Source organism: Scyliorhinus torazame, chromosome 25 (genome assembly GCF_047496885.1).
Source record: "Scyliorhinus torazame isolate Kashiwa2021f chromosome 25, sScyTor2.1, whole genome shotgun sequence".
Lineage (NCBI taxonomy): Eukaryota > Metazoa > Chordata > Chondrichthyes > Carcharhiniformes > Scyliorhinidae > Scyliorhinus > Scyliorhinus torazame.
In genome coordinates, this window is record NC_092731.1 from 7,022,940 (window position 1) to 7,094,307 (window position 71,368).

Here is a 71,368-nt window from a genome sequence, read left to right on the forward strand (position 1 = left end):
CACTCTGATATAACCCACACCCTTCGCTGTAACAGTGATATATCCCACACCCCTCAATGTAACACTCTGATATACCCCACACCCCTCACTGTAACACTTTGATATAACCCACACTCCTCACTGTAACACTCTGATATACCCCACACCCCTCACTGTAACACTGATATACCCCACACCCCTTACTGTAACACTCTGATATACCCCTCACCCCTCACTGTAACACTCTGATATACCCCACACCCCTCACTGTAACACTCTGATATACCCCACACCCCTCACTGTAACACTGATATATCCCACATCCCCTCACTGTAACACTGATATACCCCACACCCCTCACTGTAACACTCTAATATACCCCACACTGTAACACTGATATACCCCACACCCCTCACTGTAACACTGATATATCCCACACCCCTCACTGTAACACTGATATACCCCACACCCCTCACTGTAACACTGATATATCCCACACCCCTCACTGTAACACCGATATACCAGACACCCCTCACTGTAACACTGATATACCCCACACCCCTCACTGTAACACTGATATATCCCACACCCCTCACTGTAACACTGATATACCCCACACCCCTCACTGTAACACTCTAATATACCCCACACTGTAACATTTGATATACCCACACCCCTCACTGTAACACTGATATATCCCACACCCCTCACTGTAACACTGATATACTCCACACCCCTCACTGTAACACTGATATATCCCACACCCCTCACTGTAACACTGATATACCCCACACCCCTCACTGTAACACTCTAATATACCCCACACTGTAACACTGATATACCCCACACCCCTCACTGTAACACTTGATATACCCCACACCCCTCACTGTAACACTGATATATCCCACACCCCTCACTGTAACACTGATATACCCCACACCCCTCACTGTAACACTGATATATCCCACACCCCTCACTGTAACACTGATATACCCCACACCCCTCACTGTAACACTTGATATACCCACACCCCTCACTGTAACACTGATATATCCCACACCCCTCACTGTAACACTGATATACCCCACACCCCTCACTGTAACACTGATTTATCCCACACCCCTCACTGTAACACTCTGATATATCCCACACCCCTCACTGTAACACTCTGATATACCCCACACCCCTCACTGTAACACTGATATACCCCATACCCCTCACTGTAACACTCTGATATACCCACACCCCTCACTGTAACACTCTGATATACCCACACCCCTCACTGTAACACTGATATATCCCACACCCCTCACTGTAACACTGATATACCCCACACCCCTCACTGTAACACTGATATACCCCACACCCCTCACTGTAACACTCCAATATACCCCACTCTGTAACACTGATATACCCCACACACCTCACTGTAACACTTGATATACCCCACACCCCTCACTGTAACACTCTGATATATCCCACATCCCTCACTGTAACACTGATATATCCCACACCCCTCACTGTAACACTCTGATATACCCACACCCCTCACTGTAACACTCTGATATACCCCACACCCCTCTCTGTAACACTCTGATATATCTAACACCCCTCACTGTAACACTCTGATATACCCCACACCCCTCACTGTAACACTGGTATATACCACACCCCTCACTGTAACACTGATATACCCCACACCCCTAACTGTAACACTGATATATCCCACACCCCCTCACTGCAACACTGATATATCCCACTCCCCACATTGCAACACTCTGATATAACCCACACCCTTCGCTGTAACAGTGATATATCCCACACCCCTCAATGTAACACTCTGATATACCCCACACCCCTCACTGTAACACTCTGATATACCCCACACCCCTCACTGTAACACTCTGATACACCCCACACCCCTCACTGTAACACTGATATATCCCACACCCTCACTGTAACACTGATATACCCCACACCCCTCACTGTAACACTCTAATATACCCCACACTGTAACACTTGATATACCCACACCCCTCACTGTAACACTGACATATCCCACACCCCTCACTGTAACACTGATATACCCCACACCCCTCACTGTAACACCGATTTATCCCACACCCCTCACTGTAACACTGATATATCCCACACCCCTCACTGTAACACTCTGATATACCCACACCCCTCACTGTAACACTCTGATGTACCCCACACCCCTCACTGTAACACTCTTATATACCCCACACCCTCACTGTAACACTCTGATATACCCACACCCCTCACTGTAACACAGATATATCCCACACCCCTCACTGTAACACTGATATACCCCACACCCCTCACTGGAACACTGATACATCCCACACCCCTCACTGTAACACTGATATACCCCACGCCCCTCAGTGTAACACTCTGATATACCCCACACCGCTCACTGTAACACTGATATACCCCACACCCCTCACTGTAACACTCTAATATACCCCACACTGTAACACTGATATACCCCACACCCCTCACTGTAACACTTGATATACCCCACACCCCTCACTGTAACACTGATATATCCCACACCCCTCACTGTTACACTGATATACCCCACACCCCTCACTGTAACACTGATATATCCCACACCCCTCACTGTTACACTGATATATCCCACATCCCTCACTGTAACACTGATATATCCCACACCCCTCACTGTAACACTCTTATATACCCACACCCCTCACTGTAACACTCTGATATACCCCACACCCCTCTCTGTAACACTCTGATATATCTAACACCCCTCACTGTAACACTCTGATATACCCCACACCCCTCACTGTAACACTGGTATATACCACACCCCTCACTGTAACACTGATATACCCCACACCCCTAACTGTAACACTGATATATCCCACACCCCCTCACTGCAACACTGATATATCCCACTCCCCTCATTGCAACACTCTGATATAACCCACACCCTTCGCTGTAACAGTGATATATCCCACACCCCTCAATGTAACACTCTGATATACCCCACACCCCTCACTGTAACACTCTGATATACCCCACGCCCCTCACTGTAACACTTTGATATAACCCACACTCCTCACTGTAACACTCTGATATACCCCACACCGCTCACTGTAACACTCTGATATACCCCACACCCCTCACTGTAACACTGATATATCCCACACCCCTCACTGTAACACTGAGAGACCCCACACCCCTCACTGTAACACTCTAATATACCCCACACTGTAACATTTGATATACCCACACCCCTCACTGTAACACTGATATATCCCACACCCCTCACTGGAACACTGATATATCCCACACCCCTCACTGTTACACTGATATACCCCACACCCCTCACTGTAACACTGATATATCCCACACCCCTCACTGTAACACCGATATACCCCACACCCCTCAGCGTAACACTCTGATATATCTCACATCCCTCACTGTAACACTGATATATCCCACACCCCTCACTGTAACACTCTTATATACCCACACCCCTCACTGTAACACTCTGATATACCCCACACCCCTCTCTGTAACACTCTGATATATCTAACACCCCTCACTGTAACACTCTGATATACCCCACACCCCTCACTGTAACACTGGTATATACCACACCCCTCACTGTAACACTGATATACCCCACACCCCTAACTGTAACACTGATATATCCCACACCCCCTCACTGCAACACTGATATATCCCACTCCCCACATTGCAACACTCTGATATAACCCACACCCTTCGCTGTAACAGTGATATATCCCACACCCCTCAATGTAACACTCTGATATACCCCACACCCCTCACTGTAACACTCTGATATACCCCACGCCCCTCACTGTAACACTTTGATATAACCCACACTCCTCACTGTAACACCATGATATACCCCACACCCCTCACTGTAACACTGATATTCCCCACACCCCTTAGTGTAACACTCTGATATTCCACACACCCCTCACTGTAACACTCTGATATACCCCACACCCCTCACTGTAACACTGATATATCGCACACCCCTCACTGTAACACTGATATACCCCACACCCCTCACTGTAACACTCTAATATACCCCACACTGTAACATTTGATATACCCACACCCCTCACTGTAACACTGATATATCCCACACCCCTCACTGTAACACTGATATACTCCACACCCCTCACTGTAACACTGATATATCCCACACCCCTCACTGTAACACTGATATACCCCACACCCCTCACTGTAACACTCTAATATACCCCACACTGTAACACTGACATACCCCACACCCCTCACTGTAACACTGATATATCCCACACCCCTCACTGTAACACTGATATACCCCACACCCCTCACTGTAACACTGATTTATCCCACACCCCTCACTGTAACACTCTGATATATCCCACACCCCTCACTGTAACACTCTGATATACCCCACACCCCTCACTGTAACACTGATATACCCCATACCCTCACTGTAACACTATGATATATCCCACACCCCTCACTGTAACACTCTGATATACCCACACCCCTCACTGTAACACTCTGATATACCCACACCCCTCACTGTAACACTGATATATCCAACACCCCTCACTGTAACACTGATATACCCCACACCCCTCACTGTAACACTGATATACCCCACACCCCTCACTGTAACACTCCAATATACCCCACTCTGTAACACTGATATCCCCACACCCCTCACTGTAACACTTGATATACCCCACACCCCTCACTGTAACACTTGATATACCCCACACCCCTCACTGTAACACTCTGATATATCCCACATCCCTCACTGTAACACTGATATATCCCACACCCCTCACTGTAACACTCTGATATACCCACACCCCTCACTGTAACACTCTGATATACCCCACACCCCTCTCTGTAACACTCTGATATATCTAACACCCCTCACTGTAACACTCTGATATACCCCACACCCCTCACTGTAACACTGGTATCTACCACACCCCACTGTAACACTGATATACCCCACACCCCTAACTGTAACACTGATATATCCCACACCCCCTCACTGCAACACTGATATATCCCACTCCCCACATTGCAACACTCTGATATAACCCACACCCTTCGCTGTAACAGTGATATATCCCACACCCCTCAATGTAACACTCTGATATACCCCACACCCCTCACTGTAACACTTTGATATAACCCACACTCCTCACTGTAACACTCTGATATACCCCACACCCCTCACTGTAACACTGATATACCCCACACCCCTTACTGTAACACTCTGATATACCCCTCACCCCTCACTGTAACACTCTGATATACCCCACACCCCTCACTGTAACACTCTGATATACCCCACACCCCTCACTGTAACACTGATATATCCCACATCCCCTCACTGTAACACTGATATACCCCACACCCCTCACTGTAACACTCTAATATACCCCACACTGTAACACTGATATACCCCACACCCCTCACTGTAACACTGATATATCCCACACCCCTCACTGTAACACTGATATACCCCACACCCCTCACTGTAACACTGATATATCCCACACCCCTCACTGTAACACCGATATACCAGACACCCCTCACTGTAACACTGATATACCCCACACCCCTCACTGTCACGCTCTAATATACCCCACACTGTAACACTGATATACCCCACACCCCTCACTGTAACACTCTAATATACCCCACACTGTAACACTGATATACCCCACACCCCTCACTGTAACACTTGATATACCCCACACCCCTCACTGTAACACTGGTATATACCACACCCCTCACTGTAACACTGATATACCCCACACCCCTAACTGTAACACTGATATATCCCACACCCCCTCACTGCAACACTGATATATCCCACTCCCCACATTGCAACACTCTGATATAACCCACACCCTTCGCTGTAACAGTGATATATCCCACACCCCTCAATGTAACACTCTGATATACCCCACACCCCTCACTGTAACACTCTGATATACCCCACGCCCCTCACTGTAACACTTTGATATAACCCACACTCCTCACTGTAACACTCTGATATACCCCACACCCCTCACTGTAACACTGATATTCCCCACACCCCTTAGTGTAACACTCTGATATTCCCCACACCCCTCACTGTAACACTCTGATATACCCCACACCCCTCACTGTAACACTGATATATCGCACACCCCTCACTGTAACACTGATATACCCCACACCCCTCACTGTAACACTCTAATATACCCCACACTGTAACATTTGATATACCCACACCCCTCACTGTAACACTGATATATCCCACACCCCTCACTGTAACACTGATATACCCCACACCCCTCACTGTAACACTGATATATCGCACACCCCTCACTGTAACACTGATATACCCCACACCCCTCACTGTAACACTCCAATATACCCCACTCTGTAACACTGATATACCCCACACACCTCACTGTAACACTTGATATACCCCACACCCCTCACTGTAACACTCTGATATATCCCACATCCCTCACTGTAACACTGATATATCCCACACCCCTCACTGTAACACTCTGATATACCCACACCCCTCACTGTAACACTCTGATATACCCCACACCCCTCACTGTAACACTGGTATATACCACACCCCTCACTGTAACACTGATATACCCCACACCCCTAACTGTAACACTGATATATCCCACACCCCCTCACTGCAACACTGATATATCCCACTCCCCACATTGCAACACTCTGATATAACCCACACCCTTCGCTGTAACAGTGATATATCCCACACCCCTCAATGTAACACTCTGATATACCCCACACCCCTCACTGTAACACTCTGATATACCCCACACCCCTCACTGTAACACTCTGATACACCCCACACCCCTCACTGTAACACTGATATATCCCACACCCTCACTGTAACACTGATATACCCCACACCCCTCACTGTAACACTCTAATATACCCCACACTGTAACACTTGATATACCCACACCCCTCACTGTAACACTGACATATCCCACACCCCTCACTGTAACACTGATATACCCCACACCCCTCACTGTAACACCGATTTATCCCACACCCCTCACTGTAACACTGATATATCCCACACCCCTCACTGTAACACTCTGATATACCCACACCCCTCACTGTAACACTCTGATGTACCCCACACCCCTCACTGTAACACTCTTATATACCCCACACCCTCACTGTAACACTCTGATATACCCACACCCCTCACTGTAACACAGATATATCCCACACCCCTCACTGTAACACTGATATACCCCACACCCCTCACTGGAACACTGATACATCCCACACCCCTCACTGTAACACTGATATACCCCACGCCCCTCAGTGTAACACTCTGATATACCCCACACCGCTCACTGTAACACTGATATACCCCACACCCCTCACTGTAACACTCTAATATACCCCACACTGTAACACTGATATACCCCACACCCCTCACTGTAACACTTGATATACCCCACACCCCTCACTGTAACACTGATATATCCCACACCCCTCACTGTTACACTGATATACCCCACACCCCTCACTGTAACACTGATATATCCCACACCCCTCACTGTTACACTGATATATCCCACATCCCTCACTGTAACACTGATATATCCCACACCCCTCACTGTAACACTCTTATATACCCACACCCCTCACTGTAACACTCTGATATACCCCACACCCCTCTCTGTAACACTCTGATATATCTAACACCCCTCACTGTAACACTCTGATATACCCCACACCCCTCACTGTAACACTGGTATATACCACACCCCTCACTGTAACACTGATATACCCCACACCCCTAACTGTAACACTGATATATCCCACACCCCCTCACTGCAACACTGATATATCCCACTCCCCACATTGCAACACTCTGATATAACCCACACCCTTCGCTGTAACAGTGATATATCCCACACCCCTCAATGTAACACTCTGATATACCCCACACCCCTCACTGTAACACTCTGATATACCCCACGCCCCTCACTGTAACACTTTGATATAACCCACACTCCTCACTGTAACACTCTGATATACCCCACACCGCTCACTGTAACACTCTGATATACCCCACACCCCTCACTGTAACACTGATATATCCCACACCCCTCACTGTAACACTGAGAGACCCCACACCCCTCACTGTAACACTCTAATATACCCCACACTGTAACATTTGATATACCCACACCCCTCACTGTAACACTGATATATCCCACACCCCTCACTGGAACACTGATATATCCCACACCCCTCACTGTTACACTGATATACCCCACACCCCTCACTGTAACACTGATATATCCCACACCCCTCACTGTAACACCGATATACCCCACACCCCTCAGCGTAACACTCTGATATATCTCACATCCCTCACTGTAACACTGATATATCCCACACCCCTCACTGTAACACTCTTATATACCCACACCCCTCACTGTAACACTCTGATATACCCCACACCCCTCTCTGTAACACTCTGATATATCTAACACCCCTCACTGTAACACTCTGATATACCCCACACCCCTCACTGTAACACTGGTATATACCACACCCCTCACTGTAACACTGATATACCCCACACCCCTAACTGTAACACTGATATATCCCACACCCCCTCACTGCAACACTGATATATCCCACTCCCCACATTGCAACACTCTGATATAACCCACACCCTTCGCTGTAACAGTGATATATCCCACACCCCTCAATGTAACACTCTGATATACCCCACACCCCTCACTGTAACACTCTGATATACCCCACGCCCCTCACTGTAACACTTTGATATAACCCACACTCCTCACTGTAACACCATGATATACCCCACACCCCTCACTGTAACACTGATATTCCCCACACCCCTTAGTGTAACACTCTGATATTCCACACACCCCTCACTGTAACACTCTGATATACCCCACACCCCTCACTGTAACACTGATATATCGCACACCCCTCACTGTAACACTGATATACCCCACACCCCTCACTGTAACACTCTAATATACCCCACACTGTAACATTTGATATACCCACACCCCTCACTGTAACACTGATATATCCCACACCCCTCACTGTAACACTGATATACTCCACACCCCTCACTGTAACACTGATATATCCCACACCCCTCACTGTAACACTGATATACCCCACACCCCTCACTGTAACACTCTAATATACCCCACACTGTAACACTGACATACCCCACACCCCTCACTGTAACACTGATATATCCCACACCCCTCACTGTAACACTGATATACCCCACACCCCTCACTGTAACACTGATTTATCCCACACCCCTCACTGTAACACTCTGATATATCCCACACCCCTCACTGTAACACTCTGATATACCCCACACCCCTCACTGTAACACTGATATACCCCATACCCTCACTGTAACACTATGATATATCCCACACCCCTCACTGTAACACTCTGATATACCCACACCCCTCACTGTAACACTCTGATATACCCACACCCCTCACTGTAACACTGATATATCCAACACCCCTCACTGTAACACTGATATACCCCACACCCCTCACTGTAACACTGATATACCCCACACCCCTCACTGTAACACTCCAATATACCCCACTCTGTAACACTGATATCCCCACACCCCTCACTGTAACACTTGATATACCCCACACCCCTCACTGTAACACTTGATATACCCCACACCCCTCACTGTAACACTCTGATATATCCCACATCCCTCACTGTAACACTGATATATCCCACACCCCTCACTGTAACACTCTGATATACCCACACCCCTCACTGTAACACTCTGATATACCCCACACCCCTCTCTGTAACACTCTGATATATCTAACACCCCTCACTGTAACACTCTGATATACCCCACACCCCTCACTGTAACACTGGTATCTACCACACCCCTCACTGTAACACTGATATACCCCACACCCCTAACTGTAACACTGATATATCCCACACCCCCTCACTGCAACACTGATATATCCCACTCCCCACATTGCAACACTCTGATATAACCCACACCCTTCGCTGTAACAGTGATATATCCCACACCCCTCAATGTAACACTCTGATATACCCCACACCCCTCACTGTAACACTTTGATATAACCCACACTCCTCACTGTAACACTCTGATATACCCCACACCCCTCACTGTAACACTGATATACCCCACACCCCTTACTGTAACACTCTGATATACCCCTCACCCCTCACTGTAACACTCTGATATACCCCACACCCCTCACTGTAACACTCTGATATACCCCACACCCCTCACTGTAACACTGATATATCCCACATCCCCTCACTGTAACACTGATATACCCCACACCCCTCACTGTAACACTCTAATATACCCCACACTGTAACACTGATATACCCCACACCCCTCACTGTAACACTGATATATCCCACACCCCTCACTGTAACACTGATATACCCCACACCCCTCACTGTAACACTGATATATCCCACACCCCTCACTGTAACACCGATATACCAGACACCCCTCACTGTAACACTGATATACCCCACACCCCTCACTGTCACGCTCTAATATACCCCACACTGTAACACTGATATACCCCACACCCCTCACTGTAACACTCTAATATACCCCACACTGTAACACTGATATACCCCACACCCCTCACTGTAACACTTGATATACCCCACACCCCTCACTGTAACACTGGTATATACCACACCCCTCACTGTAACACTGATATACCCCACACCCCTAACTGTAACACTGATATATCCCACACCCCCTCACTGCAACACTGATATATCCCACTCCCCACATTGCAACACTCTGATATAACCCACACCCTTCGCTGTAACAGTGATATATCCCACACCCCTCAATGTAACACTCTGATATACCCCACACCCCTCACTGTAACACTCTGATATACCCCACGCCCCTCACTGTAACACTTTGATATAACCCACACTCCTCACTGTAACACTCTGATATACCCCACACCCCTCACTGTAACACTGATATTCCCCACACCCCTTAGTGTAACACTCTGATATTCCCCACACCCCTCACTGTAACACTCTGATATACCCCACACCCCTCACTGTAACACTGATATATCGCACACCCCTCACTGTAACACTGATATACCCCACACCCCTCACTGTAACACTCTAATATACCCCACACTGTAACATTTGATATACCCACACCCCTCACTGTAACACTGATATATCCCACACCCCTCACTGTAACACTGATATACTCCACACCCCTCACTGTAACACTGATATATCCCACACCCCTCACTGTAACACTGATATACCCCACACCCCTCACTGTAACACTCTAATATACCCCACACTGTAACACTGACATACCCCACACCCCTCACTGTAACACTGATATATCCCACACCCCTCACTGTAACACTGATATACCCCACACCCCTCACTGTAACACTGATTTATCCCACACCCCTCACTGTAACACTCTGATATATCCCACACCCCTCACTGTAACACTCTGATATACCCCACACCCCTCACTGTAACACTGATATACCCCATACCCTCACTGTAACACTATGATATATCCCACACCCCTCACTGTAACACTCTGATATACCCACACCCCTCACTGTAACACTCTGATATACCCACACCCCTCACTGTAACACTGATATATCCCACACCCCTCACTGTAACACTGATATACCCCACACCCCTCACTGTAACACTGATATACCCCACACCCCTCACTGTAACACTCCAATATACCCCACTCTGTAACACTGATATCCCCACACCCCTCACTGTAACACTTGATATACCCCACACCCCTCACTGTAACACTTGATATACCCCACACCCCTCACTGTAACACTCTGATATATCCCACATCCCTCACTGTAACACTGATATATCCCACACCCCTCACTGTAACACTCTGATATACCCACACCCCTCACTGTAACACTCTGATATACCCCACACCCCTCTCTGTAACACTCTGATATATCTAACACCCCTCACTGTAACACTCTGATATACCCCACACCCCTCACTGTAACACTGGTATCTACCACACCCCTCACTGTAACACTGATATACCCCACACCCCTAACTGTAACACTGATATATCCCACACCCCCTCACTGCAACACTGATATATCCCACTCCCCACATTGCAACACTCTGATATAACCCACACCCTTCGCTGTAACAGTGATATATCCCACACCCCTCAATGTAACACTCTGATATACCCCACACCCCTCACTGTAACACTTTGATATAACCCACACTCCTCACTGTAACACTCTGATATACCCCACACCCCTCACTGTAACACTGATATACCCCACACCCCTTACTGTAACACTCTGATATACCCCTCACCCCTCACTGTAACACTCTGATATACCCCACACCCCTCACTGTAACACTCTGATATACCCCACAACCCTCACTGTAACACTGATATATCCCACATCCCCTCACTGTAACACTGATATACCCCACACCCCTCACTGTAACACTCTAATATACCCCACACTGTAACACTGATATACCCCACACCCCTCACTGTAACACTGATATATCCCACACCCCTCACTGTAACACTGATATACCCCACACCCCTCACTGTAACACTGATATATCCCACACCCCTCACTGTAACACCGATATACCAGACACCCCTCACTGTAACACTGATATACCCCACACCCCTCACTGTCACGCTCTAATATACCCCACACTGTAACACTGATATACCCCACACCCCTCACTGTAACACTCTAATATACCCCACACTGTAACACTGATATACCCCACACCCCTCACTGTAACACTTGATATACCCCACACCCCTCACTGTAACACTTGATATACCCCACACCCCTCACTGTAACACTGATAGATCCCACACCCCTCACTGTAACACTGATATACCCCACACCCCTCACTGTAACACTGATATATCCCACACCCCTCACTGTAACACTCTGATATGTCCCACATCCCTCACTGTAACACTGATATACCCCACACCCCTCAGTGTAACACTCTGATATATCCCACATCCCTCACTGTAACACTGATATATCCCACACCTCTCACTGTAACACTCTTATATACCCACACCCCTCACTGTAACACTCTGATATACCCCACACCCCTCTCTGTAACACTCTGATATATCTAACACCCCTCACTGTAACACTCCGATATACCCCACACCCCTCACTGTAACACTGGTATATACCACACCCCTCACTGTAACACTGATATACCCCACACCCCTAACTGTAACACTGATATATCCCACACACCCTCACTGCAACACTGATATATCCCACTCCCCACATTGCAACACTCTGATATAACCCACACCCTTCGCTGTAACAGTGATATATCCCACACCCCTCAATGTAACAGTCTGATGTACCCCACACCCCTCACTGTAACACTCTGATATACCCCACGCCCCTCACTGTAACACTTTGATATAACCCACACTCCTCACTGTAACACTCTGATATACCCCACACCCCTCACTGTAACACTGATATACCCCACACCCCTTAGTGTAACACTCTGATATACCCCACACCCCTCACTGTAACACTCTGATATACCCCACACCCCTCAGTGTAACACTGATATATCGCACACCCTCACTGTAACACTGATATACCCCACACCCCTCACTGTAACACTCTAATATACCCCACACTGTAACACTTGATATACCCACACCCCTCACTGTAACACTGATATATCCCACACCCCTCACTGTAACACTGATATACCCCACACCCCTCACTGTAACACCGATTTATCCCACACCCCTCACTGTAACACTGATATATCCCACACCCCTCACTGTAACACTCTGATATACCCACACCCCTCACTGTAACACTCTGATATATCCCACACCCCTCACTGTAACACTGATATACCCCACACCCCTCACTGTAACACTCTGATGTACCCTACACCCCTCACTGTAACACTCTGATATGCCCCACACCCTCACTGTAACACTCTGATATATCCCACACCCCTCACTGTAACTCTGATATATCCCACTCCCCTCACTGTAACACTCTGATATACCTCACACCCCTCACTGTAACACTGATATACCCCACACCCCTCACTGTAACACTTGATATACCCACACCCCTCACTGTAACACTGATATATCCCACACCCCTCACTGTAACACTGATATACCCACACCCCTCACTGTAACACTCTGATATACCCCACACCCCTCACTGTAACACTGATATATCCCACACCCCTCACTGTAACACTGATATACCCACACCCCTCACTGTAACACTCTGATATACCCCACACCCCTCACTGTAACACTGATATATCCCACACCCCTCACTGTAACACTGATATATCCCACACCCCTCACTGTAACACTCCGACATACTGCTCAGAATACCTGGTGCCTGACCTATCACGCGCCTGGACTGAGAGTCAGAAATACTGGTGGAGCTGTTGCATCGGTGTTGGTGCCTCAGGAGTTGGCTGCATGGCAGGTGACATCTCAGCATCAGCATCTCAGAGTCCCACGGCAATGGACACGCGGGTCTATCAGGGGCCTGAGGGAGGGCTGGTAATAAAGACCCCACCTCATCTCACTCTGGGGTCTCAATCTCACTTTGGGCTTCCGGGGGAAGCGGGGCTGGCACATCCAGGGCGAAGGTTGGAGGTGGACCAGATATTCAAACCCTTGCTCCCGAGATGGAGACACATCAGTCAGCCAGTCCTGTGCGAAGGGAGAGGCAGAAACAGTGAAGAGGACTATCGCTTGGCCGTGAGCTCTGGGCAGCGAGGACGCAATGCTGCACACGTGGACAGGAGCTAGTGTCTGGAGGGCAGAGGAACTCATTGGTTTTGGTGTCTCTCAGGCTCTTTGGGCCTCTGGTGAGGGTGTGGCCAGGCCTCAGGGCATGCAGCATCACATCCTTCCCCCGACACCATCCACCAGTGCGGTGATGGTCGCCCCCGTGGATTGGTGCTTGCCAATTCGCTCGGGGACGAACCTCTCACGAGGCGCCCACTGAAATGCGGGTTCGGCTGACCGAGGCTCTGACAGCTGGGGGCCCCCCCGAGACTCAAAGAGGACTGTTAAGAGAACAGGCCCATTCTGATGATGGCCACTCTCAATTGTCTGGGGCTGCAGCAGTGAGTGGGGGAGAATGTGGCAGAGGTTGCTGAGGCTTTGGGCAGATATGCAGCAATGATGGGAGGTGCCCAGCCAGGTGATGAGTTCTGTCATTGCTTCCACCTTGTGGCTTCCTCCATGGGGAGGTTGGTGACCATCATGGAGAGTGAGAGGCAGTAGACCAGTGAGTGGATTTGGGTGTGAACGCTGTGGCCAGGTGAGAGGTGGATGGTGTACCTGTGCCTCCGGCTGCATCTCCAACTACAGAAAGCAGGTATTGCGCACGCAGGGGCCTCTCAATGGCACTCAGAGAGTGTTCAGGAGCTCCCAGACCCTCTGACCCAGTGACCTGAATGCCTCCAGTGGAAGCTGCCACAGTGGAGGCACCTGCACTGACGGAAGAGCCTCCTAATTTGCCGGTGCCATCTATGGTTGTGGGCACGTAGAGGACGGCCGTTCAGGTAGTCACAGGCTACCAGGCATAGATATTAACAACCTGCTTCCAGCTCAGATGCTGGGGGCATCCCAATACAGCACAAGGAAATGCAATAAAAAGAGCACTTAGACACACCAGGGTGGAATAGCTGTTTAAATGTTTCAGATCGGACTAAACAGTGCCCTATCACTCCTGTGTCCTTCATTCAATCATGGTGCGTTATGAATGGTCGCTGGAACCCTTAGATCCCCAGTCACATATGTGCAAGTTACTGCTGGAACATGGTCCTCTCTGTGGAACAGAGCGGGAACCACCAGAGGGTGGGTTACAGTATCAGAATCGTTACATGGCATTACTGGGCAGCAAGGCAGGTTGGAATGTGTTCTCCCATCACAAAGGTGCCGGATCCTGGAAGCGGCTGAGAATCAGGTTTTCACGGACTTTCAGGGCTCTGATCTCTGGGTGATGTCGCTCGCCTTCCCCCTCAGCCTGATCTTCACCATGTTCCTCGTCCGAAGAGGTTTCAGCTCCTTCCTCGTCTGACGAGCAATGCGCCTCCTCCATGTCCTCTGCGTTCAGGACCTCACCCCGTTGCTGCGCCAGGTTGTGCAAAGCGCAGCAGACCACGACAATCTGAGAGACCTTTGTTGGATCATACTTCAGGGCGCCTCTGGAACGGTCCAGGCAACGGAACCGCATCTTCAGCAATCCGATCGTCTGTTTGATTGTGGCCCGTGTGGAGCTATGGCTTAAATTGTACTGTAGCTCCGCCTTAGTGCGAGGGTTCTTAACTGGTGTCATTAGCCAAGTCTGGAGAGGATAGCTCCTGTCACCGAGGATCCATCCCTCGAGCTGCGGCTGTTGCAGGAACAAATCCGGTACCTGGGAATTCTGAAGGATATATGCATCGTCGCTGCTGCCGGAAAACCGGGCACAGACCTGCAGAATTCGCTTTCTGTGGTCACACACTAGCTGAACACTGATGGAATAAAATCCCTCTTTGTTGATGAACGCCGCAGGTTGTTCAGACGGAGCTCTGATAGCCACATGGGTGCAATCGATGACACCCTGCACTCGCGGAAATCCAGCAATGGCACAAAATCCCATTGACCTCTCAGTCTGGCTCTCAGGATTGGTCCGGTATCGGATAAACTCACCAGCCCTCTTAAACAGTGCATTGGTCACCTCCTTTATGCAGCGGTGTGCTGCAGCCTGGGATATTCCACATAGTTGACCGGTGGAGCCTTGGAAAGATCCGGAGGCGTAAAAGCTGAGTGTGGCAGTAAGTTTGAGTGCCACCGGCATAGAGTGGCCGCCGAATCCCATTGGACGCAGGTCATCCTGCATCATGGCACAGAGCTCAGTGACCGTCTCCCTGGACAGGCGCAGTCTCTTCTGGCACTGCTTCTCGGACATTTGCAGGTAGTTCAGGCGGGTTTTGAAGACCCTGGGTCGCCTGGGTGCCTTCTGCTTGTCTTTCACCTCCTCCTGCCGGTCCCCTGGGCCTCGCGGAGTCTCTTGCTGAGTGGCGGACGGTGCCCTGTCCCGCTGCGGTGGGGGGTCGACTGGGGCTCGGGGTGCCACCAGGACCCGCGGATCTCCCTGGCCTCGGGTTACCCCCTGGCCTCGCTGTGCCCCCTGACCTCGGGGTACCCCCTGACCTCGGGGTACCCCCTGGCCTCGCTGTGCCCCCTGACCTCGGGGTACCCCCTGGCCTCGCTGTGCCCCCTGACCTCGGGGTACCCCCTGGCCTCGCGGTGCTCTGTGGCCTCGCAGGGCCACCTGGCCTCCTGGCGGTCCGCGGCCTCGCTGCGCCCACAGGGCACGTGGTAGCCCCTGGCCAGTCGTGGCTGGTACCCTCTGCTGCCGCGGTGCCCGCCTCGATGGCCCAGCGCCACGCTGCAGTCTTTCTGCGTGAATTTCCTCCACTATCCGTGGGTGCAGCAACATTGGGTGGATGATTCCCATCTCTCCTGGCCCAGGGTCCCCTCCCCCCCTCAGGCCTGTCCCTCACAGCTCTCTCTCTTCACTAAACACCCAACTCCCCAATCACCCAACTCCCCAATCACCAAACTCCCCCTGGGCACAGCCCCGTCTCCCCTCAAAACCGGCTTTTAGCGGGAGACTTTGCAGCTCAGGATCCCCCCAGACAGCTCCTCCCGCTCAATTGAAGGACCCGCCATCTTCCCGGCTCAATCCCGCCCCCCGGCAGGTGGCGCTGCTTTGGGAGAGAGGTGGCGATGCTTTGGGAGAGAGGCGCCGGGTGGTGGCGCTGTTTTGGGAGGGAGGCGGCGATGCTTTGGGAGACAGGCGCCGGGTGGTGGCGCTGTTTTGGGAGAGAGGCGCCGGGTGGTGGCGCTGTTTTGGGGGAGAGGCGCCGGGTGGTGGCGCTGTTTTGGGAGGGAGGCGGCGATGCTTTGGGAGAGAGGCGCCGGGTGGTGGCGCTGTTTTGGGAGAGAGGCGCCGGGTGGTGGCGCTGTTTTGGGAGGGAGGCGGCGATGCTTTGGGAGAGAGGCGCCGGGTGGTGGCGCTGTTTTGGGAGAGAGGCGCCGGGTGGTGGCGCTGTTTTGGGAGAGAGGCGCCGGGTGGTGGCGCTGTTTTGGGGAGAGGCGCCGGGTGGTGGCGCTGTTTTGGGAGAGAGGCGCCGGGTGGTGACGCTGTTTTGGGAGCGAGGCGCCGGGTGGGAGAGAGGCGCCGGGTGGTGGCGCTGTTTTGGGAGAGAGGCGCCGGGTGGTGGCGCTGTTTTGGGAGAGAGGCGCCGGGTGGGAGAGAGGCGCCGGGTGGTGGCGCTGTTTTGGGAGAGAGGCGCCGGGTGGGAGAGAGGCGCCGGGTGGTGGCGCTGTTTTGGGAGAGAGGCGCCGGGTGGTGGCGCTGTTTTGGGAGAGAGGCGCCGGGTGGTGGCGCTGTTTTGGGAGAGAGGCGCCGGGTGGGAGAGAGGCGCCGGGTGGTGGCGCTGTTTTGGGAGAGAGGCGCCGGGTGGTGGCGCTGTTTTGGGAGAGAGGCGCCGGGTGGGGGCGCTGTTTTGGGAGAGAGGCGCCGGGTGCAGCGTGGCGCTGGGCCATCGAGGCGCTGCTTTGGGAGGCCCGGTCTATCTCTCGAAAGTGCGGATTTGAATCTGAAAGCTGTGGAATTGGGAGCGGCGGCTGGGCGGGAATAATTCTGTGTGTATTTAGTGAGTGCGGCGGGGCCCGGGGGGAGTGCCGAGCGGGGACCCCGGCCTGGGTTTGGGTTGTGGTGAATGTGCGGCCCGGAGCCCCGGACTGTCTCTCGCGCTGTCATGGCGGCCGCTCCGGGCCCGCAGTTTTTGGCGCTGAAACCGGTGGCGGCCCCGGGCTCCCGGCCCGGCCCCCGCCGCCAGCGCCGCCGCCTCAACAAGAACAAGAAGAAGAGCTGGAACAAACACAGCGACATCGCGGCGGTGGAGGAGTTTCTGGAGGATGTGAGGCTGCAGGAGCGCGTGTCCGGGTGAGAGCGGAGAGAGACTCCCCCCCATGTGCTAAATATCTCTGTCCTGACCTGGTTGTGATTTGCCTCATTATCTTTTCAGTGGCATTGTGTCTGAGAAGACTGATGAAAACCTGTTTTTTGTTGATACTGGAGACGAAACGAAAGGTAAGAAACCTCTTGTGGCGGGTAGATATCTGCCAACTGGCACCGCTGCTGCGGTCACCATTTCAGGAGAAGAGCACAAACATCTCGAGGAATTAAGGGCTGTGGAGAGAGAGCGGGTAAATGGAGGTGAAATCAGCCATGATTGAATGGTGGGGTGGACTCGATGGGCCGAATGGCCTTACTTCCGCTCCTAAGTCTTATGGTCTTATTCACCCGGGTGAACTGCGCTGATATTCACCCCATAGCCAACATCACAGCAGTAAGAAGTCTGACAACACCAGGTTAAAGTCCAACAGGTTTGTTTCGATGTCACTAGCTTTCGGGGGCGCTGCTCCTTCCTCGGGTGTATCCTGATTCACCTGAGGAAAGGAGCAGCGCCCCCGAAAGCTAGTGACATCGAAACAAACCTGTTGGACTTTAACCTGCTGTTGTCAGACTTCTTACTGTGCTCACCCCAGTCCAACGCCGGCATCTCCACATCATGGCTAACGTCACAACAGGCAGTGGGTATACTGGTATTGTCATTGGACGAGTAAATCCAGAGGCCCCGAGTAATCCATGACCCGGGTTCGAATCACGTCAGAGCAGGTGGTGAAATTTAAATTCAATAAAATTCTGAATTTAAAAGTGTAATGAAGACCATGAAACCATTGTCGATTGTCACAAAAACCTATCTGGTTCACTAATGTCCTTAGGCTCTAATGTGTCAGGAAGTCTGCCGTCCTTACCCAGTCTGGCCTACATGTGTCTAGACTCGCAGCAATGTGGTTGACTCTTAAATGCCCTCTGGGATGGACAATAAATGTTGGCCCCACCAGAGACACCCACATCCCATGAACGAATAACCAAAAAAAACCCAATAAATGATATGCTCATGATCACATTGTTGGGGAGAGGTTGTGCACATGCAGCGGGGAGGGGCGACGGGGCGGTATGTCGATGCAAACCAAATTTCGCAATGTTTTATTTTGTTTCAGCCGTTTGAGGTGCCAGGGAGGCACAGTGGTTAGCACTTGGACTAAGGCGCTGAGGACCCGGGTTCGAATCCTGGCCCTGGGACATTGTCCATGTGGACTTTGCACATTCTCCCCGTGTCTGCGTGGGTTTCACACCCACACAACCCAAAGATGTGCAGGTTAGGTGGATTGGCCGTGCTAAATTGCCCCTTAATTGGAAAAAAAGTAATTGGTACTCTGAATTTATTTTAAAAAATATTTTGAGGTGCCTGGTACTCGCCAGATGTGGTGATGTAATAGTTATGCCAACTGGGCTTGTAATCGAGAGTAGATCATTCCAAACCCCAGAGAACGTGCAGACGCCACACAGTGACCCCAAGATGGGAATCCAACCGTGGACCCTGGTGATGTGAAGCAACAGTGCTAAACACTGCGCCACCATGCCGGCCTGACATGGGACAGTATCAGGACAAGTATGCGCAAGGCAGTCAAGGGTGTTGTACAAACCTAAAATATACCGTACCTTTACAGCCTAACCTGTTTGTGACTCTCGTCCCTCTTCCCTGCCCTCTGAAGAGGCCTGGGTAGCAGAAAGTTGTATCAAAACCACCGCCACCTTTCTAATGGCAGTAGGGAGGGGCCGAGCGTTGACGGCTTCGCATCTCAGTCCTGAAAAGGACAAAATCAAATGCAGGAACTACATCAGGGAGAGAGGTGGGGAGGCTGACATTTAGCACTGGTGCTTTGCTGGGTTTTTACGTTCTTTATTTGCACATGAAGATAAATGTTTGATTGTTTTGGCAGATCTGCTCCATAATAAAGGTAAAGTGAAACCACTGAGAATCGACCTAATTCTACAGTCAGACTCCAAGGTGCCAGTTCCCAAAGAGTGAGTGACATCAAATCAATTTGTATGGATTTCACTGGAGCAAGTGGAGATTTGTCTTTTATAAATACAGATGTGATACAAGGAGCCATATCAGAGCTGAAGATTCTCAGTATGTATTACTACGATCCTGGACCAGATCCCAACAGTTGCTAGGATACTGGACAGAAACCCTAATGTTTCATTTAATATGTCAGACTGTGAGGAAAGGATACTTCGCTCCTCTTATCTCCACTCAAGCAAAACCCATCTCGGGTGAAAATCCACTTTTAAATACAGTTAGCAAACACATCGTTCGTTACCTGCTGTACACTTGAATAGAGTTCCTTTTAAAAGACTGATTAGAGAGGGGGATAAAACTCGTCAGGAAAACAGCCTGCAGGGTGGCACGTGGCACAGTGGTTGGCACTGAGGACTCTGGTTCGAGTCCAGGTGCTGGGTCATTGTCTGTGTGGAGTTTGCACATTCTCCCTGTTTATGGTTGGTTTTCACCCCCACAACCCAAAGACGTGCAGGTTACGTGGATTGACCACGCTAAATTGCCCCTTTGGGCACTCTAAATTTAAAAATCAAAAGAGGAAAACAGCATGCAACTTCTTGTCTGTGTCAGACTACTGTTTAACCTACCAGCATTCTAAGAAACTGCAACATCTAAACACCTGAAACTCAACACCTGACTGCTTCAGGTCCAGGTTCCTCCCATTAACTGCATCATCTTACTAAAGCTAAACGCAATGGGCAGGGTTCTCCGTTTGGGCGACCATGTTCTCCCGCCGGAGCTGAATTGCTGGGGTACAGTACTGATGGGGACGGGTCTGTCGCTGTATAACAATGGGGGTACGTGATATTTGTAACTGAGGAATATTTGGGATTGGTTGCTTGGTATCCCTAAGGAAGGTTATAAAGTCATCGAGGTCTACTGCACAGAAAAGGTCCTTCGGCCCATTGCATCTGTACTGGTCCAAAACAACCCGCTGAACATTCTAATCCCCTTTCCCAGCACCAGGCACTTAGCCTTGATGCCCATCTAAATACTTCTTAACTGTTGAGGAGCTCTGCTTCCACCACCCTTTCAGGCAGTGCGATCCAGTCTCCCAGCTGCATACGTTTAGTACTAACAGTCATTGTCCCAGGAATACTGACAAATATTATAGACATGGGAAAAGTATATGATCCAATAGACATCTCTGTTTCTCTATCAGCAGGCTTCAACATGAGTCAGGCTGTATATAAATAGAATTAGCACATTTGGAGTGATGGCAGCATGTGTGGAGCTTGTTCTTAAGCCTGCGGGGGTGTGGTACCCATTCTGTTTGAACTATTTTACAGAATCATGGAATCCCTGCCGTGCAGAAGGAGGCCATTCGGCCCATAGAGTCCGCACCAGCCCTCCGAAAGAGCACCCCAACTGGGCCCACTCCTCCGTCCTATCCCCGTAATTTTGGCATGGCCAATCCACCTAAACTGAGGAATATTCTGTTGAACCAGTGGGTTGGTTAATTTCCCGGGAATGTTTCAGGACCTGGGAGATAACGTGGGTTATGCTTTGGCTTTCCACCTCTGACTGAGCCCAAAGCCTGAGTCTGGGGATAAGAGGCTCTGTGACTTGTTTCAATCATTGTTTGTGAACTTATAACTTGTTGTTTATATCGATTTATTTTAAAAGTGAGTTACTTTTTAAAAAAAATACATACGTATGACTTGATCTCTCCAGTATTTTAGCTTATCAAATTCCAAACAGCCGGAAGGTGAGAAAGAAAGCGGAAAGGGAGGAGCGTCTGGGAATTGTCCCTCGGAAACAGCGGCTGCTCTATGCCCGGCTCAGGAATCCTGTGGCGAAGAAGAAAGTCGTTCCCAACAACAACCCCGCCAGAGACTTCTACGACCTGTGGTCAACTGCAAGTAAGAGAGGGGCCGACCTGCGTTATACCAGGCTCCTGGAGCGCCTGCGTTCCGAATCTCTTCCCCCACCCCGGTCACCTGCAGACGTGTTCAGTTCTACCTGCCCCCGGTCACCTGCAGGCGTGTTCAGTTCTTCCTGCACTTTCTTCACTTGGACACTTAAGCAGGACAGGGAGTGTTGTCAAACCTTCCACTGTTGGGTGGGATCATGCAGGAGGTGGGGTGTGGGCGGAGGGCGGAGGGGTGCGGTGGTGGGGTCATGTCCCAACCTAGTCTGAATTCAGCCCTGGCCTAAATTGGTAGAATGAGATTAAGTGCAAGTCAATAAATACCTGTGGAGAGGGAACTGAGTTTTGGGTCAATGAATTTTCATCAGCGATTTTAAAAGAGTCATTTCGTTGATGTGAAATGTTAACTCTGTTTCTCTCGCTGGAGGTGTCACTCCCCTGCTGAGTGTTTGCAGCAATTCTGCACTATTCTTATTGGGAGAACCAGATTGGGAACTAGTTTCTTCTATGGTCCCACAACCCAGAAACTGCTGGGAGCCCCACTCTGTCGGCCCTTGTTGTTCCTCGGGCTGCTGATGAATCCGAGCGGAGCGCACGTGGTCAGTGTGACTCACATCGGTGCTGGCCATTGATCAGTGACCACTGGGGTACCAAGTGAGAGATGTACTGTGTGAGTTGCTATGTTCCCGGGAAGCTGTTTTTAAGGTTCATTCTGTAATGTACATTCTGGACTCATCCATCCTTGGTTGTCTGTTAAACCTGTGGGTACTCTATCCAGGTCCCCTAGATAAGGAACTGGAACGCAAAGATGCGTGGTTCCTGGAACAGACCAAGAAGATGCGGATGAAGGTTGGTGTCTGAGAATTATAAAGCTGCTGTAATTGGGGGGGGGGGGGGGTTTCTGCATTGACTGAGTGAGGTGTATCTGCAGTGTTGAGAGTGATTCATTGGAGCACTACATCCTTCACTCCCTCTGCCACTGCAGCATTGTGACATAAAGGAGTAGCCACTTAGCACCATGAACCTGTACCTCCATTTTGTTATGCCCCTTTGATAGTGTAGTCCCGCTTGTATTCCTGCACAGAAGTGCCACTTCTATTGGGAATGTTTTCTACCAGACTGCAATCATGGAACCATCTGGGAAACCCATTTGTCCAGCGGATTCCTGCTGCCGCACTGGAAGCTTCAGTGTGTCCGACTCGGGGTCATGGGGGTTTGCAGCATAGAAGGAGACCCTTCGGGCAGCACGGGTCTTAGCACTGCTGCCTCATGGAGCTGAGGACACGGGTTCTGTCTCTGGACACTGTCCATGTGGAGTTTGCACATTCTCCTCGTATCTGTGTGGGTCTCACTCCCACAACCCAAAGGGAGGTGGATTGGCCACGCTAAATTGCCCCTTAATTGGGGAAAAAAAGAAAGGGGTCCCTCAGCACATCGGGTCTCCGCCGCCCATCAAGCTCCTCATCCCATTTTCTTTCTTTTTTTAAATTTAGAATACTGAATTCATTTTTTCCAATTAAGGGGCAATTTATCGTGACCAATCCATCTAGCCTGCACGTCTTTTGGGTTGTGGGGGCGAAACCCACGCACACACTGGGAGAGAGTGCAAACTCCACACGGACAGTGACCCAGAGCCGGGATCGAACCTGGGACCTCGGCGCCGTGAGGTAGCAGGGCTAACCCACTGCGCCACCGTGCTGGCCCTAATCCCATTTTCCAGCACTTCGTCCTTGGCCTTGTATAGGCAATGTGGTAGCACAGTGGTTAGCAAGGTTGCTTCACAGCTCCAGGGTCCCAGGTTCGATTCCTGGGTGGGTCACTGTGTGGAGTTTGCACATTCTCCCTTTGTCTGCGTGGGTTTCCTCCCACAAGTCCCGAAAGACGTGCTTGTTAGGTGAATTGGACATTCGGAATTCTCCCTCTGTGTCCCCGAACAGGCGCCGGAATGTGGCGGCTAGGGGCTTTCCACTAACTTCATTGCAGTGTTAATGTAAGTCTACTTGTGACACTGATAAAGATTATTAAAGTGAGGGATGCACTTATTGAAACACATAATTTCTTGAGGGGAAATCGACCAGGTGGATGCTGAGAGGATGTTTCCTTTTATTGGGAATCTAGAACTAGGAGATAGGAGATGCCGTTTAAAAATAAGGGATCTCCCATTTAAGACGAAGGTGAGAAATGTTTACTCTGCGTCGTTGGTCCATGGAACTTTCTTTACCAGACAGCAGCGGAGGCTGGGCCATTGAGTACTTTTAAGGATGGGTTAGATAGATTCTCAATTGACGTGCTGGGGTGTGTCAAATGGCTCAAGAGGCCAAATGGCCCGCTCCTAACTCGCATGTTCCCCGCTGAGGAAGTCGGTGTTTTGTCTCGTCCGCGCGTCGGGGTGAAGGATGTCGTCATCTTCAGACTGTGATGTTTTTATTTTTGAACAGCGTCCACATAAGCTGAACCAAAAACCGTCCCAGGTGGCGGCAATAGAAGTGATTGCACCGGGTGGATCGTACAATCCCACCTTCGAATCTCACCAGGTACGTGGGCCCGCAAGGCATTCTGACCCCTTCTCGCCGCAGCCCGTGACAAACCGCACAAAGCTCGATGTAGAAAGCAGAAGCTGCTGAAAATAAATAAGCGGTGGGGTGTGGGGGAAGAGAGCGAGAGAGAGAGTGGCCATTGAGCCCGTCGTACTTGTGCTGTCTCTTTCAGACGAACTTTGTCAGACTCTATTTGCAGCAGTTTCTGCTTTGTGGCTGTGAAGAGGCCACTTTATAACTTAATCAAAGTGCAGATGGTTTTTTTTTTATTACTAAATATTCTCCTGGAGATTGACTATCTCCTTATCTCCTTCAACACTTCAGATAAATATATTATTGATCAGATGTCAATGCATTTGTGTGATCATTGCTATTGTGTGTTAACATTTACTGGTGTTACTGCCAGTGGGAGTTGAGTTACTGATCCACGTTGCGATATATTTGAATACCTTGTCGACACAGGCACTGCTGCTCGAAGCTCACCAAGTGGAGTTTAAGAGGCAAAGAGCCGAGGAGAAGATCAGACGGCAGGTGGCCTTCCCGCCTTCAGAGGAGCTTCCGACAAAGGTAGGAGCCATTTCCAGCCCTCGCTGAGGGAGTGCTGCACTGTCAACATTTATCCCTCCGTCAGCATCGCTGAAAACGCATAATCTGATCGTTATTGTGCTGCTGTTTATTTGGATCTTTTTCCCTGAAACGTGCGGTGGAATCTGTCCGGTTGCTTCCGGCGCCATTGCCGGTGCGAGAACCCCGTCCCGATTCTGACTGGCTGCTGCCTCTTGTGCCTGTAGGAATCGGTGCTCGGGGAGCTGTGCCAGGGTCTGCTGGTGGATTCGGATGGCGAGGAGCAAGAGGGACGCCCCAAGGCCGACAGCGAAGAGGCTGAAGGCGGCCCCGTCTGGAACGTCATGTGTCGTGTGAAGAAGACGGAAAGGGAAAGGAAGAAAGAGAAAATGATCAAGAAGGAGGTGGGTGAGCTCTGGAACAGGACGGGGCCGTTTAGCCCTTACAGCCTGTTTCACCGTTCAATTTAGATGTCCCTGATCTGTATTTTAACTCCATTTACCCGCCACTGTTCTTTAATCCCCTTCTCTAACAGAAATCTCAGTACTGATACATCCGTCCCTAAAAGCACAACTTTCATCTAAACACTGCCACTTCTTTCCCACCCATCATTGTGCACAGGAAAACTCTGCATCCTCCTTATTGCATTGCCCGTGTGAGGAACCTCTGCAGTTGCAGATCCAATGGAAGATAGGAACATATTAATTAGGAGCCGGATTAGGCTATTAAGCCCCACCTCCTCTTCTCCACCATCCACAAGATCATAACTGATCTCTTTCCCCCCCCCCGCCCCAACTCCCTCGTTAGTCAAGAATCCCTTTACCTCTACCTTGATATGCAATTATCCTTCCTGCACTAATTTCCAGAGAAGAGAGTTCCAAAGATTCACAATCCCCCCGAGAGAAAATATTTCTCCCCATCTCCATCTTCTCTGGGAGACCCCGTATTTTTAGACTGTGTCCCCCCCAACACTCTCCCGCAGAGGTAACATCCTCGCTGAATCCATCCTGTCAAGTCTGTTTTGATAAGATTACCTCCCACTCTTCAAAAATTCCAATGGACACAAGCTCCGTCTGTCCAACCTTTCCTGGTAAGATAACACCTGCATGCCAGGGATCTGGAGGCCATATTGGCCCATCGAGTCTGCACCAGCCCTTTAAAGAGCACCCTACATAAGCTCACACCTCCACCCTATCTCCGTAACCCCACCAAACATAGAACATACAGTGTAGAAGGAGGCCGTTTGGCCCATCGAGTCTGCACTGAGCCACTTAAGCCCTCACTTCCCATCCCCGTAACCCAATAACCCCATCTAACCTTTTTTGGACACGAAGGGACAATTTAGATTGGCCAATCCACCAAACCTGCTCATCTTTCAACTTGTGGAGGGGGGAAACCGGAGCGCCCGGCGGAAACCCACGCAGACTGGGGGAGAAAGTGCAAACTCCACACAGACAGTGACCCGAGGCCAGACTTGAACCCGGGGTGCTGGAGCTGTGAGGGAGCTCCCACACTCTGCAGCCGCACCTCATCAGCTGTCCTCCTTTAATATGCATTAATTGTCTTAATTTATAATTGATAAACACGACTACTCCCAATAAGTTTTATTACTGCAAGGAAAGTTTACTAATAAAACTTTACAATTGCTAATAAATAACACCAGTTTTGAAAGATAAATGAGCAAAATATGCAGCATCCAATCATTTACCGGTTTTCCCCCGTGGCATCGCTTTCTATTTTCCTCCAAACACAAACTGGGCTGGATGACGATGGGAGGCAATATTCTGCCAACATTTAAATACCGTTGGTCTTGGAGGTGTCGCTTGTAACTCCTTTCTTATTTGCGTTGGCAATGTCGTGTCCCTCCCCATGCTATGCGGAGACTCCTCACAATGCGCTCTCTGCACCTTTTAGAAGCACAGGTTGAAGGAGCAAAAGGCGGCGCGACAGAAACAGCAGGATCTGTTCCGGCTTCGATCCATCAAGGGTGAAGTGAATCAGTTGGCGCTGACGCTGGAAAAGAGGAAAGTCAAGCGGAAAGAGAAGCAGAAAGCGGAGGCCAACAAGCCCCGGCGCCTGGGCCGCCTAAAGTAAGTCCCCCTCGATATGTTGCTTAGGATGGGAAGGCGTATGGTTAACGTGTTGCCGGCTCGAATTGGCTGTGTGGATGGGGAAGCAGAGCAAACAGCAGATGTGGTTGTACAGCTTACCCGCTGGCACTGAGCTGCCCAGCTCCGGCACTGCTTGGCTGCTAATTTACTTCAGAAACCCGATCGGAAACTTGACTCGCCTTTATGAAGTTCTTCAGTCAAGCATTGATTGACGCCCACATTGGCAATCCATTCTGTGCCAATGGCTCTCCATGATGCACGTGTGGGGCAGGTGGTCCGCTGGTGGACCTGCTGCAGGTAGACAGTACCTGTACATGGGTCGATTCTGTATCATATTGACCGTTTTGAAAGTATTTAAACTCTGATTTAGAAAATGAGTATTGCTGAAAAAATACATTTTGTTGAAGCTTTTCATCTTGCACTCATCAGCAAAATCCCCCCCCAAAATAATGTCGGAACAATAAATTTATCCTGTCTGAGAAGAGAGTGCTGATTGATTTACTCTGATTAGTGGAGATATTGCCATGAGGATTGCACTAGTTGATGGTGAACGACAGTTAACTGCCATGCAGAGCAGCACGGTGGCGCAGTGGTTAGCACAGCTGTCTCACAGCGCCGAGGTCCCAGGTTCGATCCCGGCCCTGGGTCACTGTCCGTGTGGAGTTTGCACATTCTCCCCGTGTTTGCATGAGTTTCGCCCCCACAACCCAAAGATGGGCAGAGTAGGTGGATTGGCCGTGTTAAATTGACCCTTCGAAAAATGAATTGGTTCTCTAAATTTATATTTATTTTTTTTAAAGTTTACTGCCATGCATTGTTTGGAATAGAAATCCGGCAGCTTGACTCTGATTCATCGAGGTGTTGCCCTGAGGAACTAACCAGCGAATGGCTATCTCTAATTTTATTTAGCTGAAACAGGTGCAATGTGTGCGCATGCTCTTTTTGTCTGCCAATAAACAGGGTCCTATCTATTCATATATGTAGCTTCCAGTACACAAATGAGACACACTTAACTGACCATCTTAAATTGTTTGTCAGCTCAAGCTTTGGCACATTGAGGATTATTTAGCAAATGCTGTCCAATTATGGATTTGCACCTAATGTTGGACACTTGTGTGCTTTGAGTTTTGTAAGCATGGGCTGGTTGGGTACGGTCTGTAAGCATGAGCTGGCTTGGTGTGGTCTGTACCTTGCCTGTTGCGAACAGCGGAAGGGACGTGGTGTTTGATATGATCCGACAAACATTGGAACTCGGTCTACACACCCAGCATCACACTGGTGCTGAAATCCATAAACCACATTGCCCATTTATGTGAGAGACTCAATGGCGGCATCCTGTTAGAGGCAAAAACCACCCGTGTTGCTGCTGCGTAATAGCAGCAGAAAACTGCCAGCTTCAGCTGTCATGGTATTTTTCATTGCTCTTTCCCAAGCCCCTTGCCTGGGTGCTGTTGATGGAACACTGTGCTGACTGTGTGTGTGTTCATTTCCTGTGTTAGGTACGAAGACCCTGACCTTGAAGTAAAGCTCAGTGACGAACTTGCTGGAACACTCCGGGTTCTGAAGGTTGGCGTTGCTGTAATGTTTATCTTGATGTGATTGGATGTTGGTAACTGGCACAAATTCCCTCTAATTCTCGCGTCCTTTCCGTGCCTGGCACCTGTCCATTTCTCTGTTGGAGCCTCTTCCTCCTGCGGCTGCTGTTTCGAGGTACGGATGAACAAGTGCCCACCCTGCCCGATGACGAGAGCCATCCTTGCGCACAAAGTATTCCCATCCACGGACGGGAATGTGAAGATAGCTCAGGGTTTCCATGGCACTGCCGAGTGGGCTCTGCTCTGGGATCTGAGGGCAGGGGGCAATGATCTGGAACTTCCTCTCTCGCTCTCCGCTCTCAACCCGTTGATCTGCCTGAATCTAAAGAACAACAGCCGAGCCACTCGAACTGGATTCAGCGTGATCATCGTGTTTCTGTCTCCTCTGTTTTCTAACCCTCTCCTATTAATCCAGCTGCTGCCCTGAATCAATGATAGCTTTGGTTTGGGTGACTTTTGGAAGCGGGGAAGGGGAGTGCCGATGGGTGTGTCGGCATTTAGTAGGGAGGGGGTGGTGTTTGGGAATGTTGAAGTTTGAGGGAGTGTGTGTATACCAATGTTTGGGTGGTGGTGTGTGAATCCCCAGAGATTTCTAGCGTTTGTTGAAAATAAAATCAGGGTGGGGGATTCACCGACCAAGCAAAGGTTGAAAGCCAGAAGCTAAGATCACTTGACTAAACCAGCCGCCAGGTTAATTTGGCACATCACTGGGATTAGATGCTACTGAACACTCTCCTTGGGTAATCGCCCTTTTTTTTGATCCCATCTGTGTCACTCCCCATCCCCACTGCCTCCTTTTCCCCAAAGCAACATGGCAGCGATCTGCCTGGGGAAGGATCAGTGTCATTCACACCAAAGGACCGTTTCACCTCAGCTGAAATTTGAAACTGGCTTGGGGTTTAACGATTCCTTTTGCTTAAGGCTGTCTGTTTAACAATTGTAACTTTGAATGGTGGTGGAAGTGGTAGCGGTATCTCTTTGTCTGTGATTTCTGTGTAAGATCTTCCATAACGTTTGTTTTGTCTTGTTTAGCCTGAGGGTAGTATCCTCACTGACCGATTTAAGAGCTTACAGAAGAGAAATCTGATCGAAGCCAGGATAAGAGCAAAGTAAGTGGATGTGACTTTTGCAGAAGTATTGGCCTGAAGAAGTTTGTCGCCAGGCGGGACAGAACCTGGTCCGATCTCATTTAACACTCCTCGGTGGAGTCGTAACGGGGCTTTTACCTGTAGACTCCATGTCCAGGACTGGCTATTAGAATAAAACCAATCAGCCCTGTCCACAGATCCTGATTGTTTTTCAATGATTTCGGTAAGTGCCTGTCACATCCGTACAAGGACGGGATCAAACCTGGCGACGATGCCTTCCGTGGTTAAATAGCTCGCACCCCGCATTTCCTGGACTGTTGTATGTCGTAAGAACTTGCGTTAACCTAGCATCTTTTGCAGCCTCAGATGTCCCGATGCGCACTGCAGTCAATTGAAGTGTTAACAATGTTGTAGGAAATGTGACAGTTAATTAATGCACAGAAAGATCCCGGTGACAATAGAGAGATCAATGACCAGATTATCTGTGTTGATGGAAAAAATGGCCGTGGAGACCTGCTCTTCTTTGAATAGTGCCACAGGGTATTTTAGTGCCCCCCTACCCCACCAAGATGACAGTTGGTTTTGTAACTCTATTCTGTGTTTCGCTTTTAGAAGATAGTATTGGCAATGGTCTCAGTTTGTTGTTTTCCTTTTTTTTAGGTTCAAGAGGAAGCACAAGTTAAAATACGTTGAAAAGAGAGCATTCAGAGAAGTCACGTAAGTTTCCAGCACTGTCGAGACTGTCTAATTATAATCGCTTATTGTCACAAGTAGGCTTCAACGAAGTTACTGTGAAAAGCCCCTGGTCGCCACATTCCAACGCCTGTTCGGGGAGGCTGTTACGGGAATTGAACCAGCGCGGCTTGCCTGGTTCTGCATTACAAGCCAGCTGTTTAGCCCACTGTGCTAAACCAGTCTTTCAAGCTAAGCTGGTTATTAACTAACTCTGCAGTCTGACTTTGAGATTGATCTCACATTATTGGACCCGGAGGTGTGGAGTTTGATGCAATTCCCGTCTGAGATTTAAAGCCCTAACGTTCTGAGTGACATGACAGCCGTGTCACATTGGGGATAAGCTGGGAATTGGTGTCGAGGGTTATCATTTCAGATCAGTCATGTTCTAATTGAATGGCGGAGCAGACTCGATGGGGCCGAATGGCCTACTGTTACGGTACCCGGACCAGACCCCAATTTATATTAGGAAAGTGGACGAGACGCCAACAATTGTATCAATTTGTAAGCTGTGAGGAAAGGATATTTCACTTCCGGGACGATTCCACTGACAACCAGGGATCTTTTATATTTAAAGAAACGTTATTAATAACACAGGATTAAACAGATTAACATTCAAGGAAAAACAGATTTTCAATTAACAGTTAATCAGTTCTTAAAAAAGAAAGGACTTTGAACCGACTTTCTCATCCACTTCTAAATTTTCAATTAAGCAAAATCCACACACACACGGGTCAAATGGCACTCATTTATACAGTAAACGCTCAGAGGCTTACAGCTTTTTTCACAGAGTCCTTGGGAGAGAAGCTTTCAGAAGTCAGTCTGAGAAACACACCTCTTTTTCCTCAGAACCCAGAGCAGAACTAAAACTGAAACTAAAAACAACAGGCACAGGGCAGGGCTGAAAATGGAGCAAAAAACAGACACAGCCCCTCACATGAGTGATATCATAGCCTGCCCAGATGTTAACCCCTTAATCACTGCTTTAGCAGACATATGATCCAGCTAATAATAATCTTTATTGTCATAAGTAGACTTACATTAACACTGCAATGAAGTTATTGTGAAAATCCCCTCATCGCCACATTCCGGCGCCTGTTCAGGTACACGGGGGAGAATTCAGAATGTCCAATTCACCTAACAAGCACGTCTTTCAGGACTTGTGGGGGGAAACCGGAGCACCCGGAGGAAACCCACGCAGGCACGGGGAGAACGTGCAGACTCCGCACAGACAGTGACCCAAGCTGGGAATCGAACCTGGGACCCTGGCGCTGTGAAGCAACAGTGCTAACTACTCTGCTGCCTGTTAGATACCTTAACTGAAGATCTTATAATGTTACTGCAACGGACTCGTAATACAATATATATAAAAATTTCCTACACTCATCACAGTATTTCTGCTCCTAAGCCTTGTGGTCTTATTCAGGCCTACTAAATGCCACTGATCCAGGGAGCTGGCGCAGGCACCACTCAAGCTCTCATTCTCTCTTGTGCGCTTTCTTTCTCTCTCTCTCTCTCTCTCTCTCTCTCTCTCTAGCTGATAGTCAGATATCGAGCTCCCCCCCCCCCCAAACTTTACAGAAACCCTTTTGTCGAAATCTCCAGTAAAATTGATTTTTGTATTTCAGCTTCAACCTGTGCTGACATTTTTCTAAAAACCTGTTCTGCTGAAGAGCTGAATCTCTCCGACACTGAACCCGGGGCAGAGGTTCGGGCCTGTGTTGCAGACTCGGTTTGGTTAATAACACTTCTATTCAAAGCTGTGGTGTCTGGTTATAAATCTGCCCTCTACACTGACAGCAGGAGCTGCCCTCCTTCCCTCTCCATTCTTTATAAGTAGCAGATATTCAGCAGCAACGTGGCAAACCCCCATCCTTCCCCCAGCAGGGCCCTGCCATCTGCAACAAATTAGGATCATGATTTTTTTCCACTGTGTGTGTAAATTCTGGAAATAGCTATTTCACTGCTCGGAGCTTCATAGCTCGGCCTCTTCCTTCATTTTTCCCACCTCCATACAGCGCTCGCACCCCGAACATGTCCCTTAACTGTTTGAACCCTTGCCTGAATTGACATCCCTTTCTCTCTCTTCCCTGCCCCAAATTATTTATTACTCCGTAAAGCCCCTCTAGTTTAGATCACACTGTGCTCTCTCTCTCTCTCTCCTCTCCTCTCCCTCTCTCTCCCCTCTCTCTCTCTCTGGCTCACTCCTCTCTCTCTCTGGCTCGCTCTCTCTCTGGCACTCTCTCTCTCTCTCTCTCTCTCTCTCTCTCTCTGGCTCGCTCTCTCTGTGGATCTCGCGCTCTCTTTCTCTCGGGCTCGCGCTCTCTCTCTCGGGCTCGCGCTCTCTCTCTCGGGCTCGCGCTCTCTCTCTCGGGCTCGCGCTCTCTCTCTCGGGCTCGCGCTCTCTCTCTCGGGCTCGCGCTCTCTCTCGGGCTCGCGCTCTCTCTCTCTCTCTCTCTCGGGCTCGCGCTCGCTCTCTCTCGGGCTCGCGCTCGCTCTCTCTCGGGCTCGCGCTCGCTCTCTCTCGGGCTCGCGCTCGCTCTCTCTCGGGCTCGCGCTCGCTCTCTCTCGGGCTCGCGCTCGCTCTCTCTCGGGCTCGCGCTCGCTCTCTCTCGGGCTCGCGCTCGCTCTCTCTCGGGCTCGCGCTCGCTCTCTCTCGGGCTCGCGCTCGCTCTCTCTCGGGCTCGCGCTCGCTCTCTCTCGCGGGCTCTCTCTTGGGCTCGCGCTCGCTCTCTCTCGGGCTCGCTCTCTCTCGGGCTCGCGCTCGCTCTCTCTCGGGCTCGCTCTCTCTCGGGCTCGCGCTCGCTCTCTCTCGGGCTCACGCTCTTGGCTCTCGGGCTCTCTCTTTCTGTCTCTCTCTCTAAAGCTCTCTCTGGCTCTCTCTCTAGTTCTCTGGCTCTATCTCTCTGGCTCTCTCTCTTTGTCTCTCTCTCTCTGGCTCTCTCTCTCTCTTTGTCTCTCTCTCTCGGGCTCGCTCTCTCTCTCGGGCTCGCTCTCTCTCTCGGGCTCGCTCTCTCTCTCGGGCTCGCTCTCTCTCTCGGGCTCGCTCTCTCTCTCGGGCTCGCTCTCTCTCTCGGGCTCGCTCTCTCTCTCGGGCTCGCTCTCTCTCTCGGGCTCGCTCTCTTCTCTCGGGCTCGCTCTCTTCTCTCGGGCTCGCTCTCTTCTCTCGGGCTCGCTCTCTCTCTCGGGCTCTCTCTCTCGGGCTCGCTCTCTCTCTCTGGCTCTCCCTCTCTCTGGCTCTCCCTCTCTCTTTGTCTCTCTCTCTCTTTGTCTCTCTCTCTCGGGCTCGCTCTCTCTCTCGGGCTCGCTCTCTCTCTCGGGCTCGCTCTCTCTCTCGGGCTCGCTCTCTCTCTCGGGCTCGCTCTCTCTCTCGGGCTCGCTCTCTCTCTCGGGCTCGCTCTCTCTCTCGGGCTCGCTCTCTCTCTCGGGCTCGCTCTCTCTCTCGGGCTCGCTCTCTCTCTCGGGCTCGCTCTCTCTCTCGGGCTCGCTCTCTCTCTCGGGCTCGCTCTCTCTCTCGGGCTCGCTCTCTCTCTCGGGCTCGCTCTCTCTCTCGGGCTCGCTCTCTCTCTCGGGCTCGCTCTCTCTCTCGGGCTGTCTCTCTCTCTCTCTCTGTCTCTCTCTCTCTCTTTGTCTCTCTCTCTCTCTTTGTCTCTCTCTCTCTCTGGCTCTCTCTCTCTCTGGCTCTCTCTCTCTCTCTGGCTCTCTCTGTGGCTCGCTCTCTCGGGCTCTCTGTCTCTCTCTCTCGCTCTCTCTGGATCTCTCTCGGGCACTCGCTCTCTCTCTCTCTCTTGGGCTCGCTCTCTCTCCGGCTCGCACTCTCTCGGGCTCGCTCTCTCTCTCGGGCTCGTTCTCTCTCTCGGGCTCGCTCTCTCTCTCTCTCTCTCGGGCTCGCTCTCTCTCGGGCTCGCTCTCTCTCTCGGGCTCGCGCTCGCTCTCTCTCGGGCTCGCGCTCGCTCTCTCTCGGGCTCGCGCTCGCTCTCTCTCGGGCTCGCGCTCGCTCTCTCTCTCGGGCTCGCGCTCGCTCTCTCTCGGGCTCGCGCTCGCTCTCTCTCGGGCTCGCGCTCGCTCTCTCTCGGGCTCGCGCTCGCTCTCTCTCGGGCTCGCGCTCGCTCTCTCTCGGGCTCGCGCTCGCTCTCTCTCGGGCTCGCGCTCGCTCTCTCTCGGGCTCGCGCTCGCTCTCTCTCGGGCTCGCGCTCGCTCTCTCTCGGGCTCGCGCTCGCTCTCTCTCGGGCTCGCGCTCGCTCTCTCTCGGGCTCGCGCTCGCTCTCTCTCGGGCTCGCGCTCGCTCTCTCTCGGGCTCGCGCTCGCTCTCTCTCGGGCTCGCGCTCGCTCTCTCTCGGGCTCGCGCTCGCTCTCTCGGGCTCGCGCTCGCTCTCTCTCGGGCTCGCGCTCGCTCTCTCTCGGGCTCGCGCTCGCTCTCTCTCGCGGGCTCTCTTGGGCTCGCGCTCGCTCTCTCTCGGGCTCGCGCTCGCTCTCTCTCGGGCTCGCGCTCGCTCTCTCTCGGGCTCGCGCTCGCTCTCTCTCGGGCTCGTGCTCGCTCTCTCTCGCGGGCTCTCTCTTGGGCTCGCGCTCGCTCTCTCTCGGGCTCGCTCTCTCTCGGGCTCGCGCTCGCTCTCTCTCGGGCTCGCTCTCTCTCGGGCTCGCGCTCGCTCTCTCTCGGGCTCGCGCTCGCTCTCTCTCGGGCTCACGCTCTTGGCTCTCGGGCTCTCTCTTTCTGTCTCTCTAAAGCTCTCTCTGGCTTTCTCTCTAGTTCTCTGGCTCTATCTCTCTGGCTCTCTCTCTCTCTTTGTCTCTCTCTCTCTGGCTCTCTCTCTCTCTCTGTCTCTCTCTCTGGCTCTCTCTCGGGCTCGCTCTCTCTCTCGGGCTCGCTCTCTCTCTCGGGCTCGCTCTCTCGGGCTCGCTCTCTCTCTCGGGCTCGCTCTCTCTCTCGGGCTCGCTCTCTCTCTCGGGCTCGCTCTCTCTCTCGGGCTCGCTCTCTTCTCTCGGGCTCGCTCTCTTCTCTCGGGCTCGCTCTCTTCTCTCGGGCTCGCTCTCTTCTCTCGGGCTCGGGCTCGCTCTCTCTCTCGGGCTCGCTCTCTCTCTCTGGCTCTCCCTCTCTCTGGCTCTCCCTCTCTCTTTGTCTCTCTCTCTCTTTGTCTCTCTCTCTCGGGCTCGCTCTCTCTCTCGGGCTCGCTCTCTCTCTCGGGCTCGCTCTCTCTCTCGGGCTCGCTCTCTCTCTCGGGCTCGCTCTCTCTCTCGGGCTCGCTCTCTCTCTCGGGCTCGCTCTCTCTCTCGGGCTCGCTCTCTCTCTCGGGCTCGCTCTCTCTCTCGGGCTCTCCCTCTCTCTCGGGCTCTCCCTCTCTCTCGGGCTCTCCCTCTCTCTCGGGCTCTCCCTCTCTCTCGGGCTCTCCCTCTCTCTCGGGCTCTCCCTCTCTCTGTCTCTCTCTCTCTTTGTCTCTCTCTCTCTTTGTCTCTCTCTCTCTTTGTCTCTCTCTCTCTCTGGCTCTCTCTCTCTCTCTCTGGCTCTCTCTGTGGCTCGCTCTCTCGGGCTCTCTGTCTCTCTCTCTCGCTCTCTCTGGATCTCTCTCGGGCACTCGCTCTCTCTCTCTCTCTCTTGGGCTCGCTCTCTCTCCGGCTCGCACTCTCTCGGGCTCGCTCTCTCTCTCGGGCTCGTTCTCTCTCTCGGGCTCGCTCTCTCTCTCTCTCTCTCGGGCTCGCTCTCTCTCGGGCTCGCTCTCTCTCTCGGGCTCGCGCTCGCTCTCTCTCGGGCTCGCGCTCGCTCTCTCTCGGGCTCGCGCTCGCTCTCTCTCGGGCTCGCGCTCGCTCTCTCTCGGGCTCGCGCTCGCTCTCTCTCGGGCTCGCGCTCTCTCTCTCTCGGGCTCGCGCTCGCTCTCTCTCGGGCTCGCGCTCGCTCTCTCTCGGGCTCGCGCTCGCTCTCTCTCGGGCTCGCGCTCGCTCTCTCTCGGGCTCGCGCTCGCTCTCTCTCGGGCTCGCGCTCGCTCTCTCTCGGGCTCGCGCTCGCTCTCTCGGGCTCGCGCTCGCTCTCTCTCGGGCTCGCGCTCGCTCTCTCTCGCGGGCTCTCTTGGGCTCGCGCTCGCTCTCTCTCGGGCTCGCGCTCGCTCTCTCTCGGGCTCGCGCTCGCTCTCTCTCGGGCTCGCGCTCGCTCTCTCTCGGGCTCGCGCTCGCTCTCTCTCGGGCTCGCGCTCGCTCTCTCTCGGGCTCGTGCTCGCTCTCTCTCGCGGGCTCTCTCTTGGGCTCGCGCTCGCTCTCTCTCGGGCTCGCTCTCTCTCGGGCTCGCGCTCGCTCTCTCTCGGGCTCGCTCTCTCTCGGGCTCGCGCTCGCTCTCTCTCGGGCTCGCGCTCGCTCTCTCTCGGGCTCACGCTCTTGGCTCTCGGGCTCTCTCTTTCTGTCTCTCTAAAGCTCTCTCTGGCTTTCTCTCTAGTTCTCTGGCTCTATCTCTCTGGCTCTCTCTCTCTCTTTGTCTCTCTCTCTCTGGCTCTCTCTCTCTCTCTGTCTCTCTCTCTCTGGCTCTCTCTCGGGCTCGCTCTCTCTCTCGGGCTCGCTCTCTCTCTCGGGCTCGCTCTCTCTCTCGGGCTCGCTCTCTCTCTCGGGCTCGCTCTCTCTCTCGGGCTCGCTCTCTCTCTCGGGCTCGCTCTCTCTCTCGGGCTCGCTCTCTCTCTCGGGCTCGCTCTCTTCTCTCGGGCTCGCTCTCTTCTCTCGGGCTCGCTCTCTTCTCTCGGGCTCGGGCTCGCTCTCTCTCTCGGGCTCGCTCTCTCTCTCTGGCTCTCCCTCTCTCTGGCTCTCCCTCTCTCTTTGTCTCTCTCTCTCTTTGTCTCTCTCTCTCGGGCTCGCTCTCTCTCTCTGGCTCGCTCTCTCTCTCGGGCTCGCTCTCTCTCTCGGGCTCGCTCTCTCTCTCGGGCTCGCTCTCTCTCTCGGGCTCGCTCTCTCTCTCGGGCTCGCTCTCTCTCTCGGGCTCGCTCTCTCTCTCGGGCTCGCTCTCTCTCTCGGGCTCGCTCTCTCTCTCGGGCTCGCTCTCTCTCTCGGGCTCGCTCTCTCTCTCGGGCTCGCTCTCTCTCTCGGGCTCGCTCTCTCTCTCGGGCTCTCCCTCTCTCTCGGGCTCTCCCTCTCTCTCGGGCTCTCCCTCTCTCTCGGGCTCTCCCTCTCTCTCGGGCTCTCCCTCTCTCTCGGGCTCTCCCTCTCTCTGTCTCTCTCTCTCTTTGTCTCTCTCTCTCTTTGTCTCTCTCTCTCTTTGTCTCTCTCTCTCTCTGGCTCTCTCTCTCTCTCTCTGGCTCTCTCTGTGGCTCGCTCTCTCGGGCTCTCTGTCTCTCTCTCTCGCTCTCTCTGGATCTCTCTCGGGCACTCGCTCTCTCTCTCTCTCTTGGGCTCGCTCTCTCTCCGGCTCGCACTCTCTCGGGCTCGCTCTCTCTCTCGGGCTCGTTCTCTCTCTCGGGCTCGCTCTCTCTCTCTCTCTCTCGGGCTCGCTCTCTCTCGGGCTCGCTCTCTCTCTCTCTCTCTCGGGCTCGCTCTCTCTCTCTCGGGCTCGCTCTCTCTCTCGGGCTCGCTCTCTCTCTCGGGCTCGCTCTCTCTCTCGGGCTCGCTCTCTCTCTCTCTGTCTCTCTCTGGCTCTCTCTCTCTCTCTGGCTCTCCCTCTCGCGCTCTCTCTCCCTCTCTCTGGCTCTCTCTCTCTCTCTCTCTCTCTGGCTCTCTCTCTCTCTCTCTCTGGCTCTCCCTCTCTCTGGCTCTCCCTCTCTCTGGCTCTCCCTCTCTCTGGCTCTCCCTCTCTCTGGCTCTCTCTCGCTGGCTCTCTCTCTCTGTATTTGAAGCTCCTGCTAGGACCCATTGATGGCCTCGAGTGTGACACTCCAAAGATTTCACAGTGTCTCCTTCTCTTTAGACTCACGCCTTTATAATCTATGTTTGGTGCTCCATAACTACCGCTGCCTGGTTCAACTCTCAATCCCTCCCTCTCTAACCTTGCTGTCCTCGTTTATCACCAAAACGTCTCAGTAAAGCAATTGGGAATTTGCAGGTCTCTGTAATTCCAGCCGTTGCCAGGAGGTGGCAGTCAGATACTGGAAACGGACCCACCAACCCTCAGCGGTATCCTGGGGCAGATCTCCGTTGGGAACCGGATAAGCGTTCTGTGAGGGTTTCCACTTGCCCAGATTTGAGTACGCCTCGGAGTTGCTTAATGTGGGGATTCTGCAGCGAGACTGCACTGCTTCAGGCCCAAACTGCAGGCTCCGAGAGCTCAAGGCTCCTATTCATTTGGCGTTATGCTCTGGGAAGGTTTGAGGTTGAAGAGGTTGCTAGATGCTGCTGAGTGGTACAGTCGCATTGCCTGCCCTCTCTGAGGGCTGGAGGCATCTTCAATAGTACCACTGGGCCGAGTGCATTGATCGGAATACTCGCACTTTAGCCCGCACACTTCTACATGCGATGTACTGCTTCCAAGATGCTCTTAAAGTCATCCCTTCAAGGTCGTACCATTGCTGTCACCAGTGCTGCATTGTACAGTAATCTAAAAGCAGAGTACTGCGGATGCGGGAGACCTGAAATGAAAATCGACGAACTGGCAGCATCTGTGGAGAGAGAATCCGAGAACGTTTCCAGTTCAGAGTGACTTCCCCCTGAACTGAGCAGTGATGCACCCACACCGTGATCACCAGCGCTTCACCAGCCAGTGAGAAAAGCTCTTTAATATCCCGCTACGCCTGTCTCGACACCCTCCGCGGATCTCCATATTAAAATGCTCTTTATAAAATTTTGTTTTTCAGGTTGTAGCCAAAGTTCTTGGAAGAAGCGAATCTCACGGCTGAAGTTGATGATTAAAATATTTTTATTGTGTGCCAATAAAATATCTGAAGCATTTACTGTACAGGTGGTGCTTTTGATAACTGACTGTAATCATCTTACGGCTGATTTATTAAGAATGATGAATATTCTGGGGGCGGGGGGGGGGGGGGGTTCAGATTTCAGTTAGGGTGCGTAAAGCACAAACAGTATTTTCTGGAAATCTTTCCACATTAATTGTCAAACCCATCACTCTGCACTTTTACAACATCTCTCCAGCTTTGTGCGGACTCTGTAGACACTCCTAACCCTCTGAAATCCCAGGGCGGCGCAGTGGTTAGCACTGCTGCCTCACTCCGCCGAGGACCCGGGTTCGATCCCAGCCCAGGGTCCATATGGAATTTGCGCATTCTCCCCGTGTCTGTGTGGATTTCGCCCCCAGAACCCAAAGATGTGCAGGTTAGGTGGATTGGCCACGCTAAATTGCCCCTTAATTGGAAAAAAGAATGGAGTACTCTAAATCAACTTTTAAAACCCCTTTGACATCTTGATCAGGTAGCAAGTGGGTGTCCGTAAGCTTCCAACAATGTGATAATGACCGGACTGGCACAGTGGTTAGCACTGCTGCCTCACAGCGCCAGAAACCGGGTTCAATTCCGACCACGGGTGACTGTTTGGAGTTTGCACATCCTCCCCGTGTGTGCGTGGGTTTCCTCTGGGTGCTCCGGTTTCCTCCCACAGTCCAAACACGTGCAGGTTAGGTGGATTGGTCGTGATCAATTGCCCTTAGTGTCCAAAGATGTGTATGTTTGGCTCGGGGGAGCGAGCTTGAGCGTCGTGCTCTTTCAGAGGGTTGGTGCAGACTTGATGGGCCGAATGGCCTACGCTAGCGATTCTTTGATTCTAATATGTATGGGTGATGATGTTTAAAGGATAAATATTGCCAGGAAGCACTTCCCTGCTTCTCTCCGAAGCAGTACTGTGGGATCTTTTACGTCCACTGTAAGGTCTCACTTTAACATCGTCAGTGTGTCAGAAGCAGTTCAAAGAACGTTTACTGGACTCGGCGGGTTATCTTATGAGGGATGGATGGACAGGCTCGGTTTGTATCCACTCATGTTTAGAACAGTAAGAAAATTGAAGATCCTGACGGGGTATTGACAGGGTGGTTGTGGAGAGGCTGTTTCCTCTTGGGGAATCAGAACCGGGGGGGAGAGGAGAGAGAATCAGAACCAGGGGTCACTGTCTGAAAATAAGGGAGTCGCTCACCTGAAACGGAGATGAGGAGAAGGTTTTGGCGCGAGTTTCTGGAACCTGCTCAAAAGGCAGTGGAAGCAGAGTCTCTGAATATTTGTACGGCAGGGTTAGATAGATTTGTAATTAACAAGGGGATCAGGGGTTCAATCTCCAGATCATCGCTGATTAAATACAGTCCCTGAGTGGGTGAGACAATTTTTCAATCCTTTCGGGTTGAGTAAAGATGAAGTCCTGTTGCAGCGGATTCCTGAATTCCTGCCCCTTTTTGCTAACCATTTGAGATGAGGCCAGTTAGAGTTGTTCGATTGACTCTTTGCTGGAATAAAACTCAAGAGGCGGGCCTGTGAATCTCCAGTTGCAGGCTCCTGTTTGAAAAGTCCGGGCCATGGGGGATCTGCTGCTACATTTAAACAGCACGTTCAAAAGTCGATGAATTAATGTTCAAGTGCGTGAAGAGTTTAGAGAAAGGCAGCCACTCTCTGAACGCCCCTTAGGCAAATAATCAACCTGAGTTTTCAGTGGTGTACCTGCCGCTGAGATATGAACACCTGACCATTGTTACCACATTCCGGGCCGGTCAATTCCAGCCCCACTTGGCCCGCAGTCGCTACACGGTTGAAATTAACTTTTATTTTACAATACCCGAGGTCTTCGGGTCACCGGGTTTGAAAATTAAAACACCATTAACTTTTTATCAACAGTGCGCTCAAATGTATTTAAGGCCCGATTAAAATCAGACACTTTAAATTAAAAAGTTGTACATAGTCTCACGGCGCCGAGGTCCCAGGTTCGATCCCGGCTCTGGGTCACTGTCCGTGTGGGGTTTGCACATTCTCCCCGTGTCTGCGTGGGTTTCGCCCCCACAACACAAAGATGTGCAGGGTAGGTGGATTGGCCACGCTAAATTGCCCCTTAATTGGAAAAAATGAATTGGGTACTCTAAATTTATTTTTTTAAAGTTGTACATTTTAAATCGAGGCGCAGCTCCAACAAACAGCCTGATGGGAATTTGAACTTAGTCAAGGTGAAATACCCATACTCACCTGTCCCATCAATCACCCATCAGGCGATGATCGATCTATCCATAGATCGATTGGGTTTGAATAGACCAGGTTGCACGCAAACAATGTGCTGGGAAAGGTAAGCCCAGGGCCGGTTCACAGTCTCCTGCTGTGTGCCATGAGTAACGCCATTCCCACCCTGAGACCTCATCGGCTGCGGAACATTCTGGAAGGAAAAGGGTGTAAGAGTCGAACCCCCGGACCTTCCTCCAGAGTAAACTCGGTGCAGAGGTAATCAAGACCACTGACCAGCGACGGGAGGAAGCAGAGTGCAGGACCCACCGCCTAAGAAGACCCCGAGGAAACCGAGAATGGGACCAGCTGCTCGACTGATCGGTTTGGGTGGTATGAAGAATCTTGAGGGTTATTTATCTTTTTAATTTGGTGTACCCAATTAATTTTTTTCCAATTAAGGGGACAATTTAGTGTGTCCAATCCACCTACCCTGCACATCTTTGGGTTGTGGGGGCGCGACCCACGCAAACACGGGGAGAATGGGCAAACTCCGCACGGACAGTGACCCAGAGCCGGGATCAAAGCCAGGCCTTCGGCACCGTGAGGCAGCAATGCTAACCCACTGCGCCATGGTGCTGCTCTGTGAGAGGATTATTAGTGGGTGGGGACTTGATTCTACCCCTACCTCAGCTGTAGCTCTGACCCTGATCTGTACCTCGAGTGTGGAGGTGGTGACGTACGCCCACATTCTGCCATCCAAAACGCTGCTTCCAACTCCCAAATACCCAGCCCCCCCCCCCCCCCCCCCCCCCGGGGGGTCTCGCTGACCAATATCGACTCCCGGTTTGGCGACTCCCTTGATTTTAAAATTCCAATTCTTGAATCCATACTTCCGTCTGGCACTGAATGTCCCTGTCTCTCGAACCCTGGGCCCTGCCACCTTCCGGGATCTCCGCGCTCTAATGCTGGCCTCTTGAACATTGGATAAAAGCAAATTACTGTGGATGCTGGAATCTGAAACAAAAGATTTTAATCACTGCGCCGGTAGAGGCTGCCCCTTCAGCTGCCTGAGATCATTGCTCTGGAATTTCCTCCCTAAATCTTTCCACCTTGGATAGGGCGGGGGTTGACACCCATCCCTGCAGCCGACTCTGTGATGTGAATAGCTTTTACTATGTTAAAGGGCATAAGAAACAAGAGATACTGGAGTCTGCATGGCTGGTGCCAGAAATCAACATCACCAAGTAAGCCACTGGGAGGCACTGTTGAGCTGTTTTCCTGACCCTGTGAGATTTAAAAAGATGCCCAGATAGACTGGGAGTGGCTCCAGAAAAATACGGTGTCTTTAAAATTGGGGGATTCTATGGCTCAGGGATTGATTATTCCAACATGGTCCACATGGGCAGGCAGAATAATTTGGATTCCTGTGTAATGTGGCTTTGTTGATTGTTACACAGTTCACTGACGAGCTCACACTCTGCTTACCATTGCCAGCAACTCATTCCCTTTTGTCTCGGCTCCTGATCACTGTCCAGTGATCCCTGGGTTAGAGAGAGAGGGGAAATCAGCCAGGGTTCCTGATCCTGATCACTGTCCAGTGATCCATGTGCTAGAGAGAGAGGGGAAATCAGCCAGGGTTCCTGCTCCCGATAATTGTCCAGTGATCCCTGGGTTAGAGAGAGAGTGGAAATCAGCCAGGGTTCCTGCTCCTGATCACTGTCCAGTGATCCCTGGGTTAGAGAGAGAGGAAATCAGCCAGGGTTCCTGCTCCTGATCACTGTCCAGTGATCCCTGGGTTAGAGAGAGGGGGGAAATCAGCCAGGGTTCCTGCTCCCGATCACTGTCCAGTGATCCCTGGGTTAGAGAGAGAGGGGAAATCAGCCAGGGTTCCTGCTCCTGATCACTGTCCAGTGATCCCTGGGTTAGAGAGAGAGGAATTCAGCCCTGGTTCCTGCTCCTGATCACTGTCCAGTGATTCCTGGGTTAGAGAGAGAGAGGAAATCAGCCAGGATTCCTGCTCCTGAGCACTGTCCAGTGATCCCTGGGTTAGAGAGAGAGGAATTCAGCCAGGGTTCCTGCTCCTGATCACTGTCCAGTGATCCCTAGGTTAGAGTGAGAGGGGAAATCAGCCAGGGTTCCTGCTCCTGATCACTGTCCAGTGACCCCTGGGTTAGAGAGAGAGAGAGAGGGGAAATCAGCCAGGGTTCCTGCTCCCGATCACTGTCCAGTGATCCATGGGTTAGAGAGAGAGGAATTCAGCCAGGGTTCCTGCTCCTGATCACTGTCCAGTGATTCCTGTGTTAGAGAGAGGGGAAATCAGCCAGGGTTCCTGCTCCTGATCACTGTCCAGTGATCCCTGGATTAGAGAGAGAGGGGAAATCAGCCAGGGTTCCTGCTCCTGATCACTGTCCAGTGATTCCTGGGTTAGAGAGAGGGGAAATCAGCCAGGGTTCCTGCTCCTGATCACTGTCCAGTGATCCCTAGGTTAGAGAGAGAGGGGAAATCAGCCAGGGTTCCTGCCCCCGATCACTGTCCAGTGATCCCTGGCTTAGAGAGAGAGAGGGGAAATCAGCCAGGGTTCCTGCTCCTGATCACTGTCCAGTGGTCCCCTGGTTAGTCAGAGGGGAAATCAGCCAGGGTTCCTGTTATAGATCACTGTCCAGTGACCCCTGGGTTAGAGAGAGAGAGATAGAGGGGGGGGGGGGTGGGAAATCAGCCAGGGTTCCTGCTCCTCATCACTGTCCAGTGATCCCTAGGTTAATGAGAGAGAGGGGAAATCAGCCAGGGTTCCTGCTCCCTATCACTGTCCAGTGATCCCTGGGTTAGAGAGAGAGAGGGGAAATCAGCCAGGGTTCCTGTTATCGATCACTGTCCAGTGACCCCTGGGTTAGAGAGAGGGGAAATCAGCCAGGGTTCCTGCTCCCGATCACTGTCCAGTGATCCCTGGGTTAGAGAGAGAGGGGAAATCAGCCAGGGTTCCTGCTGCTGATCACTGTCCAGTGATCCCTGGATTAGAGAGAGGGGCGAAATCAGCCAGGGTTCCTGCTCCTGATCACTGTCCAGTAATCCCTGGGTTAGAGAGAGAGGGGGGAAATCAGCCAGAGTTCCTGCTCCTGCTCACTGTCCAGTGATTCCTGGGTTAGAGAGAGGGAGGAAATCAGCCAGGGTTCCTATTCCTGATCATTGTCCAGTGACCCCTGGGTTAGAGAGAGGGGAACTCAGCCAGGGTTCCTGCTCCTGATCATTGTCCGGTGATCCCTGGGTTAGAGAAAGAGGGGAAATCAGCCAGGGTTCCTGCTCCTGATCACTGTCCAGTGATCCCTGGGTTAGAGAGAGAGAGAGGAAACCAGCCAGGGTTCCTGCTCCTGATCACTGTTTAGTGATCCCTGGGTTAGAGAGAAAGAGGGGAAATCAGCCATGGTTCCTGCTCCCGCTCACTGTCCAGTGATCCCTGGGTTAGAGAGAGGGAGGAAATCAGTCAGGGTTCCTATTCCTGATCATTGTCCAGTGACCCCTGGGTTAGAGAGAGGGGAACTCAGCCAGGGTTCCTGCTCCTGATCACTGTTCAGTGATCCCTGGGTTCATGAGAGAGAGGTGAAATCAGCCAGGGGTCCTGCTCCCGATCACTGTCCAGTGATCCCTGGGTTAGAGAGAGGGGCGAAATCAGCCAGGGTTCCTGCTCCCGATCATTGTCCAGTGACCCCTGGGTTAGAGAGAGAGAGAGCGGTGAAATCAGCCAGGGTTCCTGCTCCTGATAACTGTCCAGTGATCCCTGGGTTCATGAGAGAGAGGGGAAATCAGCCAGGGTTCCTGCTCCTGATCACTGTCAAGTGATCCCTGTGTTAGAGAGAGAGGGGGAAATCAGCCAGGGTTCCTGCTCCTGATCACTGTCCAGTGATCCCTGGGTTAGAGAGAGAGAGGGGAAATCAGCCAGGGTTCCTGTTATCGATCACTGTCCAGTGACCCCTGGGTTAGAGAGAGAGAGAGAGAGAGGGGAAATCAGCCAGGGTTCCTGCTCCTGATCACTGTCCAGTGATCCCTGGGTTAGAGAGAGAGGGGAAATCAGCCAGGGTTCCTGCTGCTGATCACTGTCCAGTGATTCCTGGATTAGGAGAGGGGCGAAATCAGCCAGGGTTCCTGCTCCTGATCACTGTCCAGTGATCCCTGGGTTAGAGAGAGACGGGAAATCATCCAGGCTTCCTGCTCCTGATCACTGTCCAGTGATCCCTGGGTTAGAGAGAGAGAGAGGAAACCAGCCAGTGTTCCTGCTCCAGCTCACTATCCAGTGATCCCTGGGTTAGAGAGAGAGAGAGAGAGAGAGGGGAAATCAGCCAGGGTTCCTGCTCCCGATCACTGACCAGTAATCCCTGGGTTAGAGAGAGAGAGGAAATCAGCCATGGTTCCTGCTCCTGATCACTGTCCAGTGATCCCTGGGTTAGAGAGAGAGGGGAAATCAGCCAGTGTTCCTGCTCCTGATCACTGTCCAGTGATCCCTGGGTTAGAGAGAGAGAGGAATTCATCCCGGGTTCCTGCTCCTGATCACTGTCCAGTGACCCCTGGGTTAGAGAGAGAGAGAGGGGAAATCAGCCAGGGTTCCTGTTCCTGATCACTGTCCAGTGACCCCTGGGTTGGCGAGAGAGGGGAAATCAGCCAGGGTTCCTGCTCCCTATCACTGTCCAGTGATCCCTGGGTTAGAGAGAGAGGGGAAATCAGCCAGGGTTCCTGTTATCGATCACTGTCCAGTGACCCCTGGGTTAGAGAGAGAGAGAGAGAGAGGGGAAATCAGCCAGGGTTCCTGCTCCCGATCACTGTCCAGTGATCCCTGGGTTAGAGAGAGAGGGGAAATCAGCCAGGGTTCCTGCTGCTGATCACTGTCCAGTGATCCCTGGATTAGAGAGAGGGGCGAAATCAGCCAGGGGTCCTGCTCCTTATCACTGTCCAGTAATCCCTGGGTTAGAGAGAGAGGGGGGAAATCAGCCAGGGTTCCTGCTCCTGCTCACTGTCCAGTGATTCCTGGGTTCGAGAGAGGGAGGAAATCAGCCAGGGTTCCTATTCCTGATCATTGTCCAGTGACCCCTGGGTTAGAGAGAGGGGATCTCAGCCAGGGTTCCTGCTCCTGATCATTGTCCGGTGATCCCTGGGTTAGAGAAAGAGGGGAAATCAGCCAGGGTTCCTGCTCCTGATCACTGTCCAGTGATCCCTGGGTTAGAGAGAGAGAGAGGAAACCAGCCAGGGTTCCTGCTCCAGCTCACTATCCATTGATCCCTGGGTTAGAGAGAGAGGAAATCAGCCATGGTTCCTGCTCCTGATCACTATCCAGTGATCCCTGGGTTGGAGAGAGAGGGGAAATCAGCCAGGGTTCCTGCTCCTGATCACTGTCCAGTGATCCCTAGGTTAGAGAGAAAGAGGGGAAATCAGCCATGGTTCCTGCTCCTGATCACTGTCCAGTGATCCCTGGGTTAGAGAGAGAGGGGAAATCAGCCAGGGTTCCTGCTCCTGATCACTGTCAAGTGATCCCTGGGTTAGAGAGAGAGGGGGGAAATCAGCCAGGGTTCCTGTTATCGATCAGTGTCCAGTGACCCCTGGGTTAGAGAGAGAGGGGAAATCAGCCAGGGTTCCTGCTCCCGATCACTGTACAGTGATCCCTGGGTTAGAGAGAAAGAGGCGAAATCAGCCAGCGTTCCTGCTCCTGATCACTGTCCAGTAATCCCTGGGTTAGAGAGAGAGGGGAAATCAGCCAGGGTTCCTGTTCCTGATCACTATCCAGTGATCCCTAGGTTAATGAGAGAGAGGGGAAATCAGCCAGGGTTCCTGCTCCCTATCACTGTCCAGTGATCCCTGGGTTAGAGAGAGAGGGGAAATCAGCCAGGGTTCCTGTTATCGATCACTGTCCAGTGACCCCTGGGTTAGAGAGAGAGAGAGAGAGAGGGGAAATCAGCCAGGGTTCCTGCTCCCGATCACTGTCCAGTGATCCCTGGGTTAGAGAGAGTGGGGAAATCAGCCAGGGTCCCTGCTCCCGATCACTGTCCAGTGATCCCTGGATTAGAGAGAGGGGCGAAATCAGCCAGGGGTCCTGCTCCTGATCACTGTCCGGTAATCCCTGGGTTAGAGAGAGAGGGGGGAAATCAGCCAGGGTTCCTGCTCCTGCTCACTGTCCAGTGATTCCTGGGTTAGAGAGAGGGAGGAAATCAGCCAGGGTTCCTATTCCTGATCATTGTCCAGTGACCCCTGGGTTAGAGAGAGCGGAACTCAGCCAGGGTTCCTGCTCCTGATCACTGTCCGGTGATCCCTGGGTTAGAGAAAGAGGGGAAATCAGCCAGAGTTCCTGCTCCTGATCACTGTCCAGTGATCCCTGGGTTAGAGAGAGAGAGAGGAAACCAGCCAGGATTCCTGCTCCAGCTCACTATCCATTGATCCCTGGGTTAGAGAGAGAGGAAATCAGCCATGGTTCCTACTCCTGATCACTATCCAGTGATCCCTGGGTTAGAGAGAGAGGGGAAATCAGCCAGGGTTCCTGCTCCTGATCACTGTCCAGTGATCCCTAGGTTAGAGAGAAAGAGGGGAAATCAGCCATGGTTCCTGCTCCTGATCACTGTCCAGTGATCCCTGGGTTAGAGAGAGAGGGGAAATCAGCCAGGGTTCCTGCTCCTGATCACTGTCCAGTGATCCCTGGGTTAGAGAGAGAGGGGAAATCAGCCAGGGTTCCTGCTCCTGATCACTGTCAAGTGATCCCTGGGTTAGAGAGAGAGAGGAAATCAGCCAATGTTCCTGTTATAGATCACTGTCCAGTGAACCCTGGGTTAGAGAGAGAGAGGGGAAATCAGCCAGGGTTCCTGCTCCCGGTCACTGTCCAGTGATCCCTGGGTTAGAGAGAGAGGGGAAATCAGCCCGGGTTCCTGCTCCCGATCACTGTCCAGTGATCCCTGGGTTAGAGAGAGAGGGGAAATCAGCCAGGGTTCCTGCTCCTGATCACTGTCCAGTGATCCCTGGGTTAGAGAGAGGGGCGAAATCAGCCAGGGTTCCTGCTCCCGATCATTGTCCAGTGACCCCTGGGTTACAGAGAGAGAGAGGGGTGAAATCAGCCAGGGTTCCTGCTCCTGATAACTGTCCAGTGATCCCTGGGTTCATGAGAGAGAGGGGAAATCAGCCAGGGTTCCTGCTCCTGATCACTGTCAAGTGATCCCTGTGTTAGAGAGAGAGGGGGAAATCAGCCAGGGTTCCTGCTCCTGATCACTGTCCAGTGATCCCTGGGTTAGAGAGAGAGAGGGGAAATCAGCCAGGGTTCCTGTTATCGATCACTGTCCAGTGACCCCTCGGTTAGAGAGAGAGGGGAAATCAGCCAGGGTTCGTGCTCCCGATCACTCTACAGTGATCCCTGGGTTAGAGAGAGAGGGGAAATCAGCTACGGTTCCTGCTCCTGATCACTGTTCAGTGATCCCTGGGTTAGAGAGAGAGGGGAAATCAGCCAGGGTTCCTACTCCTGATCACTGTCAAGTGATCCCTGGGTTAGAGAGAGAGAGGAAATCAGCCAGGGTTCCTGTTATAGATCACTGTCCAATGACACCTAGGTTAGAGAGAGAGAGGGGAAATCAGCCAGGGTTCCTGCTCCCGATCACTGTCCAGTGATCCCTGGGTTAGAGAGAGAGGGGAAATCAGCCAGGGTTCCTGCTCCCGATCACTGTCCAGTGATCCCTGGGTTAGAGAGAGAGGGGAAATCAGCCAGGGTTCCTGCTGCTGATCACTGTACAGTGATCCCTGGGTTAGAGAGAGGGGCGAAATCAGCCAGGGTTCCTGCTCCCGATCATTGTCCAGTGACCCCTGGGTTAGAGAGAGAGAGAGAGGGGGGAAATCAGCCAGGGTTCCTGCTCCTGATCACTGTCCAGTGATCCCTGGGTTAGAGAGAGAGAGAGGGGTGAAATCAGCCAGGGTTCCTGCTCCTGATAACTGTCCAGTGATCCCTGGGTTCATGAGAGAGAGGGGAAATCAGCGAGGGTTCCTGCTCCTGATCACTGTCAAGTGATCCCTGGGTTAGAGAGAGAGGGGGAAATCAGCCAGGGTTCCTGCTCCTGATCACTGTCCAGTGATCCCTGGGTTAGAGAGAGAGAGGGGAAATCAGCCAGGGTTCGTGTTATCGATCACTGTCCAGTGACCCCTCGGTTAGAGAGAGAGGGGAAATTAGCCAGGGTTCCTGCTCCCGATCACTCTACAGTGATCCCTGGGTGAGAGACAGAGGGGAAATCAGCCAGGGTTCCTGCTCCTGATCACTGTCCAGTAATCCCTGGGTTAGAGAGAGAGGGGGGAAATCAGCCAGGGTTCCTGCTCCTGCTCACTGTCCAGTGATTCCTGGGTTAGAGAGAGGGAGGAAATCAGCCAGGGTTCCTATTATAGATCACTGTCCAGTGATCCCTGGGTTAGAGAGAGAGGGAAAATCAGCCAGGGTTCCTGCTGCTGATCACTATCCAGTGATTCCTGGGTTAGAGAGAGGGAGGAAATCAGCCAGGGTTCCTATTATAGATCACTGTCCAGTGATCCCTGGGTTAGAGAGAGAGGGGAAATCAGCCAGGGTTCCTGCTCCTGATCACTATCCAGTGATTCCTGGGTTAGAGAGAGAGGGGAAATCAGCCAGGGTTCCTGCTCCTGATCACTGTCAAGTGATCCCTGGGTTAGAGAGAGAGAGGAAATCAGCCAGGGTTCCTATTATAGATCACTGTCCAGTGACCCCTGGGTTAGAGAGAGAGAGAGAGAGAGGGGAAATCAGCCAGGGTTCCTGCTCCTGATCACTATCCAGTGATCCCTGGGTTAGAGAGAGAGGGGAAATCAGCCAGCGCTCCTGCACCTGATCACTGTCAAGTGATCCCTGGGTTATAGAGAGAGGGGAAATCAGCCAGGGTTCCTGCTCCCGATCACTGTCCAGTGATCCCTGGGTTAGAGAGAGGGGCGAAATCAGCCAGGGTTCCTGCTCCCGATCATTGTCCAGTGACCCCTGGGTTAGAGAGAGAGAGAGGGAGGAAATCAGCCAGGGTTCCTGCTCCTGATCACTGTTCAGTGATCCCTGGGTTCATGAGAGAGAGGTGAAATCAGCCAGGGGTCCTGCTCCCGATCATTGTCCAGTGACCCCTGGGTTAGAGAGAGAGAGAGGGGGGAAATCAGCCAGGGTTCCTGCTGCTGATCACTGTCCAGTGATCCCTGGGTTAGAGAGAGGGGCGAAATCAGCCAGGGTTCCTGCTCCCGATCATTGTCCAGTGACCCCTGGGTTAGAGAGAGAGAGAGGGGGGAAATCAGCCAGGGTTCCTGCTCCTGATAACTGTCCAGTGATCCCTGGGTTCATGAGAGAGAGGGGAAATCAGCCAGGGTTCCTGCTCCCGATCACTGTCCAGTGATTCCTGGGTTAGAGAGAGGGGAAATCAGCCAGGGTTCCTGCTCCTGATCACTGTCCAGTGATCCCTGGGTTAGAGAGAGAGTGGAATTCAGCCCGGGTTCCTGCTCCTGATCACTGTCCAGTGATTCCTGGGTCAGAGACAGGGGAAATCAGCCAGGGTTCCTGCTCCTGATCACTGTCCAGTGATCCCTGGGTTACAGAGAGAGGGGAAATCAGCCAGGGTGCCTGCTCCTGATCACTGTCCAGTGAACCCTGGGTTAGAGAGAGAGGAATTCAGCCAGGGTTCCTGCTCCTGATCACTGTCCAGTGATCCCTAGGTTAGAGAGAGAGGGGAAATCAGCCCGGTTTCCTGCTCCTGATCACTGTCCAGTGATCCCTGGATTAGAGAGAGAGGGGTAATCAACCAGGGTGCCTGCTCCTGATCACTGTCCAGTGATCCCTGGGTTAGAGAGAGAGGAAATCTGCCAGGGTTCCTGTTATAGATCACTGTCCAGTGACCCCTGGGTTAGAGAGAGAGAGAGAGGGGAAATCAGCCAGGGTTCCTGCTCCCGATCACTGTCCAGTGACCCTGGGTTAGAGAGAGAGGAATTCAGCCAGGGTTCCTGCTCCTGATCACTGTCCAGTGATCCCTAGGTTAGAGAGAGAGGGGAAATCAGCCAGGGTTCCTGCTCCTGATCACTGTCCAGTGATCCCTGGGTTAGAGAGAGAGGGGAAATCAGGCAGGGTTCCTGCTCCTGATCACTGTCAAGTGATCCCTGGGTTAGAGAGAGAGAGGAAATCAGCCAGGGTTCCTGTTATAGATCACTGTCCAGTGACACCTGGGTTAGAGAGAGAGAGGGGAAATCAGCCAGGGTTCCTGCTCCCGATCACTGTCCAGTGATCCCTGGGTTAGAGAGAGAGGGGAAATCAGCCAGGGTTCCTGCTCCCGATCACTGTCCAGTGATCCCTGGGTTAGAGAGAGAGAGGGGAAATCAGCCAGGGTTCCTGCTCCCGATCACTGTCCAGTGATCCCTGGATTAGAGAGAGAGGGGAAATCAGCCAGGGTTCCTGCTCCCGATCACTGTCCAGTGATCCCTGGGTTAGAGAGAGGGGCGAAATCAGCTAGGGTTCCTGCTCCCGATCATTGTCCAGTGACCCCTGGGTTAGAGAGAGAGAGAGGAGGGGAAATCAGCCAGGGTTCCTGCTCCTGATCACTGTTCAGTGATCGCTGGGTTCATGAGAGAGAGGTGAAATCAGCCGGGGTCCTACTCCCGATCACTGTCCAGTGATCCCTGGGTTAGAGAGAGAGGGGAAATCAGCCAGGATTCCTGCTGCTGATCACTGTCCAGTGATCCCTGGGTTAGAGAGAGGGGCGAAATCAGCCAGGGTTCCTGCTCCCGATCATTGTCCAGTGACCCCTGGGTTAGAGAGAGAGAGAGGGGGGAAATCAGCCAGGATTCCTGCTCCTGATAACTGTCCAGTGATCCCTGGGTTCATGAGAGAGAGGGGAAATCAGCCAGGGTTCCTGCTCCTGATCACTGTCAAGTGATCCCTGGGTTAGAGAGAGAGGGGAAATCAGCCAGGGTTCCTGCTCCCGATCACTGTCCAGTGATTCCTGGGTTAGAGAGAGGGGAAATCAGCCAGGGTTCCTGCCCCTGATCACTGTCCAGTGATCCCTGGGTTAGAGAGAGAGTGGAATTCAGCCCGGGTTCCTGCTCCTGATCACTGTCCAGTGATTCCTGGGTTAGAGACAGGGGAAATCAGCCAGCGTTCCTGCTCCTGATCACTGTCCAGTGATCCCTGGGTTACAGAGAGAGGGGAAATCAGCCAGGTTGCCTGCTCCTGATCACTGTCCAGTGAACCCTGGGTTAGAGAGAGAGGAATTCAGCCAGGGTTCCTGCTCCTGATCACTGTCCAGTGATCCCTAGGTTAGAGAGAGAGGGGAAATCAGCCCGGTTTCCTGCTCCTGATCACTGTCCAGTGATCCCTGGATTAGAGAGAGAGGGGTAATCAGCCAGGGTGCCTGCTCCTGATCACTGTCCAGTGATCCCTGGGTTAGAGAGAGAGGAAATCTGCCAGGGTTCCTGTTATAGATCACTGTCCAGTGACCCCTGGGTTAGAGAGAGAGAGAGAGGGGAAATCAGCCAGGGTTCCTGCTCCCGATCACTGTCCAGTGACCCTGGGTTAGAGAGAGAGGAATTCAGCCAGGGTTCCTGCTCCTGATCACTGTCCAGTGATCCCTAGGTTAGAGAGAGAGGGGAAATCAGCCAGGGTTCCTGCTCCTGATCACTGTCCAGTGATCCCTGGGTTAGAGAGAGAGAGAGTGGAAATCAGCCTGGGTTCCTGCTCCTGATCACTGTTCAGTGATCCCTGGGTTAGAGAGAGAGGGGAAATCAGCCAGGGTTCCTGTTCCTGATCACTGTCAAGTGATCCCTGGGTTAGAGAGAGAGGGGAAATCAGCCAGGTTTCCTGCTCCCGATCACTGTCCAGTGATCCCTGGATTAGAGAGAGAGAGGGGAAATCAGCCAGGGTTCCTGCTCCCGATCACTGTCCAGTGATCCCTGGATTAGAGAGAGAGGGGAAATCAGCCAGGGTTCCTGCTCCCGATCACTGTCCAGTGATCCCTGGGTTAGAGAGAGGGGCGAAATCAGCTAGGGTTCCTGCTCCCGATCATTGTCCAGTGACCCCTGGGTTAGAGAGAGAGAGAGGGGGGGAAATCAGCCAGGGTTCCTGCTCCTGATCACTGTTCAGTGATCGCTGGGTTCATGAGAGAGAGGGGTAATCAGCCAGGGTGCCTGCTCCTGATCACTGTCCAGTGATCCCTGGGTTAGAGAGAGAGGAAATCTGCCAGGGTTCCTGTTATAGATCACTGTCCAGTGACCCCTGGGTTAGAGAGAGAGAGAGAGGGGAAATCAGCCAGGGTTCATGCTCCCGATCACTGTCCAGTGACCCTGGGTTAGAGAGAGAGGAATTCAGCCAGGGTTCCTGCTCCTGATCACTGTCCAGTGATCCCTAGGTTAGAGAGAGAGGGGAAATCAGCCAGGGTTCCTGCTCCTGATCACTGTCCAGTGATCCCTGGGTTAGAGAGAGAGAGAGTGGAAATCAGCCTGGGTTCCTGCTCCTGATCACTGTTCAGTGATCCCTGGGTTAGAGAGAGAGGGGAAATCAGCCAGGGTTCCTGCTCCTGATCACTGTCAAGTGATCCCTGGGTTAGAGAGAGAGGGGAAATCAGCCAGGGTTCCTGCTCCTGATCACTGTTCAGTGATCCCTGGGTTAGAGAGAGAGGGGAAATCAGCCAGGGTTCCTGCTCCCGATCACTGTCCAGTGATCCCTGGATTAGAGAGAGAGAGGGGAAATCAGCCAGGGTTCCTGCTCCCGATCACTGTCCAGTGATCCCTGGATTAGAGAGAGAGGGGAAATCAGCCAGGGTTCCTGCTCCCGATCACTGTCCAGTGATCCCTGGGTTAGAGAGAGGGGCGAAATCAGCTAGGGTTCCTGCTCCCGATCATTGTCCAGTGACCCCTGGGTTAGAGAGAGAGAGAGGGGGGGAAATCAGCCAGGGTTCCTGCTCCTGATCACTGTTCAGTGATCGCTGGGTTCATGAGAGAGAGGTGAAATCAGCCAGGGGTCCTACTCCCGATCACTGTCCAGTGATCCCTGGGTTAGAGAGAGAGGGGAAATCAGCCAGGATTCCTGCTGCTGATCACTGTCCAGTGATCCCTGGGTTAGAGAGAGGGGCGAAATCAGCCAGGGTTCCTGCTCCCGATCATTGTCCAGTGACCCCTAGGTTAGAGAGAGAGAGAGGGGGGAAATCAGCCAGGGTTCCTGCTCCTGATAACTGTCCAGTGATCCCTGGGTTCATGAGAGAGAGGGGAAATCAGCCAGGGTTCCTGCTCCTGATCACTGTCAAGTGATCCCTGGGTTAGAGAGAGAGGGGAAATCAGCCAGGGTTCCTGCTCCCGATCACTGTCCAGTGATTCCTGGGTTAGAGAGAGGGGAAATCAGCCAGGGTTCCTGCCCCTGATCACTGTCCAGTGATCCCTGGGTTAGAGAGAGAGTGGAATTCAGCCCGGGTTCCTGCTCCTGATCACTCCAGCGATTCCTGGGTTAGAGACAGGGGAAATCAGCCAGCGTTCCTGCTCCTGATCACTGTCCAGTGATCCCTGGGTTACAGAGAGAGGGGAAATCAGCCAGGGTGCCTGCTCCTGATCACTGTCCAGTGAACCCTGGGTTAGAGAGAGAGGAATTCAGCCAGGGTTCCTGCTCCTGATCACTGTCCAGTGATCCCTAGGTTAGAGAGAGAGGGGAAATCAGCCCGGTTTCCTGCTCCTGATCACTGTCCAGTGATCCCTGGATTAGAGAGAGAGGGGAAATCAGCCAGGGTGCCTGCTCCTGATCACTGTCCAGTGATCCCTGGGTTAGAGAGAGAGGAAATCAGCCAGGGTTCCTGTTATAGATCACTGTCCAGTGACCCCTGGGTTAGAGAGAGAGAGAGAGGGGAAATCAGCCAGGGTTCCTGCTCCCGATCACTGTCCAGTGACCCTGGGTTAGAGAGAGAGTAATTCTGCCAGGGTTCCTGCTCCTGATCACTGTCCAGTGATCCCTAGGTTAGAGAGAGAGGGGAAATCAGCCAGGGTTCCTGCTCCTGATCACTGTCCAGTGATCCCTGGGTTAGAGAGAGGGGCGAAATCAGCCAGGGTTCCTGCTCCCGATCATTGTCCAGTGACCCCAGGGTTAGAGAGAGAGAGAGTGGAAATCAGCCTGGGTTCCTGCTCCCGATCACTGTCCAGTGATCCCTGGGTTAGAGAGAGAGGGGAAATCAGCCAGGATTCCTGCTGCTGATCACTTTCCAGTGATCCCTGGGTTAGAGAGAGGGGCAAAATCAGCCAGGGTTCCTGCTCCCGATCATTGTCCAGTGACCCCTGGGTTAGAGAGAGAGAGAGGGGGGAAATCAGCCAGGGTTCCTGCTCCTGATAACTGTCCAGTGATCCCTGGGTTCATGAGAGAGAGGGGAAATCAGCCAGGGTTCCTGCTCCTGATCACTGTCAAGTGATCCCTGGGTTAGAGAGAGAGGGGAAATCAGCCAGGGTTCCTGCTCCCGATCACTGTCCAGTGATCCCTGGGTTAGAGAGAGAGTGGAATTCAGCCCGGGTTCCTGCTCCTGATCACTGTCCAGTGATTCCTGGGTTAGAGACAGGGGAAATCAGCCAGTGTTCCTGCTCCTGATCACTGACCAGTGATCCCTGGGTTACAGAGAGAGGGGAAATCAGCCAGGGTGCCTGCTCCTGATCACTGTCCAGTGAACCCTGGGTTAGAGAGAGAGGAATTCAGCCAGGGTTCCTGCTCCTGATCACTGTCTAGTGATCCCTAGGTTAGAGAGAGAGGGGAAATCAGCCCGGTTTCCTGCTCCTGATCACTGTCCAGTGATCCCTGGATTAGAGAGAGAGGGGAAATCAGCCAGGGTGCCTGCTCCTGATCACTGTCCAGTGATCCCTGGGTTAGAGAGAGAGGAAATCAGCCAGGGTTCCTGTTATAGATCACTGTCCAGTGACCCCTGGGTTAGAGAGAGAGAGAGAGGGGAAATCAGCCAGGGTTCCTGCTCCCGATCACTGTCCAGTGACCCTGGGTTAGAGAGAGAGGAATTCAGCCAGGGTTCCTGCTCCTGATCACTGTCCAGTGATTCCTAGGTTAGAGAGAGAGGGGAAATCAGCCAGGGTTCCTGCTCCTGATCACTGTCCAGTGATCCCTGGGTAAGAGAGAGAGGGGAAATCAGCCAGGGTTCCTGCTCCCGATCAGTGTCCAGTGATCCCTGGGTTAGAGAGAGAGGGGAAATCAGCCAGGGTTCCTGTTCCTGATCACTGTCCAGTGATCCCTGGGTTCATGAGAGAGAGGGGAAATCAGCCAGGGATCCTGCTCCCGATCACTGTCCAGTGATCCCTGGGTTAGAGAGAGAGGGGAAATCAGCCAGGTTTCCTGCTGCTGATCACTGTCCAGTGATCCCTGGCTTAGAGAGAGAGGGGAAATCAGCCAGGGTTCCTGCTCCTGATCACTGTCCAGTGGTCCCTGGGTTAGAGGGAGGGGCGAAATCAGCCAGGGTTCCTGCTCCCGATCATTGTCCAGTGACCCCTGGGTTAGAGAGAGAGAGAGGGGTGAAATCAGCCAGGGTTCCTGCTCCTGATAACTGTCCAGTGATCCCTGGGTTCATGAGAGAGAGGGGAAATCAGCGAGGGTTCCTGCTCCTGATCACTGTCAAGTGATCCCTGGGTTAGAGAGAGAGGGGGAAATCAGCCAGGGTTCCTGCTCCTGATCACTGTCCAGTGATCCCTGGGTTAGAGAGAGAGGGGAAATCAGCCAGGGTTCCTGTTATCGATCACTGTCCAGTGACCCCTCGGTTAGAGAGAGAGGGGAAATCAGCCAGGGTTCGTGCTCCCGATCACTCTACAGTGATCCCTGGGTTAGAGAGAGAGGGGAAATCAGCCAGGGTTCCTGCACCTGATCACTGTCAAGTGATCCCTGGGTTAGAGAGAGAGAGAGTGGAAATCAGCCTGGGTTCCTGCTCCTGATCACTGTTCAGTGATCCCTGGGTTAGAGAGAGAGGGGAAATCAGCCAGGGTTCCTACTCCTGATCACTGTCAAGTGATCCCTGGGTTAGAGAGAGAGAGGAAATCAGCCAGGGTTCCTGTTATAGATCACTGTCCAGTGACACCTAGGTTAGAGAGAGAGAGGGGAAATCAGCCAGGGTTCCTGCTCCCGATCACTGTCCAGTGATCCCTGGGTTAGAGAGAGAGGGGAAATCAGCCAGGGTTCCTGCTCCCGATCACTGTCCAGTGATCCCTGGGTTAGAGAGAGAGGGGAAATCAGCCAGGGTTCCTGCTGCTGATCACTGTCCAGTGATCCCTGGGTTAGAGAGAGGGGCGAAATCAGCCAGGGTTCCTGCGCCCGATCATTGTCCAGTGACCCCTGGGTTAGAGAGAGAGAGAGAGGGGGGAAATCAGCCAGGGTTCCTGCTCCTGATCACTGTCCAGTGATCCCTGGGTTAGAGAGAGAGGGGAAATCAGCCAGGGTTCCTGCTGCTGATCACTATCCAGTGATCCCTGGGTTAGAGAGAGGGGCGAAATCAGCCAGGGTACCTGCTCCAGATCACTGTACAGTGATCCCTGGGTTAGAGAGAAAAAGGCGAAATCAGCCAGCGTTCCTGCTCCTGATCACTGTCCAGTGATCCCTGGGTTAGAGAGAGAGGGGAAATCAGCCAGGGTTCCTGCTCCTGATCACTATCCAGTGATTCCTGGGTTAGAGAGAGAGGGGAAATCAGCCAGCGTTCCTGCTCCTGATCACTGTCAAGTGATCCCTGGGTTAGAGAGAGAGAGGAAATCAGCCAGGGTTCCTATTATAGATCACTGTCCAGTGACCCCTGGGTTAGAGAGAGAGAGAGAGAGGGGAAATCAGCCAGGGTTCCTGCTCCTGATCACTATCCAGTGATCCCTGGGTTAGAGAGAGAGGGGAAATCAGCCAGCGTTCCTGCTCCTGATCACTGTCCAGTGATCCCTGGGTTAGAGAGAGAGAGAGTGGAAATCAGCCTGGGTTCCTGCTCCTGATCACTGTTCAGTGATCCCTGGGTTAGAGAGAGAGGGGAAATCAGCCAGGGTTCCTGCTCCTGATCACTGTCCAGTGATCCCTGGGTTAGAGAGAGAAAGGAAATCAGCCAGGGTTCCTGTTATAGATCACTGTCCAGTGATCCCTGGGTAAGAGAGAGAGGGGAAATCAGCCAGGGTTCCTGCTCCCGATCAGTGTCCAGTGATCCCTGGGTTAGAGAGAGAGGGGAAATCAGCCAGGTTTCCTGCTCCTGATCACTGTCCAGTGATCCCTGGGTTAGAGAGAGAGAGGGGAAATCAGCCAGGGTTCCTGCTCCTGATCACTGTCCAGAGATCCCTGGGTTAGAGCGAGAGGGGAAATCAGCCAGGGTTCCTGCTCCTGATCACTGTCCAGTGATCCCTGGGTTAGAGAGAGAGAGGGGAAATCAGCCAGGGTTCCTGCTCCTGATCACTGTCCAGTGATCCCTGGGTTCATGAGAGAGAGGGGAAATCAGCCAGGGATCCTGCTCCCGATCACTGTCCAGTGATCCCTGAGTTAGAGAGAGAGGGGAAATCAGCCAGGGTTCCCGCTCCTGATCACTGTCCAGTGATCCCTGGGTTAGAGAGAGGGGCGAAATCAGCCAGGGTTCCTGCTCCCGATCATTGTCCAGTGACCCCTGGGTTAGAGAGAGAGAGAGGGGTGAAATCAGCCAGGGTTCCTGCTCCTGATAACTGTCCAGTGATCACTGGGTTCATGAGAGAGAGGGGAAATCAGCGAGGGTTCCTGCTCCTGATCACTGTCAAGTGATCCCTGGGTTAGAGAGAGAGGGGGAAATCAGCCAGGGTTCCTGCTCCTGATCACTGTCCAGTGATCCCTGGGTTAGAGAGAGAGAGGGGAAATCAGCCAGGGTTCCTGTTATCGATCACTGTCCAGTGACCCCTCGGTTAGAGAGAGAGGGGAAATCAGCCAAGTTTCGTGCTCCCGATCACTCTACAGTGATCCCTGGGTTAGAGAGAGAGGGGAAATCAGCCAGGGTTCCTGCACCTGATCACTGTCAAGTGATCCCTGGGTTAGAGAGAGAGAGAGTGGAAATCAGCCTGGGTTCCTGCTCCTGATCACTGTTCAGTGATCCCTGGGTTAGAGAGAGCGGGGAAATCAGCCAGGGTTCCTGCTCCTGATCACTGTTCAGTGATCCCTGGGTTAGAGAGAGAGGGGAAATCAGCCAGGGTTCCTACTCCTGATCACTGTCAAGTGATCCCTGGGTTCGATAGAGAGAGGAAATCAGCCAGGGTTCCTGTTATAGATCACTGTCCAGTGACACCTAGGTTAGAGAGTGAGAGGGGAAATCAGCCAGGGTTCCTGCTCCCGATCACTGTCCAGTGATCCCTGGGTTAGAGAGAGAGGGGAAATCAGGCAGGGTTCCTGCTCCCGATCACTGTCCAGTGATCCCTGGGTTCGAGAGAGAGGGGAAATCAGCCAGGGTTCCTGCTGCTGATCACTGTCCAGTGATCCCTGGGTTAGAGAGAGGGGCGAAATCAGCCAGGGTTCCTGCTCCCGATCATTGTCCAGTGACCCCTGGGTTAGAGAGAGAGAGAGAGGGGGGAAATCAGCCAGGGTTCCTGCTCCTGATCACTGTCCAGTGATCCCTGGGTTAGAGAGAGAGGGGAAATCAGCCAGGGTTCCTGCTGCTGATCACTATCCAGTGATCCCTGGGTTAGAGAGAGGGGCGAAATCAGCCAGGGTACCTGCTCCAGATCACTGTACAGTGATCCCTGGGGTAGAGAGAAAAAGGCGAAATCAGCCAGCGTTCCTGCTCCTGATCACTGTCCAGTGATCCCTGGGTTAGAGAGAGAGGGGAAATCAGCCAGGGTTCCTGCTCCTGATCACTATCCAGTGATTCCTGGGTTAGAGAGAGAGGGGAAATCAGCCAGCGTTCCTGCTCCTGATCACTGTCAAGTGATCCCTGGGTTAGAGAGAGAGAGGAAATCAGCCAGGGTTCCTATTATAGATCACTGTCCAGTGACCCCTGGGTTAGAGAGAGAGAGAGAGAGGGGAAATCAACCAGGGTTCCTGCTCCTGATCACTATCCAGTAATCCCTGGGTTAGAGAGAGAGGGGAAATCAGCCAGCGTTCCTGCTCCTGATCACTGTCAAGTGATCCCTGGGTTAGAGAGAGAGGGGAAATCAGCCAGGGTTCCTGCTCCCGATCACTGTCCAGGGATCCCTGGGTTAGAGAGAGGGGCGAAATCAGCTAGGGTTCCTGCTCCCGATCATTGTCCAGTGACCCCTGGGTTAGAGAGAGAGAGAGGGGGGAAATCAGCCAGGGTTCCTGCTCCCGATCACTGTCCAGTGATCCCTGGGTTCATGAGAGAGAGGGGAAATCAGCCAGGGTTCCTGCTCCTGATCACTGTCAAGTGATCCCTGGGTTAGAGAGAGAGGGGAAATCAGCCAGGGTTCCTGCTCCCGATCACTGTCCAGTGATTCCTGGGTTAGAGAGAGGGGAAATCAGCCAGGGTTCCTGCTCCTGATCACTGTCCAGTGATCCCTGGGTTAGAGAGAGAGTGGAATTCAGCCCGGGTTCCTGCTCCTGATCACTGTCCAGTGATTCCTGGGTTAGAGACAGGGGAAATCAGCCAGGGTTCCTGCTCCTGATCACTGTCCAGTGATCCCTGGGTTACAGAGAGAGGGGAAATCAACCAGGGTGCCTGCTCCTGATCACTGTCCAGTGAACCCTGGGTTAGAGAGAGAGGAATTCAGCCAGGGTTCCTGCTCCTGATCACTGTCCAGTGATCCCTAGGTTAGAGAGAGAGGGGAAATCAGCCCGGTTTCCTGCTCCTGATCACTGTCCAGTGATCCCTGGATTAGAGAGAGAGGGGAAATCAGCCAGGGTGCCTGCTCCTGATCACTGTCCAGTGATCCCTGGGTTAGAGAGAGAGGAAATCAGCCAGGGTTCCTGTTATAGATCACTGTCCAGTGACCCCTGGGTTAGTGAGAGAGAGAGAGGGGAAATCAGCCAGGGTTCCTGCTCCCGATCACTGTCCAGTGACCCTGGGTTAGAGAGAGAGGAATTCAGCCAGGGTTCCTGCTCCTGATCACTGTCCAGTGATCCCTAGGTTAGAGAGAGAGGGGAAATCAGCCAGGGTTCCTGCTCCTGATCACTGTCCAGTGATCCCTGGGTTAGAGAGAGGGGCGAAATCAGCCAGGGTTCCTGCTCCCGATCATTGTCCAGTGACCCCAGGGTTAGAGAGAGAGAGAGTGGAAATCAGCCTGGGTTCCTGCTCCTGATCACTTTCCAGTGATCCCTGGATTAGAGAGAGAGGGGAAATCAGCCAGGGTTCCTGCTCCTGATCACTGTCTAGTGATCCCTGGGTTAGAGAGAGAGGGGAAATCAGCCAGGGTTCCTGCTCCCGATCACTGTCCAGTGACCCTGGGTTAGAGAGAGAGGAATTCAGCCAGGGTTCCTGCTCCTGATCACTGTCCAGTGATCGCTGGGTTAGAGAGAGGGGGGAAATCAGCCAGGGTTCCTGCTCCTCATCACTGTCCAGTGGTCCCTGGGTTAGAGAGAGAGGGGGAAATCAGCCAGGGTTCCTGCTCCTGATCACTGTCCAGTGATCCCTGGGTTAGAGAGAGAGGGGAAATAAGCCAGGGTTCCTGCTCCTGATCACTGTCCAGTGATCCCTGGGTTAGAGAGAGGGGGGAAATCAGCCAGGGTTCCTGCTCCTGATCACTGTCCAGTGGTCCCTAGGTTAGAGAGAGAGGGGAAGTCAGCCAGGGTTCCTGCTCCTGATCACTGTCAAGTGATCCCTGGGTTAGAGAGAGAGGGGGAAATCAGCCAGGGTTCCTGCTCCTGATCACTGTCCAGTGATCCCTGGGTTAGAGAGAGAGAGGGGAAATCAGCCAGGGCTCCTGTTATCGATCACTGTCCAGCGACCTCTGGGTTAGAGAGAGAGTGAGAGAGAGGGGAAATCAGCCAGGGTTCCTGCTCCTGATCACTGACCAGTGATCCCTGGGTTAGAGAGAGAGGGGGGAAATCAGCCTGGCTTCCTGCTCCCGATCACTGTCCAGTGATCCCTGGGTTAGAGAGAGAGGGGAAATCAGCCAGGGTTCCTGCTGCTGATCACTGTCCAGTGATCCCTGGATTAGGAGAGGGGCGAAATCAGCCAGGGTTCCTGCTCCTGATCACTGTCCAGTGATTCCTGGGTTAGAGAGAGGGAGGAAATCAGCCAGGGTTCCTATTCCTGATCATTGTCCAGTGACCCCTGGGTTAGAGGGAGGGGAACTCAGCCAGGGTTCCTGCTCCTGATCATTGTCCAGTGATCCCTGGGTTAGAGAGAGAGAGAGGAAACCAGCCAGGGTTCCTGCTCCAGCTCACTATCCATTGATCCCTGGGTTAGAGAGAGAGGAAATCAGCCAGGGTTCCTGCTCCTGATTACTGTCCAGTGATCCCTGGGTTAGAGAGAGAGAGAGGAAACCAGCCAGGGTTCCTGCTCCAGCTCACTATCCATTGATCCCTGGGTTAGAGAGAGAGGGGAAATCAGCCAGGGTTCCTGCTCCTGATCACTGTCCAGTGATCCCTGGGTTAGAGAGAGAGAGGGGAAATCAGCCAGGGTTCCTGCTGCTGATCACTATCCAGTGCTCCCTGGGTTAGAGAGAGAGGGGAAATCAGCCAGGGTTCCTGCTCCTGATCACTGTCCAGTGGTCCCTGGGTTACTGAGAGAGAGGAAATCAGCCAGGGTTCCTGCTCCTGATCACTGTCAAGTATCCCTGGGTTAGAGAGAGAGGGGGGAATCAGCCATGATTCCTGCTCCTGATCACTGTCCAGTGATCCCTGGGTTAGAGAGAGAGGGGAAATCAGCCAGGGTTCCTGCTCCTGATCACTGTCCAGTGGTCCCTAGGTTAGAGAGAGAGGGGAAGTCAGCCAGGGTTCCTGCTCCCGATCATTGTCCAGGGACCCCTGGGTTAGAGAGAGAGAGAGGGAGGAAATCAGCCAGGGTTCCTGCTCCTGATCACTGTCCAGTGATCCCTGGGTTCATGAGAGAGAGAGAGGGGAAATCAGCCACGGTTCCTGCTCCTGATCACTGTCAAGTGATCCCTGGGTTAGAGAGAGAGGTGGAAATCAGCCAGGGTTCCTGCTCCTGATCACTGTCCAGTGATCCCTGGGTTAGAGAGAGAGAGGGGAAATCAGCCAGGGCTCCTGTTATCGATCACTGTCCAGCGACCTCTGGGTTAGAGAGAGAGTGAGAGAGAGAGGAAATCAGCCAGGGTTCCTATTATAGATCACTGTCCAGTGACCCCTGGGTTAGAGAGAGAGAGAGAGAGGGGAAATCAGCCAGGGTTCCTGCTCCTGATCACTGTCCAGTGATCCCTGGGTTAGAGAGAGAGGAAATCAGCCAGCGTTCCTGCTCCTGATCACGTTCAAGTGATCCCTGGGTTAGAGAGAGAGGGGAAATCAGCGAGGGTTCCTGCTCCCGATCACTGTCCAGTGATCCCTGGGTTAGAGAGAGGGGCGAAATCAGCCAGGGTTCCTGCTCCCGATCATTGTCCAGTGACCCCTGGGTTAGAGAGAGAGAGAGGGGGGAAATCAGCCAGGGTTCCTGCTCCTGATCACTGTTCAGTGATCCCTGGGTTCATGAGAGAGAGGTGAAATCAGCCAGGGTTCCTGCTCCCGATCATTGTCCAGTGACCCCTGGGTTAGAGAGAGAGAGAGGGGGGAAATCAGCCAGGGTTCCTGCTCCTGATAACTGTCCAGTGATCCCTCGGTTAGAGAGAGAGGGGAAATCAGCCAGGGTTCCTGCTCCCGATCACTGTCCAGTGATTCCTGGGTTAGAGAGAGGGGAAATCAGCCAGGGTTCCTGCTCCTGATCACTGTCCAGTGATCCCTGTGTTAGAGAGAGAGTGGAATTCAGCCCGGGTTCCTGCTCCTGATCACTGTCCAGTGTTTCCTGGGTTAGAGACAGGGGAAATCAGCCAGGGTTCCTGCTCCTGATCACTGTCCAGTGATCCCTGGGTTACAGAGAGAGGGGAAATCAGCCAGGGTGCCTGCTCCTGATCACTGTCCAGTGAACCCTGGGTTAGAGAGAGAGGTATTCAGCCAGGGTTCCTGCTCCTGATCACTGTCCAGTGATCCCTGGATTAGAGAGAGAGGGGAAATCAGCCAGGGTGCCTGCTCCTGATCACTGTCCAGTGATCCCTGGGTTAGAGAGAGAGGAAATCAGCCAGGGTTCCTGTTATAGATCACTGTCCAGTGACCCCTGGGTTAGAGAGAGAGAGAGAGGGGAAATCAGCCAGGGTTCCTGCTCCCGATCACTGTCCAGTGACCCTGGGTTAGAGAGAGAGGAATTCAGCCAGGGTTCCTGCTCCTGATCACTGTCCAGTGATCCCTGGGTTAGAGAGAGGGGCGAAATCAGCCAGGGTTCCTGCTCCCGATCATTGTCCAGTGACCCCAGGGTTAGAGAGAGAGAGAGTGGAAATCAGCCTGGGTTCCTGCTCCTGATCACTGTCCAGTGATCCCTGGATTAGAGAGAGAGGGGAAATCAGCCAGGGTTCCTGCTCCTGATCACTGTCCAGTGATCCCTGGGTTAGAGAGAGAGGGGAAATCAGCCAGGGTTCCTGCTCCCGATCACTGTCCAGTGACCCTGGGTTAGAGAGAGAGGAATTCAGCCAGGGTTCCTGCTCCTGATCACTGTCCAGTGATCCCTAGGTTAGAGAGAGAGGGGAAATCAGCCAGGGTTCCTGCTCCTGATCACTGTCCAGTGATCCCTGGATTAGAGAGAGAGGGGAAATCAGCCAGGCTTCCTGCTCCTGATCACTGTCCAGTGATCCCTGGGTTAGAGAGAGGGGGGAAATCAGCCAGGGTTCCTGCTCCTGATCACTGTCCAGTGGTCCCTGGGTTAGAGAGAGAGGGGGAAATCAGCCAGGGTTCCTGCTCCTGATCACTGTCCAGTGATCCCTGGGTTAGAGAGATAGGGGAAATCAGCCAGGGTTCCTGCTCCCGATAACTGTCCAGTGACCCTGGGTTAGAGAGAGAGGAATTCAGCCAGGGTTCCTGCTCCTGATCACTGTCCGGTGATCGCTAGGTTAGAGAGAGAGGGGAAATCAGCCAGGGTTCCTGCTCCTGATCACTGTCCAGTGATCCCTGGATTAGAGAGAGAGGGGAAATCAGCCAGGCTTCCTGCTCCTGATCACTGTCCAGTGATCCCTGGGTTAGAGAGAGGGGGGAAATCAGCCAGGGTTCCTGCTCCTGATCACTGTCCAGTGGTCCCTGGGTTAGAGAGAGAGGGGGAAATCAGCCAGGGTTCCTGCTCCTGATCACTGTCCAGTGATCCCTGGGTTAGAGAGAGAGGGGAAATCAGCCAGTGTTCCTGCTCCTGATCACTGTCCAGTGATCCCTGGGTTAGAGAGAGGGGGGAAATCAGCCAGGGTTCCTGCTCCTAATCACTGTCCAGTGGTCCCTAGGTTAGAGAGAGAGGGGACGTCAGCCAGGGTTCCTGCTCCTGATCACTGTCAAGTGATCCCTGGGTTAGAGAGAGAGGGGGAAATCAGCCAGGGTTCCTGCTCCTGATCACTGTCCAGTGATCCCTGGGTTAGAGAGAGAGAGGGGAAATCAGCCAGGGCTCCTGTTATCGATCACTGTCCAGCGACCTCTGGGTTAGAGAGAGAGTTAGAGAGAGGGGAAATCAGCCAGGGTTCCTGCTCCTGATCACTGACCAGTGATCCCTGGGTTAGAGAGAGAGGGGGGAAATCAGCCTGGCTTCCTGCTCCCGATCACTGTCCAGTGATTCCTGGGTTAGAGAGAGAGGGGAAATCAGCCAGGGTTCCTGCTGCTGATCACTGTCCAGTGATCCCTGGATTAGGAGAGGGGCGAAATCAGCCAGGGTTCCTGCTCCTGATCACTGTCCAGTGATTCCTGGGTTAGAGAGAGGGAGGAAATCAGCCAGGGTTCCTATTCCTGATCATTGTCCAGTGACCCCTGGGTTAGAGGGAGGGGAACTCAGCCAGGGTTCCTGCTCCTGATCATTGTCCAGTGATCCCTGGGTTAGAGAGAGAGAGAGGAAACCAGCCAGGGTTCCTGCTCCAGCTCAATATCCATTGATCCCTGGGTTAGAGAGAGAGGAAATCAGCCAGGGATCCTGCTCCTGATTACTGTCCAGTGATCCCTGGGTTAGAGAGAGAGAGAGGAAACCAGCCAGGGTTCCTGCTCCAGCTCACTATCCATTGATCCCTGGGTTAGAGAGAGAGGAAATCAGCCAGGGTTCCTGCTCCTGATCACTGTCCAGTGATCCCTGGGTTAGAGAGAGAGAGAGAGGGGGGAAATCAGCCAGGGTTCCTGCTCCTGATCACTGTCCAGTGATCCCTGGGTTAGAGAGAGAGGGGAAATCAGCCAGGGTTCCTGCTGCTGATCACTATCCAGTGATCCCTGGGTTAGAGAGAGGGGCGAAATCAGCCAGGGTTCCTGCTCCAGATCACTGTACCGTGATCCCTGGGTTAGAGAGAAAGAGGCGAAATCAGCCGCGTTCCTGCTCCTGATCACGGTCCAGTGATCCCTGGGTTAGAGAGAGAGGGGAAATCAGCCAGGGTTCCTGCTCCTGATCACTGTCCAGTGATCCCTGGGTTAGAGAGAGAGGGGAAATCAGCCAGGGTTCCTGCTCCCGATCACTGTCCAGTGATTCCTGGGTTAGAGAGAGGGGATATCAGCCAGGGTTCCTGCTCCTGATCACTGTCCAGTGATCCCTGGATTAGAGAGAGAGTGGAATTCAGCCCGGGTTCCTGCTCCTGATCACTGTCCAGTGATTCCTGGGTTAGAGACAGGGGAAATCAGCCAGGGTTCCTGCTCCTGATCACTGTCCAGTGATCCCTGGGTTACAGAGAGAGGGGAAATCAGCCAGGGTGCCTGCTCCTGATCACTGTCCAGTGAACCCTGGGTTAGAGAGAGAGGTATTCAGCCAGGGTTCCTGCTCCTGATCACTGTCCAGTGATCCCTGGATTAGAGAGAGAGGGGAAATCAGCCAGGGTGCCTGCTCCTGATCACTGTCCAGTGATCCCTGGGTTAGAGAGAGAGGAAATCAGCCAGGGTTCCTGTTATAGATCACTGTCCAGTGATCCCTGGGTTAGAGAGAGAGAGAGAGGGGAAATCAGCCAGGGTTCCTGCTCCCGATCACTGTCCAGTGACCCTGGGTTAGAGAGAGAGGAATTCAGCCAGGGTTCCTGCTCCTGATCACTGTCCAGTGATCCTTAGGTTAGAGAGAGAGGGGAAATCAGCCAGGGTTCCTGCTCCTGATCACTGTCCAGTGATCCCTGGGTTAGAGAGAGTGGCGAAATCAGCCAGGGTTCCTGCTCCCGATCATTGTCCAGTGACCCCAGGGTTAGAGAGAGAGAGAGTGGAAATCAGCCTGGGTTCCTGCTCCTGATCACTGTCCAGTGATCCCTGGATTAGAGAGAGAGGGGAAATCAGCCAGGGTTCCTGCTCCTGATCACTGTCCAGTGATCCCTGGGTTAGAGAGAGAGGGGAAATCAGCCAGGGTTCCTGCTCCCGATCACTGTCCAGTGACCCTGGGTTAGAGAGAGAGGAATTCAGCCAGGGTTCCTGCTCCTGATCACTGTCCAGTGATCCCTAGGTTAGAGAGAGAGGGGAAATCAGCCAGGGTTCCTGCTCCTGATCACTGTCCAGTGATCCCTGGATTAGAGAGAGAGGGGAAATCAGCCAGGCTTCCTGCTCCTGATCACTGTCCAGTGATCCCTGGGTTAGAGAGAGGGGGGAAATCAGCCAGGGTTCCTGCTCCTGATCACTGTCCAGTGATCCCTGGGTTAGAGAGAGAGAGAGAGGGGGGAAATCAGCCAGGGTTCCTGCTCCTGATCACTGTCCAGTCATCCCTGGGTTAGAGAGAGAGGGGAAATCAGCCAGGGTTCCTGCTGCTGATCACTATCCAGTGATCCCTGGGTTAGAGAGAGGGGCGAAATCAGCCAGGGTTCCTGCTCCAGATCACTGTACAGTGATCCCTGGGTTAGAGAGAAAGAGGCGAAATCAGCCGCGTTCCTGCTCCTGATCACTGTCCAGTGATCCCTGGGTTAGAGAGAGAGGGGAAATCAGCCAGGGTTCCTGCTCCTGATCACTATCCAGTGATTCCTGGGTTAGAGAGAGAGGGGAAATCTGCCAGCGTTCCTGCTCCTGATCACTGTCAAGTGATCCCTGGGTTAGAGAGAGAGAGGAAATCAGCCAGGGTTCCTATTATAGATCACTGTCCAGTGACCCCTGGGTTAGAGAGAGAGAGTGAGAGGGGAAATCAGCCAGGGTTCCTGCTCCTGATCACTGTCCAGTGATCCCTGGGTTAGAGAGAGAGGAAATCAGCCAGCGTTCCTGCTCCTGATCACTGTCAAGTGATCCCTGGGTTCATGAGAGAGAGGTGAAATCAGCCAGGGGTCCTGCTCCCGATCACTGTCCAGTGATCCCTGGGTTAGAGAGAGAGAGGGGAAATCAGCCAGGGTTCCTGCTGCTGATCACTGTCCAGTGATCCCTGGGTTAGAGAGAGGGGCGAAATCAGCCAGGGTTCCTGCTCCCGATCATTGTCCAGTGACCCCTGGGTTAGAGAGAGAGAGAGGGGGGAAATCAGCCAGGGTTCCTGCTCCTGATAACTGTCCAGTGATCCCTGGGTTCATGAGAGAGAGGGGAAATCAGCCAGGGTTCCTGCTCCTGATCACTGTCAAGTGATCCCTGGGTTAGAGAGAGAGGGGAAATCAGCCAGGGTTCCTGCTCCCGATCACTGTCCAGTGATTCCTGGGTTAGAGAGAGGGGAAATCAGCCAGGGTTCCTGCTCCTGATCACTGTCCAGTGATCCCTGGGTTAGAGAGAGAGTGGAATTCAGCCCGGGTTCCTGCTCCTGATCACTGTCCAGTGATTCCTGGGTTAGAGACAGGGGAAATCAGCTAGGGTTCCTGCTCCTGATCACTGTCCAGTGATCCCTGGGTTACAGAGAGGGGAAATCAGCCAAGGTGCCTGCTCCTGATCACTGTCCAGTGAACCCTGGGTTAGAGAGAGAGGAATTCAGCCAGGGTTCCTGCTCCTGATCACTGTCCAGTGATCCCTAGGTTAGAGAGAGAGGGGAAATCAGCCCGGTTTCCTGCTCCTGATCACTGTCCAGTGATCCCTGGATTAGAGAGAGAGGGGAAATCAGCCAGGGTGCCTGCTCCTGATCACTGTCCAGTGATCCCTGGGTTAGAGAGAGAGGAAATCAGCCAGGGTTCCTGTTATAGATCACTGTCCAGTGACCCCTGGGTTAGAGAGAGAGAGAGAGGGGAAATCAGCCAGGGTTCCTGCTCCCGATCACTGTCCAGTGACCCTGGGTTAGAGAGAGAGGAATTCAGCCAGGGTTCCTGCTCCTGATCACTGTCAAGTGATCCCTGGGTTAGAGAGAGAGAGGAAATCAGCCAGGGTTCCTATTATAGATCACTGTCCAGTGACCCCTGGGTTAGAGAGAGAGAGTGAGAGGGGAAATCAGCCAGGGTTCCTGCTCCTGATCACTGTCCAGTGATCCCTGGGTTAGAGAGAGAGGAAATCAGCCAGCGTTCCTGCTCCTGATCACTGTCAAGTGATCCCTGGGTTCATGAGAGAGAGGTGAAATCAGCCAGGGGTCCTGCTCCCGATCACTGTCCAGTGATCCCTGGGTTAGAGAGGGAGGGGA

The 71,368-nt window shown here is 52.7% G+C and overlaps 2 protein-coding genes across 4 annotated transcripts; one reads left to right on the forward strand and one right to left on the reverse strand.

Moving 5' to 3' along the window:
• Positions 1-15,866: 15,866 nt before the first annotated feature.
• On the reverse strand, positions 15,867-18,027 carry LOC140402275 (putative nuclease HARBI1). Of its 3 annotated transcripts, none has more exons than XM_072489920.1 (2): positions 17,511-18,027; positions 15,867-17,474 (listed from the first exon to the last, which is right to left on the reverse strand). In XM_072489920.1, the coding sequence occupies exons 1-2, from the start codon at positions 17,694-17,696 to the stop codon at positions 16,119-16,121; spliced, it is 1,542 nt and encodes a 513-aa protein (XP_072346021.1). In that variant the 5' UTR covers positions 17,697-18,027; the 3' UTR covers positions 15,867-16,118. The 3 variants fall into 3 exon arrangements, with proteins under 3 accessions (XP_072346021.1, XP_072346022.1, XP_072346020.1); XM_072489921.1 differs by having other exon boundaries at positions 15,867-17,371; positions 17,426-18,027; XM_072489919.1 differs by having other exon boundaries at positions 15,867-18,027.
• A 954-nt stretch (positions 18,028-18,981) lies between these two features.
• Positions 18,982-40,605, forward strand: nop53 (NOP53 ribosome biogenesis factor). Its single transcript, XM_072489923.1, has 13 exons — positions 18,982-19,193; positions 19,276-19,340; positions 21,101-21,185; positions 22,897-23,084; positions 23,871-23,941; positions 25,531-25,626; positions 26,092-26,196; positions 26,421-26,597; positions 28,108-28,283; positions 29,804-29,870; positions 30,932-31,008; positions 31,648-31,704; positions 40,476-40,605. Exons 1-13 carry the CDS (start codon positions 19,006-19,008, stop codon positions 40,480-40,482), a joined length of 1,359 nt encoding a protein of 452 aa, XP_072346024.1. The 5' UTR covers positions 18,982-19,005; the 3' UTR covers positions 40,483-40,605.
• Positions 40,606-71,368: the final 30,763 nt, after the last annotated feature.

What these genes read in the sequence shown, in the direction of transcription:
- LOC140402275 (XM_072489919.1), bottom strand. Translation starts at nt 17,696, where the DNA reads ATGGGAATCATCCACCCAATGTTGCTGCACCCACGGATAGTGGAGGAA.
- nop53 (XM_072489923.1), top strand. Translation starts at nt 19,006, where the DNA reads ATGGCGGCCGCTCCGGGCCCGCAGTTTTTGGCGCTGAAACCGGTGGCG. An exon ending in CCAAGAAGATGCGGATGAAG is followed by an intron (nt 23,942 to 25,530) that starts GTTGGTGTCTGA and finishes ATTTTTGAACAG; the next exon opens with CGTCCACATAAGCTGAACCA. An exon ending in CGGCGCCTGGGCCGCCTAAA is followed by an intron (nt 28,284 to 29,803) that starts GTAAGTCCCCCT and finishes TTCCTGTGTTAG; the next exon opens with GTACGAAGACCCTGACCTTG.